This window comes from Desmodus rotundus, unplaced genomic scaffold, assembly GCF_022682495.2.
Source record: "Desmodus rotundus isolate HL8 unplaced genomic scaffold, HLdesRot8A.1 manual_scaffold_42, whole genome shotgun sequence".
NCBI lineage: Eukaryota > Metazoa > Chordata > Mammalia > Chiroptera > Phyllostomidae > Desmodus > Desmodus rotundus.
In genome coordinates this window covers 53,491-125,579 of record NW_026527500.1, presented here as the reverse complement: position 1 = coordinate 125,579, position 72,089 = coordinate 53,491, and the positions used below count along the sequence as shown (strand labels likewise).

General features: G+C 39.9%; 1 protein-coding gene across 4 annotated transcripts; it reads left to right on the top strand.

Moving 5' to 3' along the window:
* The first annotated feature begins 22,036 nt into the window (after positions 1 to 22,036).
* LOC139440637 (lysine-specific demethylase 5D-like) lies at positions 22,037 to 57,518 on the top strand. 4 transcript variants are annotated; one of them, XM_071220487.1, is made up of 26 exons: positions 22,037 to 22,354; positions 22,959 to 23,036; positions 24,583 to 24,705; positions 24,981 to 25,148; positions 25,944 to 26,078; positions 30,228 to 30,351; positions 30,480 to 30,634; positions 32,090 to 32,248; positions 32,715 to 32,834; positions 32,950 to 33,108; positions 40,789 to 40,970; positions 41,066 to 41,228; positions 49,079 to 49,198; positions 49,316 to 49,510; positions 49,784 to 49,965; positions 50,047 to 50,171; positions 50,286 to 50,433; positions 52,437 to 52,533; positions 53,056 to 53,414; positions 53,836 to 53,974; positions 54,707 to 54,886; positions 55,031 to 55,168; positions 55,344 to 55,943; positions 56,228 to 56,306; positions 56,425 to 56,624; positions 56,716 to 57,518. In XM_071220487.1, the coding sequence occupies exons 1-26, from the start codon at positions 22,205 to 22,207 to the stop codon at positions 57,061 to 57,063; spliced, it is 4,626 nt and encodes a 1,541-aa protein (XP_071076588.1). In that variant the 5' UTR covers positions 22,037 to 22,204; the 3' UTR covers positions 57,064 to 57,518. The 4 variants fall into 4 exon arrangements, with proteins under 4 accessions (XP_071076588.1, XP_071076589.1, XP_071076590.1 ...); XM_071220488.1 differs by having other exon boundaries at positions 30,228 to 30,387; positions 49,355 to 49,510; XM_071220489.1 differs by having other exon boundaries at positions 30,228 to 30,387; positions 54,707 to 54,808.
* The last annotated feature ends 14,571 nt before the right edge of the window (positions 57,519 to 72,089 follow it).

Genomic DNA, 72,089 nt, shown 5'->3' with positions numbered 1-72,089 from the left:
GCTGACAAACAGAGGCTAAACAGTAAGCAGGCCTTGCCTCAGACCCTACCCTGGGCAGGTCCTGTCTCTTCTCTTGGCCTCAGTTTCCTCATTAGCAAGACAGAAGGCAGACAGACCTCTTGAGAGGCTTCCACATTTATTCAGAAGTTTCATTCATTAGCTCCTCTTCTGGGACAATTCCTTTGCAAGGGAAATGAGGAACTGATGAATAAAGCCTGTATTCATTCTCAGATCACTCCTAGCCTCAGTTCTTTCTTCCTTTCTTTTCTCTTCTCTTCTCTTCTCTTCTCTTCTCTTCTCTTCTCTTCTCTTCCCTTCCCTTCCCTTCCCTTCCCTTCCCTTCCCTTCCCTTCCCTTCCCTTCCCTTCCCTTCCCTTCCCTTCCCTTCCCTTCCCTTCCCTTCCCTTCCCTTCCCTTCCCTTCCCTTCCCCTCCCCTCCCCTCCCCTCCCCTCCCCTCCCCTCCCCTCCCCTCTCCTCTCCTCTCTTCTCTGTTCTCCTCTCTCTCTCTCTCTCTCTCTCTCTCTCTCTCTCTCTCTCTCTCTCTCTTTGTTTTTTCAGGTCTAAAGAGGTTTTTGGGAGGCAGTTATGGGCATCTCTGATCTCTGGACCTGGACCCATCATGGAAAACTTCCTGGACAAAATGGCAGTTCAATGAATCTTACAAGGGTAGAAAAAACAAAGAGTATAAGAGGTGGCCTGTGGGCCAGGCACCCACAGCTGTGCTTCATTTGGCCTGAATGGGATCAGCCTACATGACATTTTAAATTTAAGTTTATTGAAAATGCCTGGAAATCAAGTGCTTTTAGGCAAAAACCTGGACTTCAGACTTCTGAAAATCTCAGCTGTTCACCCCCACTCCCATGCTCCCTCCCCACTAGCTGTCCTCCTGTCCCCACCACCATTGATGGAACTTTTTTTTCCCCAGGTGCCCCAACTACAAACACTGGCACAATATTCTAGTCCTCTCTTCCTCTGCCCTGCTCATTTTATCCATCCCCAAATCCTGTTAGCTGTGCTTTGAGAATGTTTCCAAAATACAATCGCTCATCTCCACCTCCAGGGCTCCCCACACCCAAGGCCAAGCCAGCATCAGCTGTCCCTGGCCCTTGCTTCTGCCCTTTCCCCTACAGCCTCCTTTCCACATGGCAAGCAAAGCATGTCTCTGCATGGCCAGCTGGGGCTTGGATGCTGACCCTTGAGCTCCCCATGATGGGTTCTCTGGCTTCCTCCCAAATGCCTGGCCTGAGTCAGTAGCCAGGTCTGCCTAAGCCCTGAGTCTCCTAGTGGCCTCCTAGACCTGAGACAAGATGACAAATCTCAGGATGCCCAGGATGCGAGGAACCCAGAAGTGGTCCCACAGGACCTAATACTCTTAGCCATGTGCCTCCCTTTTCCCATCTAGAAAACAGGGGCATCCCAGCACCACCACCCCTCACAAGAAAAATGCTACCCAAGAAGCAGGAAGATTAAGGATTGTGATGTTTATCTAACCCAGTGTGTGTTTAAGTGTCTACCTTTAGCCTGGCTCAGCTCCAGGCACTTCTGGAAGTCTACAAATGTAAGTGATGGCGATTCATTTTGTTCTCAGCCCAAAGCAGGAGAGAGAGCTTGGGCTTTGGAGTCAAATACACACTTTGGGTTTAGAGATCATCCTAGGAAAAATATCTGGGCCTTGGTTTCAAACTCTTTAAGAGTACATAATAAGGACTGCTACTCCCTAGTGTTACTGTGGAGGCTCATTCAGATCATGTGTGCCAAGGCCTAAGCTGCATGGAAATTCTTCCCCACCCTCCATGGACTGTCAGAACAGTGAAGGGGAGGGTCCCCTTTACAGGTAATGAGCATGAAGGGTGAGAGATGGGTGCAGCCCAGGCTCAAGAAATGGAGAGGATGGGGGTGCAAAAGGCAGGTCCAGGGAGGCGTGTCATCAAAAGGAATTCTCTGCTATATTGGTCTCTTCATGACACAGATTAGTACCAGAAGACATGTCTCTTTTCTTGCTCAGTTGGTGTTTGTCATGCCTCACCAGAATTTCAGCCCTCCTGGGGTCCACTGCCCTCTTCACCAAGGCCTCAAGTGGTATCTGGCACAGAGTGTGGTGCTCAGTACAAGTCAAATTAATGAAAGGACAAATAAATGAATAATTGGCTTCTTAGCTGTGATGGTTTTGAGTTGCACCTTGAAGGGTAGTCTATTGGGTCAAGGCAGGTTACATCAGGTTCACCAAACAGTTTGTGTGTCAGGCTGGCTGTGAGAGAGGAGGAGGTGTATCTCCTGGGCTGGCAACCGTTTAGTGGGTATAAGAAAGACCATACAGTGGACAGTACGATATGCTAAAGAGGCAGGTAGACTACTCAGAGAGTCTAGTGAGTGGATAGAAGGCTAAAGGATACATCCAAAACCCCACCATGACCTCCAGCTAACAGGGTGGGAATGGGGTTCGGGACGTCCATTTTGTGGACAAGATAAGCAAGTACGAAGCACAGTTGGAATGTTTCAAAGCCCTAACGACCACACACAAACATCATAAGCAAGAAGAGAAGACAGCACAACTAGGCCTGAAGGTAAGCCCAAGGCTCTGTTATGCACACAGGGTCATAACGAAGGTGTGGCACAACCCCCAGCCAGGACTACCCAAAGAAGGTCCTCACACATTGCCGCCCGTCCTAGTGATTCTGCCTTCCTCACACTCCCCACCGGGTCTCACTTTTGACTATAGAGTGCCTCTGTAGCTATTATCTCTGCCATCCCTTGCCTCAGAGGGCTGGCTTCCTGGCCAAAATGTACGTTCAAAACCACCCGCAGATATCATCTATCATTATTGACCAAGAAAAAGACATGCTAGAGTACTTGATCACTTTGGAGGTGAGACTGGGGTGACAGAGGGGCAGGGAGTTTGGGTAGCCTGGGCGCATGGTGGGAGTGGTCCCAGCAGGGAGAAGAAGGGAAAGAGAAGTGGATGCCTCTGGCAAGCAGGCAAAGTCAGGCAGCTGGGACAGAGGACACCTGCCACCACGTCAGCACAGGTGAAGGAACTGGGTGTGCTGAAGTACCACTGCAGGCTGATGTTCTTCTTTTGGATCATCCCCTACTTCCTGAATGAAGGAATATCATCTCAGCCTTGCAGGTGAGATGGGGTTCCCTGGACACAGATGTGAGAGGGCATGCAGATGGGGGATATGTGTGGACGCTGGGCTATAGGAGAACACCCTAGAAGCTCCATTGCTTCAGGCTATCAGACTACTGGCGTCCACTGTAGTCCACTGGTTCTGGGTCTATGAAGCCGGAGGCCCCAGCCACAGGCATGACACACTCAGAGTCAACATCTTCAACAGGCTGTCTGGGCACAGCTGTCCAGGGTCCAGCAAGACTGCTGAGGTGAGTGAGGTTCCACTGTCTGTGGTCAGAAATGGCGATGCTGGAGGCCCCGGGTTAATGCAGAGGTGTCTGGAATTGTTCTCCCCTGAACTGTTTTGTGTTCCACTCGTAAGTGAGGACTTGTGGCCCAATCCCCTGAAGCACTACCCCTGGTGTATGAAAGCCCAAGTGCTGGGAGTTGAGAGCAGGACCCACTGCTGAGGAGTCTATGGCCTGGGCGTTCACAGGTGAATTGTTGCACTGAGGAAATTCCTCTAAGAAACACGATCGAAACCTCGGGCTCAGGAAAACTGGAAGGCACTGCAGGATGCCAGGGGGTGGGTGAGAATATTGCAAAGGACATCGGGAGGCCCTTGTGCTCACGGAGTATGTAGGAGAAGGCCAGAAATCTCAAAGCACCTAAGCCTTCCACATGAATGACTCAGGGCTCCGTACTGGAAGGATTCTTCACTAAATTTTTGCCAATCTATTTAAGGCACCTGAGGCCTTCCCTACGTGGGCCACAATGCACTCAGTTGGCCTTGTGTCTGCCAGTTCTCCTCCCAGCCATCCAGGCAAAGTCCTACCCTGCCACGCTCCACCTCCTCTCAGCACTGCTACCCAGAGTTCCTATCTAAGGCCCCAACTCCCTCAGCCAAGCCCACCAGGCTGGTGTTGGCATAAGGCTCCATGAGGCACACCTTTGACACCCTGGAGGAAGGAGAGGAAGCAGTGTCAAGAAAGGACATGGTGGAATGACTGGGGACACCATGAGTATCAGCTGGCCCAAGACAACTTCGTTTGTGTGCCCGTGCCTGCTTGTTTGGGTGTGAGTCCTGGGGGGCAATGCAGAGCAGGAAGTGAGCTGGGCATACCATGCAACTTGGCCAGAGAGGATACGGCCTGGGCAGAGTCTACCACGCCAGTGATGGCTGAAGGTGTTCTGTGTGGTTTTCTGGCACAAGAACAAAGGCTGTGAAAGGGATTGCCTGTGGATGCAGAGAGTTTTCATCACATACCTGAGTGACATGGACAGAGACATAAAGTTCTCAGCAGTGCTTCCATCTCTGTGTCTTTTGTAGCAAGGAAAGTACTGGTATTAAGCAGATCAGCTGGACCGACATTCATACATCCAGTGCACGTGGAGTCCTGCCCACGGTCCCATCTCTGACTGGAGGAGATGTGTGATGAGCAGGCCGGGCAGGGCCTGCAGACTCCCTTGCCCCATCACGGCCCCTTCCATGCCACCTTACGACTTCAGCAACCTGTTTCCTCACCCAAGCAGCTGATTCAGCTCAGGGTCATCAGCCAGAAACTCAATGGCACTATCAGTGTACATTAGCATTCTCCAACTACACAGTTTCTGTGTTTCCAACACCTGTTTATAGACAGGGGCTAGCTGAGGATGAAGGTTGCATGGTGAGTAGTATGTATCTGTGTACTCAGGGGCAACCCAGGCCCCTTACATTGTCTTTGCTTCCAAAGGTGGGCTTGATGTGACACAGGCTCTCAGGGTTCCAAGGTGCAGTAGCAAATGTGAGGACCCTGCAGCCTGCTTTAGTTCTATGTACTGAAGATGCTTCTGTGTTCATGTTGGAAGCATGGCAGGAATCTGATGCCCCAGAGGTGAGGGCGGAGGCAGTGCTGAAATGTTGCAGATGCGGGACCTCATGCCTGCCATTGAAGTGGGATCAGGGAATGAAGTGTTGGTGGAAGTGGAGGTGGTGGCCATTGAGGAGGGGTTTTGATGGTGCCTGTAGTGAAGTGGAGGATGATGACTGGAAAGCCGCAGGGTACAGATACAAAAGTCCAGTGGAAGTAGGAGTAGGACTCAGGGTGGGGGGAGCTGGTAAAAAAGGAGGATTCAAAGGACAGGCAGGGAGATATGAGATGGAACAGTGGGAGGAGGTTCTGGGGCAGAAGGTGATGACGTGGAAGAGGAGGTGGTGGTACAGGAGGTTTGGGTAGAAGCTGACCTCTTCCTAAGGCCAATCTGGAATTACAAAACTATTGTGGAGAAACCACTTGGGGCAAATACCTGAGGAAAAGCCCGAGTGAATCTGTAAAACTTTCGAAAGACAGAGTTCATGCTTTGGCACAACGTTTCTTGTAAGGAGAGTGGTGGAGACTCAGGGATGTTGGGTCAGCACCCACAGGCATCAGCACTGGAGGAATAATTAGGGGCCTGCTGGATCCTCCTGAGAATAATAGTGTCTAAATCCTAAACTGGGAAATCCAGTCTAGAACACTAGATCCAAAAAAATACACAGTTAACAACCAGCAGTGAAAAGCATCAGTGTTGCTGAGACTGATGGCTAGATATGCAAGAGCTCTTTAAAGGGCCAATACAATAATTTTCACTTTCAGCCACTACTCTGGGCTCTGGCAAAGGTGGGAGCAGTGTGGGCAGATAGTGCCTGAGGAGAGACCTAGGAGTGAGGCTTTGGGGAGAGAACTGATAGAGTCAACTCTGGGTTCCTGATGCTGAGTAATCCCCCAGACTGTGGCAGCCATCATGTTCAAACAGATCACTCCTTTGAGTGGCAGCAGCCTGAAGGGAAACAATAGCCCTGTCCCTGGGAGGGTCTGTGCCCCAGACCTCTGGTGCTTAAGCCTGACTGCTGATTGCAGAGTGACCAGATTAACAACCAAATGAGACATCCACAAATATTAGATCCCTGGCAAAGGAGGGCCAGAGTCAACTAGAGAGACTTGAGGAGAGTCCGGGGGCTGAGGCCTTGGGGAAAGAACTGAGAGAGGAGCAGCCAGGATCCAAGTACTGTGCTAACCCACACACTCAGCAACCATCCAGCTCAGACAGACCACACCCCTCTGAGCAGCAGCAGCTGAGGAGAAACAATGGTCCCCACCCCAAGAGGGATTCAGTCTCACCCTATGGTGTTTAAACCTGACTGCTGAGTGCAGACTTACCAGATGAACAATTGAAGGAGACAGACAGGGACTGAACATACCTGCAAGTATCAAACAGGTTGGCTAAGTTCACACAGGATCAACATCTGACATCACCACAGGCAGATCCAGAAAGAAAAAAATAGTAGTAAATACTAGAGGCTACAGAAATGAAAGGTCCTGTTGTCTTCTTCAGGATTTCTGACATTTTCTGTCCTCCATAGCTTTTTAAAATTCATTTCTTGTCCAGTAATTTGTGCATATTAAGTCACTAGATTTTACACTGTAGTGTATTTCAATTCACATATTTTGACCCTTCCTGTTCTTGTCCCATTTTGCCTTCCCTTTTCCTCTTATTACTTTCATTTCTAATTCTGTTTTTCCTCTTTTGCTACAACTTGAATCCATTCCACACTCTAACTTTCTCTCCCCCCATCCAGACACACAAAACAAATTATCTTGTCAAGGGTCATCTCATATCCTTTTCCCCTGCTCTTAAAATACCCACATTCTCATTCCACCTTTAACAATCTTTACCAGTTGGTTGTGGGTAGGGTAGTTGTTGATGCATTGTTTTTTCCTCTAGAGCTTCACTAATTTTCCATTTCAAATACCTAATTTTACCAGTCCCCTCTTCTAATCATATTTAATTGCAAATTTTAATTTTGCCAACTTAGCCTGTTCTTCTTTCTTATTTGTCTTCCTTCCATTATATTTCTTCCTGTCATTTTCTTTTTCTTTATTCTCCTTTTTTTCTTTTTCCTTACATACCAAATTTTAATATTTCCCCCTCTTAGCTTGGTTTTTATTCATCACTCTCAGTATTCCCTCTTCCTCTATCACTTCAAAATCACTTCCCATTCCTCTAAACATCTCTTAGACTTCTCTTTGTTTCTTTTTACCCTTTTATTCCCATACCACCTATATTAATTTTAGCTGGTTTCCTGTTGATAGTACTTTCAATAACCAGCTTTACTTTGCAGTTGCAGTACTTTCCTGTTGATGGATCTTTCTCTTCAACTTGGCTCCTATATTTTCATTACTTATTTCCTATTTTTCCTTCCTCTTTGTCTCTCTCACCATAATTTATTTTATCTTAATTTAATTTCTATTTAAACCTAATAGTATACACTTCCCTTCTCATACTCCATTCCACATTCTTCTTTCCCATATTTTATTCATGAGGTAAATTTTAGCTTCTCTCTTTCCATTGCTCCAACTCCCAATACTTACTAGTGCTCCTCCCTCTCCCCTCCTGACATCATTTTTCTTTGAGTAAGTCATCTCATATATGCTCTCCTTTCTTATAATAGTCTTAATCTATTTAAACCCTTATTAATACTGGTTCAGTAGCTGTTGATACTGGGATTGTGTTGTGGGGAGTTATATTTGTGGCTATGGGTTTCTTCCTGGGCCTCAGGTTTGGTTCTTGCAGCACCTGCACAACATCACACAAGATTTGGTGGCTGGAGTGACTCGCAGTCAAACAGCTAGAGGGAAGGACCCACCAAGAAAGACACAAAAATAATCAAAACCTACTTATATCCAGAGAACCAACATAAAGAGCAGGAAGGGCATCCCAAGAGCATCAAGTAAAGGGTATCAAGAGACTGCACCATTGAATCTCACAGGCCTCCTACCATAGAAGTTCACATCAGAAACTCAGGATGTCAAAGTAAATCAATTTAAGAAGCAAAAGCAAAAACAAGAGTCTCACATATAAATAGAAAGACAAAGAAACAAACCCCAATCAAAGGAGAGGAGGAATTCTCAGAAAGAGTGCTATACGAAATAGATACAAGCCAACTATCAGATATTGAGTTTAAAACAGTGGTTATAAGGAAGCTCAATGAGCTCAGTGTGAATTACCAAAAACTACAAGGAAACTACGAGGAATTCACTGAAATCTATATCAGCATAGAAAGGGGGAGAGGGGTCTATAGGAGCTACTATAAAGACACCAGGACAAAATCGGGGGGGGGGGGTAGAGTTGGGGGAGGGAGGTGGGACTGTCTGGGGGGATGGAGGGATGGGGAGAAAATGCAGACAATTGTAACTGAATAAAAACAAACAAACAAACAAATGAATAAATAAATAAAAGAAATAAAAGCATAAACACTTAAAAAATAAAAATAAAATATGTATTGTAAATTAAAAAAAGAAACAAAAGAAAAAGACATAGAGATAATCAAGAAGGGTGAGGGAGGAAATGAAGAATACAATTTCTGAATTAAAGAACACAGTAAAAGGAATCAAAAGCAGGCTATATGAAGCAGAGGACTGAATCAGTGAGTTGAAAGACAAGGTAGGAAAAGCTTCCAAAAACAGCAAGAAAAGGAAAAAAGTCTAAAAAAGAATAGAAGCGTGGGCGGGGGGGGGAGGGAGTCAAGGGAAATGCAGAAAAACCTGAAACAGATATATCCATAAAACAGGAATACTGGAAGGAGAAGAAGAGAAACAAGGAATAGAAAACCTGTTTGAAAAAGTAATGATGGAAAATGTCCATAATTTGATTAGACAAAAAAGTCACACAAGTCCAGATAGCTCAGAAGGTCCCAATCAAGAGGAACACAAAGATGTCCACTCCAAGATGCATCATAATTAAAATGGCAAAATTCCAGGAAAAAGAATCTTAAATGCAGAAAGGGAGAACAGGAAGTAACATAGTAAGGAGACCAAATAAGGCCGAAAGCTGACTTATCAGTGGAAACATTACAAACCAGAGGGAATGGCAAAAAAATATTATAAGTAATGAGAAGCAAAGGCCTGCAACCAACATTACTCTATGAAGCAAGGCTCTCAGTTAAAATGGAAGGCCAGGAGGAGGAAGATGGCAGCAAGATAGGTGGGAGTGGAGTCAACTTCCCTCTGCACGTGGGTGAAACACCTACCCAATCTACTGAGGAACAAAGCAAAGAGCCAAAAGCAGCCCAGTGTTTATGAAGATAGGAGACCAAAAAGTAGAGAGGACACTGAGAAAACAGAAGGTAAGGGGATTGCTTTAGCACAAAAAGGTCCCTGGGACCAGCACGGGGACCAGAGTGGCTGCAGCCCCAGGCCCGCCCCTGCTGGGCCTGCTGCAGGACTCCTGGGAGAGAGCTGGGTTAACGGTTCCCTCCCCTGCCAGTCAAGGCCCGAGCAACACTGTGAGATACCTGGTTGCTTGAAGTCGCAGGGAGGGGGATAAGGACGAAGTGGTAAACCCAGGGACACCGATGGCACCAGCTGTGCAGAGTTGAGAGTTTGGCCATGTGCAACCATGACCCAGACAATCCCCGGCCTAGCTGGAGAGGTGGGCTGTGTGACAGGACAGTGCCTTCCTTGTACGGAAAGAGACACAGGATTGAGCAGGAGGATTTTCCGAAAAAGAAAAACCCATGGGGGCACTTTGGGGAATTCCCCTGAAGCAACAGATCCAGTCTCCACTCCACCCCAATACCCGCCATTGGGGATTGTGCACATAGACCAAGCAGTGTCCCACCTCATCTTCCAGGGAGCTGAGACTATAGGCACCAAGGAGGGAAGGTGCCTAGCAATGCGGAAGTGTCCCCAGCGAGCTGGGTGTGTGTGCACCGACCAGAATCCATACACACCAACCAGGGATTATCCGGACCTCATACTGGAGTGAGCTGAGACCACAGGAACAAACCAGAGGAGTGTTTTCAGTGACTGGGGAGTGTGCCAGCAACCAGGGAGTGTGCACAACAACAAAACTGTGCGTATTAACCCGGGAGTGTTTGCCCCTCATCTCGAAAGGAACTGAGACCACAGGCACCAATTGGGGAATGTGGGAATCAAGGAATGATCTGCCCGCACACCCATAGTCAACAGGAGGACTACCGTAAAAAGAGTGAGTAGAAGCTGGGAACACCAGGATACCTAGTGGAAGAGGAAACCCACCAACAAAGGAAACACCAACAAATAAGAACAGAAGAAGGTGAAGGAGGGAGTGGAAGCCACACTAAATCAACCCAAGATGGATCTGAAAATACAAATAAATACTGAAATAATTACTAAGAACAAACAACTGAACAAGAGCAAGAGAGAAGCCTCAAAACCTTGTACACACGGAAGAACCAGTTCCAACACAACCTGCCCACACCTGCACAACAGAAAACAAGAGGTGGGGGGCAGACTGACCCTCAGATAACCAGCTGGTGGGAAAGACCCACCAAAGAAACACCCAACAAGAACAAAAAACCAAAGACACACACCGAGCCAACATGAACTACAGCCCAAGATCAGTAAGATCGGGAGATCAGGGAGACTGTACTACTAAATCTCACAGGTATTCTACCACAGAAGTTTACACCAAAAACCCAGGGAGTCAGAACAGAGCAACTCAAGAAGAAGAGGCCAACAGGAAGAGTCTCACAAACAATGGGAAGACAAAGAAACAATCCCCAAATGAAAGGAAAGGATGAAGCCTCAGAAACAATGCTAAATGAAAAACAGGCAAGTCAACTAGCAGATAATGACTTCAAGGAAGTGGTTATGAAGAAGCTTCATGAGCTCACATAGACTTACAAAGAACTACAGGGAAACTATAATGAATTCACTGCAAACTATATTAACATGAAAAAGGAAATAGAAACTATCAACAAGGACCAAGAGGAAATGAAGAATACAATTTCTGAACTGAAGAACGCAGTAGAAGGAATCAAAAGCAGCCTTGATGAAGAGGAAAATTGGATCAGCAAACTGGAGGACAGGGTAGAAAAAAACACCCAGAAAGAGCAAGAAAAGGAAAAGAGGCTGAGGAAGAATGAAGAGGGGTTAACACAAATGCAGGACAACATGAAATGCAATAACATCTGTGTACTAGAGATACCAGAAGGAGAAGAGGAAGAGCAAGGGATAGAAAACCTGTTTGAAAAAGAAATGATGAAAAATGTCCCTAATCTGATGACAGAAAAAGTAACAGAAATCCAGGAATCACAGAGAGTCCCAAAGAAGATGAAACAAAGAGGCCCACTGCAAGACAATTCATAATTAAAATGGCAAAATTTCAAAACAAAGAAATAATCTTAAAAGCAGCAAAGGAAAAAAAGGAAGTAACATACAAGGGAGCCCTGATAAGGTTAGCAACTGAGTTCTCAATGGAAACGCTCCAAGCCAGAAGAGAATGGCAAAAACTATTCCAAGTAATGAGAACCAGAGGACTGCAACCAAGACTTTACCCAGCAAGGCTCTCAATCAAGATAGAAGGCCAAATAAGGAGTTTCCCAGACAAAAGAAGTCTAAAAGACTACACTTCCACCAAACCAGCTCTGCAAGAGATGGTAAAGGGACTGCTGTAAGGAAAGGCAGGAAAAGAGAGAGAGAGAGAGAGAGAGAGAGAGAGAGAGAGAGAGAGAGAGGGAGAGAAGAACACAGGTACAAATAATAGGCAATGAATAACTACCTATCAATAATAAACTTAAATGTAAATAGTTTAAATACTCCAATCAAAACACATAGAATAGATGAATGGTTAAGAAAGCATGACCCACACATATGCTGCCTACAAGAGACCCACCTCAGGACAGAAGACCTACACAGACTGAAAGTGAAGGGCCGGAAACAAATTTTCCAAGCAAACAGGGACAGGGAAAAAAAGCAGGGGTAGCAAATACTCATATCAGACAAAATAGGCATCAAAAAAAGGGCCATAACAGAGACCCAGAAGGTCACTTCATAATACTCAAAGGAAGAATCCACCAAGAAGACATAAACATTGTAAATATGTATGCACCCAACATAGGAGCACCCAAATACATGAAGAAAATCTTGGAGGACTTCAAGAAAGATATGACAGCAACACAATTATAGGAGGGGACTTTAATACCCCACTGTCAAAAATGGACATATCATCTAAACAAAATATCAACAAAGATATTGTGGAATTGAACAAGGCCTTGGATGAAATAGACTTAAATGATATATACAGAGCCTTTCATTCCAAAGAAGCAAAATACACATTCTTTTTGAACACACATGGAACATTTTCAAAGACAGACCACATGACAGGACACAAAACAAGCCTCAACAAGTTCAAGAAAATTGAAATCATATGAACCATTTTTTCTGACCTAAAACATAGAATGGACTGAAACTAGAAAAAAATATCAAGGTAACAACTCAAAACACTCAAAATGATGGAGATTGAATAGCATGCTATGGAAAAGTGAATGGGTGAAAAATGAGATTAGGGAAGAAATCAGAAAGTTTCTGCAAACATGTGAAAATGAACTGACAACAATTTAAAACCTATGGGACACAGCAAACACAGTCCTGAGAGGGAAGTTCATAGCAATTCAGGCCTACCTATAGAGCATACAAACTTCTCAAATAATCAACCTAACCCTATGCCTACAAGAACTTGAGGAACAACAAAAAGACAACCCAGAACAAGAAGAAGGAAGGAAATAACCAAGATCAGAGCAGAATTAAATGACATAGAGACTAAAAGAACAATTGTAAGGATCAACGAATCCAGGAGCTGGTTCTTTCAAAAGATAAACAAATCAACTAGCCTTTAAGCAGACTCATCATGAAAAAAAGAGAGAGGAGAGGACTGAAATAAACACAATCAGAAATGAAAGAGGAAACACTACATTTGATACCACTGAAATACAAAGGATTGTAAGCAATTACTATGAAGAACTGTATGCCAGAACATTTGAAAACCTAGATGAAATGGGCACATTCCTAGAAAAAAATAAACTTCCAAAACTTAATGAAGAAGAAGCACAAAGCCTGAACAGACCAGTAACCCCTGAAGAAATTGAAACAGTAATCAAAAAACTCATGACACACAAAAGCCCTGGACCAGATGGCTTCACAGGAAAATTCTACAGAGCATTTAAGGGAAAGCTAACCCCATACTCCACAAATTATTTCAAAAAATTTAAGAAGATGGAGGACTCCAAAACTTGTTTTATGAAGCAAACATCATCCTAATCCCCAAACCAGATAAAGACATAACAAAGAAAGAAAAATTAAGGGCAATATCACTGATGAACATAGACCCTAAACTCCTCAACAAAATATTGGCACACCGCATCCAGCAATACATTAAAAAGATCATACACCATTATCAAGTGGGATTCATCCCAGGGATGCAAGGATGGTACATTGTTGGAAAATCAATAAACACAATACACCACGTAAACAAAAGCAAAGACAATACCACTTGATCATATCAATAGATGCAGAAAAACCATTTGATAAGGTACAGCACCACTTTATGATAAAAACCCTCAACTTAGTGGGAATTGAGGGAGCATTCCTCAACATAATAAAGGCCATATATGAGAGACCTACAGCCAACATCATACTCAATGAACAAAAACTTAGAGCTTTCCCACTAAGATCAGGAACAAGACAAGGATCAGGAACTCCCTCACCACTCCTATTCAACATAGTATTGGAAGTCCTAGCCACAGCAATCAGACAAGAAAAAGCAATAAAAGGCATCCAGACTGGAAAAGAGGAAATGAAACTGTCCCTGTTTGCGAATGACATGATAGTGTACATGGAAAATCCTAGCGACTCTGCCAAAAAACTACTCAACATAATAAATGAATTTGGCAAAAGAGCTGGATACAAAGTCAATACTCAGAAATCAAAGGCATTCCTGTACACCAACAACAAAACAGCAGAAACAGAAATCAGGAAGAAAGAAAGCCTCCCATTTGATATAGCAACAAGAAAAATAAAGTACCTAGGCATAAACCTAACAAGAAGGTAAAAGGCCTGTACTCAGAAAACTACACAACACTGAAGAAAGAAATTAAGGAAGACACAAACAAATGGAAGCATGTACCATGCTCATGGATTGGAAGAATTAATATCATCAAAATGGCCATAGTACCCAAAGTGATTTATAAATTCAATGCAATCCCTATTAAAGTACCTATGACATATTTCACAGATACAGAAGAAACATTTCAGAAATTCATATGGAACCATAAACAACCCCAAATAGCTGCAGCAATTTTGAGAAAGAAGAACAAAGCAGGAGGAATCACAATAGCTGATATCAAACTGTATTTCAAGGCCACTGTAATCAAAACAGCCTGGTACTGGCATAAAAACAGGCACATAGACCAATGGAACAGAACAGAGAGCCCAGAAATAAACTCAAGTCTTTATGGTCAATTAATATTCAACAAAGGAGTCAGAAGTATAAAATGGAGCAAAAATAGCCTCTTCAACAGATGGTGTTGGGAGATCTGGACAGCTATGTGCAAAATAATGAAACTCGATCACCAACTTACACCATACACAAAAATAAATTCAAGGTGTGTAAAAGACTTATATATAAGTTGTAACACCATAAAAACCCTAGAGGAAAACATGGGCAGGAAAATCTCAGACATTCCACGCAGCAACATCTCACAGACATGTCCCCTAAAGCAAGGGACATAAAGGAAAGAATAAACAAATGGGACCTCATTGAAATAAAAAGCTTCTGCATGGCTAAAGAAAACACCATTAAGATACAAAGAGAACCAACAGTATGGGAAAACAGATTTGCTAATGATACCTGATACAATGGCCAGATCTCCAAAATATATAAAGAACTCACATGACTCCACTTCAGGAACACAAACAATCCAATTAAAAAAGGGCAAAGGACTTGAACAGATGCTTCTCCAAGGAAGACATCCAGAGGGCCCAGAGACATATGCAAAGATGCTCCACATCAGTAGCCATCAGAGAGATGCCAATTCAAACCACAGTGGGGTATCATCTCACACCAGTCAGAGTGACCAACATAAACAAATCCACAAACAAATGTTGGAGAGGATGCGGAGAAAAGGGAACCCTAGTACATTGTTGGTGGGAATGCAGAGTGGTGAGGCCACTGTGCAAAACAGTATGGAACTTCCTCAGAACACTAAAAATGGAACTGCCTTTTGACCCAGCAATTCCACTGCTGGGATTATACCCTAAGAACACTGAAACCCCAATCCAAAAGAACCTATGTACCCCAATGTTCATAGCAGAACAATTTACAATAGCCATGTACTGGTAGCAACCTAAGCGCCCATCAGAAAATGAGTGGATCAGAAAACTATGGTATATTACACAATGGAATTCTATGCAGCAGATAGAAAGAAGGAGTTTATATACTTTGCAACAGCATGGATGGGATTGGAGAGCATTATGCTAAGTGAAATAAGCCAGGCTGTGAGGGACAAATACCATATGATCTTACCTTTAACTGGAACATAATCAATAGAAGAAAAAAGCAAACAAAATATAACCAGAGACATTGAAGTTAAGAACAATCTAACAATAGCCGGGGAGGGTGGGGGGGACAGTGGGAAGAGGGGATTATAAGAACTACTATAAAGGACACATGGACAAAAGCAAGGGGAAGGGTGGAGGTGGGGGAGGGAGGTGGGTTCAGCTGGGGTGGGGTGGAGGAATGGGGAGAAAAGGCATACAACTGCAATTGAATAACAATAAAAATAAAAATAAAAATAAATTAAAAAAATAATTAAAAAAAAAGAAATATATGTTTATCAAACCTTGCTGGTACAGCTGTTAAATAATCATGTTCTTTTTTAAAAATTGGTTGTTCAAATATAACCAGAGACATTGAAGTTAAGAACATTGTAACAATGAGCAGGGGGGTGTGGGGAGGAGACAGTGAGGAGAGGGGATTACAGGAACTACTATAAAGGACACATGGACAAAATCAAGGGGGAGGGTGGAGGTGGGGGAGGGAGGGGGTTTCAGCTGGGGTGGGGTGGAGGGATAGGGCGAAAAGGCACACAACTGTAATTGAATAACAATACAAAATTAAAATTTAAAAAATTGGTTGTTCAAGTACAGTTGTTGCCATTTTCACCTTGCCTCCCACTTTTAAAACTACCCCTTTTGTTTTTGTCCATGTGTCCTCTATACAGGTTCTTTAATGGCTTTTCCCCTATTATCCTCCTTTCCGTTTTCACTGGTTACTTTCAGTTCAGTCTTAGTTTCAATGTCTCCAGTTACATTTTGCTTGCTTGTTTGTTTTGTTGATCAGGTTCCATTTATACATGTGATCCTATATTTCTCTTTCACCACCTGGCTTATTTCACTGATCATAAGGCTCTCCAGTTCCATCCATGCTGTTGGGTTGGGTAGGAGCTCCTTCTTTCTTTCTGCCACATAGAATTCCATTGTGTAAATGTACCATAGTTTTTGGATCCACTCATTTGCTGATGGGCACTTACATTGCTTCCAGTACTTGGCTATTGTAAATTGTGCTGCCCTGAACATTGGGGTGCATAGGTTCTTTTGGATGGGTGTTTCAGGGTTCTTAGTGTATAATCCCAGCAGTGGTATTGCAGATGAAAAGGCAATTCCATTGTTAGTTTTCTGAGGAAATTCCATAGTAAATAAGCAGAATCTTAAGGTCTGTGCAGATTTTACTAAATGCTATTTTTGCTAAATTCTACAGGGTAGCATGGTAATATTTGAATATTGGCTGTAAACAGGATGAGCCTGACAGGAATTCCCTGGGATAAATGTATCCAACTGCAAATAAGAAATCAAATGAAAGTAACCAAATAGTGTGTAAGCAATGCCTAAGCCTCTCTCCTGCAAATAAATAAAACTGCTTAGGGACAATGGTATCTCCTTCCTGAACACCTTGAGTTCTGGTGAATACGGGGTTCAGTAACATAGCCACACACATAAAAGTACTTTTGGGCCATTATTCTACAGGGTAAAATAGTTAACTCAAAATAATTCAAAGAGTTTATTGTAAAAGCCAAGATTGGAATTTATTGAAGAGAATAGAGAAATAAATATCTGTGACTCTGGGTCAGTCAAACCATTCTTATTTAAGCACTAAAGAACCACAAATGACAAAAGAAAAATAAACTGGATAGTCATTAAGTTGTTACAGAAAAAACCCTCTGCCACTTGGGATCTTCTGTTCTTTGGTTCTCCAGTCACCCTGACCCCCTCCACCACCCCTGGCTGATAACTGTGGCTCTCAATGCCAGAGTTTGGTAAAAATAATGGAGCTATTTATTCAAAAATTACACAGGTTTAGAATAATTTCAGATTATCAGCATTAAATCCTAAAGTCCCTTTAAAACACACTCTCACACCCACACACAGACACATACACAGTCCTGCCTGCCTTGTCAAACCAGGCCAGTCAGGGGTACTGTATGTTAGGAAAAGAAAATAGAAGTCTGTGGCTCAGGTAGCCTCCTGTTCTTAATCCCAAACTGCATCCTTATGGTGGGCTGCATCCCTTCTGAATCCTTTCAAACTACGTGGCAAGTCCTTGCACTGATTCTACATGGGAAAGAGGCTTCTTCTTTCCTATCATCTTGGTGAAGAGGCCTGCACAGGTGCTACATCCTGCTTTCTGCTTCTTTCTAAGCTGTGTGGTCAGGACAGTCCCCTCTCTTCTCCCAAACCACATGGTTAAACATCAGCATCGCTGCTGAGACTGGCTCTAAATTCATTTCCCACTTCTCCCACACTCAGTGACACACCTGCTGGTAGTCTGGTTTCTTCTGCATTTCTTAACTGGCATTGTTAGTCCCAACAAGTGGGGCCTCATGATGTAGAAGCTGCTTCCAAGCCTCCACATCTCTCTCCTCTTTCACAGGCAGGCACAGAAAGCACCTCTGGCTACAAGGCATCACAGGTTAAAGTCATGCCCACCTCCCTGGCTCTGGGCCCAGCCAGAGCTTTTAACATTAAAACACTGGTCAAGTTCTTCAGATATGCAAACTAGCTCTCAATAACACTCATCATCCAAGCGACAGCTTTGGGGGTTTTCTCCATTTGGGGTTATTTCTCCATTCTGGCTTAGTGCCCCATTACAAAATTACAATTTGTATTTCAAAGGACATCATTACACAAGTAAAAGACAATCCACAGGATTAGAAAATAAGAATGAAATGATTCTATTGTAACAGAATCATTTAAATTACTTACAAGAACTAACATTTAAATAACTATACAATTTAAAAGTGGGGCAGTAATTTAGAATACACATTTACTCACAGGAGTTATACAACTGGCCAAGAAGCACATGAAAAGATAATCATAATAATTATTAATTCAGAAAATGCAAATCAAAACTAATTGCCATGCTAATAAGTCAGATAATAACAGTATTGTTAACAACCTCAAGGGGTTCTGACTCACAGTATTCCTTTCACAAACAATACGTGGTTGTGGGTGGATTACTTTATTTACTTGCAGCAGATAAGGAAGAGTAAAAGTTTGCAAACTTTCCTCTTCCCCAAAAGTCACTGATTACATGTGGGACCCTACAGGGCACTCAGTACTCAGTTAATTTCCTGTAATTTCTTCTTTTGCAGTTAGCTGCAGTTATCCCACTCATACACCTACCAAGGTCATCCTGTTTGCAGCTGATTTGGAAAATATTTTGTTACATTTTTACATTTAGCAAGAATAGCATTTAGTACCTGCGTTTAGAAAAGCTCAGACCTTGAGATCCTGGCCTACTTAATGGTCATGAGGATGGGGAAATTAAACTGATTTACACACTTCATGGGAATTAAAATGATGTAGATACTTTGGAGAATAGTCTGACCATTTCTTAAAAGTTTTTTAAAGTGTTTTATTTATTTATTTATTTTTACAGGGGGAAAGGAGGGAGCAAGAGAGGGACAGAAACATCAATGTGTGGTTGCCTCTTGTGTGCCCCCTACTGGGGACCTGGTTCACAACCCAGATTTGTGCTCTGACTCAGAATCAATTTGGTGACCCTTTGGTTGGCAGGCATGCATTCAATCCAGTGAGCCACACCAGCTGGGGCCGTTTCTTAAAAGTTTAAACATCGAATTATCAAATAACCCAGTAATTCTACCTGTACTGCACACCCGATAGATATGATAACATACATACACAGAAAACCTGTATGCAAGTTTTCTCATAACATTCTTTATGATAGCTAAAAGTAGAAACATTTCAAATATTCATGAATTGATTAATGACTAAACAATGTTATATATTTACACAATTAAATATTATTCAGTTATATGAATAAAATTCTGATTTGCACACATAAAATGACTTCTAATTGTTAAAATAGTATATTTTGTTTAGTTGTGATGTTGCCACATGGCTAAACCTTGAAACATTATGCTAAGTGAAAGAAGCCAGAGACAAATTAAGAATGCAGACACATGTTGTGTGATTCCATGAGATGTCCACAATATTCAAATCTGTAGTGTCAGAAAAGTATATTAGTGGTCAGGAGGTGGTAAGTGACTGCTAATGAGAATAAATTGGGTTTCTTGTTGAGGTGGTTGTTAGCAGGGTCAGTGGTGTGGGCTGTGAAAGAATTCACAAAGAGAAGAATGGTGCTATTCCTAAGGGAAAAAAAGGGCTAGGTGTTGAGATATGTAATAGCACCAGCACTAGGACATCAGCAGTCAGGGCTTTGAGTTTTTGTCTGGTAAGTGGGGTGGTCTTTAGAGCAGGATGTTTCAGTTGGGCTGTAACTTGTTTCAATTTTATGGTTGGGTGCAGGGTGTGGTTGTCCAGTCATTGTGTCATGGGTTCCTAGAGCCTCTGCATGTTCACAGTGCTTCCAGAAATTTTTTTATCCTGTGGATAAAGTCTCAAAAATGATTAGGGTCAGTCATGCTTGGGGGTCTAGCCAGCTCTTGGAAAGAGGGCCTGAGAAAGTGGCTTTTGTCCTTTTATCAAGTATAGCATTGAAACAATATTAAAATCAGACAGTAAACTTTAAAGCAACAATTTCTTCTCAAGTCCCTTCAGAAGTAACAGTAACAGTTAATATTTCAAAGAATGAATGAATACTTCCTAAATTTTATAATTTATAAAAAATATAGAGAGGATAAGAAAGCACCACAAATGCATTTTACAAGTGTGAAGTTGATTCTAAGATGTCTGGAAAACAGAAAATTATGGCAAATTTGCTTATTAATATGTAAAATTACATAAATAAAATCAAGGACAGATAAGTTTAAAAGCTTGTTTTAAAATAAAACCTCATTAATGAATTAGAATTTTTTTGAGAAATAAAAATGAGAGTTCTGCATCAGAAAAGTTACCATTCTGATTTTATCCTTTTAAAGAAAAATGTAGAAATACCAAAAAACAAGTGGCAGGCTCAGAAGTCCCTCCAAACCAGGCTTTCCTGAGGGTGATAACCAGACCAGTTTATTGTTTTGGCCCAGATATGTTATTTGTTATTTTAATATTTGTGTACACTAATAAAAGAGAAAATGAAATGTCATGGTATGAGAGTCACTTAAAATGAGAGTGGGGAATCTATTAAGGAGGTGGGGTCTGTGCACATCTTGTGCCTCAGTTCTCAGAGGCGTTATTAGACTGCTGACCTGTGCTAAACTAGGTTCAAGTGTGAAAGAATACACATCCTCAAATAAGTATTGTATTAGTCACTGATGGACTTTATCTTCTCCTTCTATTTTTTAAATCCTTTTTGGAGGATATGTTTAGTGATTTTTATGGAGGGGATGGAGAGAAGAGAGAGAGAAAAAGGGAAGTTGATCAAAACAGCAACCTAAGTATGTTCCTAGAAATTGAACCTACAACCGTTTGGTGTAGTAATCAACAGAATCATAAGGCCAGGGTCTCGTCTCAGTAGTTTCTGTCTTCCTTGTATACATATTGGAGCTAATACTTTTTTGTTAACCTAAAGTAATCCTTCGTTTACACGAGGAGAGTTTGTGGTTTTGCCTTTAGAAATGTTGCCTTTCTTTGTTTTAGCCTGCCCTAGTCAGCCTGTATTGGGTGGCAATCGTATTCTTTTTTTTTTTTTTTACCTGAAATACCTGTATAAATGTTTTGTTTAATTTTTTCAAGTGTAGCCTGGACAACTTGTTTGGTTAACATTTTATTTGGTAGTAGCCTTTTTCTATGCTTATTCTGGAAGTCTGGTCTCATAAAAAGTGACCAGTTGTGTGTGTGTGTGTATTTATCTGATAATTTTGGCAGAGTTTGCTTTAGTTGATTGTACAGAAACTTAAAGCATTACAATAAGATGGCATAGTTATCATCTGTTTATGTGTTCATAATCGTTTTTTAGTTAAAGGTATTCCCCAACAATGTTCTGGACTTTTTTGGTGCATACTCGCAAATAATTCTGGCAGGTTTTAGTGGCTTTTCTTACAGTTATGGAGATATCCGAAGTTGAGTTCGTAAAGGTATAGCAGCTAAGGTATGCATGGTAGGTGCACTTTAAATGAAATCATATACGTGAATGTAATTTATGTGGTTGTAGCTTTGTAAAATTGCTCTAACAGATTCTCTTTCTATAATGGCAGGTCGGGAACGGGGAATCATGTACTTCTGTGGAGACTGTTCCAACAACTTACGAGTAATCACTTTTTCGTCGCGTAAATACTTAAGGAGGGACGTTTGTGTGGCGTTAGTGCAAGTGAGGTTTTTTTCTGTTTTTAGAGAAAAAATGAATGGGCACGCTCACGGTTAAGCTTTTTCCCTTCAGTAGGCAGGCGTAACATGATTCCCGGACTTTTTTTTTTTTTTTTTAAGATGCTGATTATATTTATACTTCAGTATCGTATTTGATTGTAGAACTATTTAATATTATTTCACCTGGTATTTTGTGTTTTGCTTTGTTTCAACTCTGGTGAAATTGCTCTCGTCCTAAGCTTTCACCTAGCGTACACGTACCTTTTAGGTTGGATGTAATTGAGAGTTTAAGAATCAATCCGCAAGTGAGTGACGCGATCCGTAAAGAGACCGGAAATACGTAAAGAAGCGGAAAAGCTGAAGGGTCAAGATGGTGATAGGAGACTGTCCGCGATTGGTAGGCTGCTAAATGTTTTCAAACACCTCAGGAATTCGGTGGAAAATGAGGTCCCTGTGGGCCTCCTTGTTTAGCTAGGAGGGACTTTGTCAACGGAAGAATAGCGAAACTGCTTTTAGGTATTAGCCTCCTAAACGGACATGGATTCGGGGACTAAAGAATTCCTCCCGCCACCTGAGTGCCCTGTGTTCGAACCTACATGGGACGAATTTCGAGACCCGCTTGGCTACATCGCGAAAATCAGGCCCATCGCCGAAAAGTCGGGCATTTGCAAGATCCGCCCGCCCGAGGTAAGCCTCTGAAACAAAATTGGGGGGGGGGGGCGTGGACGAGAGTAGCGTTGGAGTCAGTGTGGCGTAGTGCACGACTCTTTAAAAAAGCTTCATACTTAAAACCACAAACTCTTACCAGTTACTTCAGCCCTCCAGTTGCTCGCCAATTTCTCTTTTTTAAAAACGTCTCACTAGAACATTCTCCGTCAAAACGCTCATATCCGGTCGCTGGAATCTGTAGACTTAAACGTGTGACTCTTTTGGGAAACAAAAGGTCGGATTCGAAAGTGCACAAGAGATTGTTAGATTTTTAAAGCTTGATTATTAGCTCTTCCTAGTCTTACCAGCCTGGAAAGCCAGACATTTATTTTAAACACTTTTTACACCTAAGTTTGACGAGTTTTTGTTGTTGTTGTTTACGTTTTTGTAGGACACACGCAAAAGAGAGTTTTCGTTATTGCTTTAGCCCCTATTCCCCCAACTTACTCACTGACAACAATTTCAAATTTTCTAGGAAAACAACCTGAAGTGTTAAAAACAGAGATACACAGGGTTTCACTTCTTATCACGTTTATCCTGTATTGTATCATAATAACCAGTTTGTGTGTTTTTAAACTAACAGGACTGGCAGCCTCCCTTTGCAGTGGAAATTGACAACTTTAAATTTATTCCTCGAGTCCAGAGGCTGAGTGAACTAGAGGTAAACTGAAAAGTCACCTTCTATGACAATCTAAACTCTTAATCTCATTTTACTAGAAGCTTTGTATTCGTGTAAGAAATTAGATTGAAGTGTATTTTGATTCTAATCTCAGCTGCATCATTTCCCACAATGTTTATTGATCTTGGAAAAAAGCTTATGCAAAATGCCAAGACATGAAAGCTTTAAGTATGTAGACATGAATGACATACTACAGTCTTAGAATAAGCTAAAATTAGAGCTGTCAAGTACAGAGATACTACCTCTGTCCCTTTTTTTCTCTCCATACTCATATTTTGTCATTTTGGATTTTCCGTGATGTCTTTTACAAAAAACAAAGTTGAGGGCAAAAATATGTTCTAAATTACCAGCTAAAACTAAGGGTTGTGTTTTTTCTTCTTGTGTAAAATGGAGTACATTTAGAAATGTGTTAGTAAGTGCGGGAGGCAAAGGTTGATTTTTAAAGCAGTTAATACAGTACACTTAGCTTACTATTAAATATGGAAAATGCATGAATGGTTTCCTGTGTTTTTTTTTGCTAGTATGATTTTTGACTCTTTTTAGTGGCTGGAAGCTCCAAAATAATGTAGCATAAAGCAAGGACAATTCAGAAACTGGTTTCATGTCCAGGTTTTAACACCTTTTAAAATATAAAAATACTTCATTCCCTTCACTTTTGGGTCTGTGGACTCAAGGTGAGCATGCTAATGAAAATAATTTGAGTTAAGCCTAAATATGAAGTGGGACCAAAAAACCCAGAATTTAGTTCTAAAAAAATTGTGTATTCATTACATGTTTAAACTGCAGTTACCTGCAAAGAACTTTCTATCTCATGTAATACACCTAGAAACATTTTTATACTGCTCAGTTTTTGAATTTGTGGATTTTGATGCATTTTAGTGCTTCTTCTGTTTTTTGTTTCACTTCTTTTACATTGCCAAAATGTTTCCCTTGGAGGACTTTTTTCATTCAGAGAAACAAGAACAAGACTCTCAGGGTGAGATCAGGTGAATAGGGAAGGTGGGGAATGGAGGTCATGCAATTATTTTGTTAAAACTGCTAAACACTCCACACCATGTGGGCAGGCATGCTCGTGTATCTCCCATCATGAGATGGGCAAACAGATTTAGAGTCTTAAAAACAATTCACTGAAGCAGAACACAGCCTCACACAACAATGCCAGCTGGTGCACTGATCCAGTGGGTTTCAAGAACACCTATATAGCCGGGAAGCCTGTACTACAAGGGGCTAGCCCTCCAGGAAATAATTCTGGTGTTCTCGGGTGTGCCCCCTCCCCACTGCAGTCGTGTTCAGCCCTCTTTGAGCTCAAGTGTAATACTTTAAAATTTAAGACTTCGGATTTTGATTCAGGCATCACTTTCTGAGCATTACGTTCAATTTAAAGAATCAGCGCATTTGAGCTTTTTATAAACAGTAATGGTTATTTAGGCAATGATATATAGGCTCCAGCCTGGTAGAGAACTGTACATACTACAAACAATGCTTGTTGATCTACTTTATTCTTAAACTAGCCTGTCTTTTTCCCCAGGCTCAGACCAGAGTGAAACTGATATACTTGGACAAAATTGCAAAATTCTGGGAATTCCAAGGTTCTTCATTAAAAGTTCCCAATGTGGAGCGGAGAATATTGGACCTTTATAGCCTTAGTAAGGTAGGAGTAGCTCTGTTTTCAAAAAGAAAACCAAGTAAAAAGAACACAAGAGTGCTGTCTTGGAAAACTCTCTATAGTTGAACATTATGTCTCTGGGCAGAAAAGGAGAGAATGTAGAGCGTTCTAGATTTACGTCTAACATTTCTTGATAGAGTCTTTGAGTCTTTGGAATGTTTGGCATTGGTGGAGTACATAGTTCATATTTTAAGCTTTATTTTTTTAGGTATCTTTTTAGTCTGCTCACAGTTAACTATACTCGTTCTTAATTCCTTTAGGTTGTGATGGAGGAAGGGGGCTATGAAGCCATTTGCAAGAACCGTCGGTGGGCCCGAGTGGCCCAGCACCTCAACTACCCACCAGGCAAAAACATTGGGTCCCTGCTAAGATCTCATTATGAACGCATCATTTACCCCTATGAAATATTTCAATCTGGAGCGAACCTTGTGAGGGCCATTAGATGGTTTGCAGTCTGCTGTGATTTTGCTCTTTTATGTTGGTTGGGCTTGGTGCTGACTAGTTAAGCTTTAGGGAGTGCTGAGTTAATTGACAGAAGGTAATTGATAGAAGCCATGGACAATATTTTGCAGCTATGAAAAAGTTTTATACCTGCTAGGGCAGCTAGATGAGAATTGTAGTATCCTTTCTGTTTGTACTAGAGGCTTGGTGTCTTTATGGACATGATCTTGCAGTAGATGTTAGAGAAAAGGAGTTCCTAGTTTAGGCCATTCTCCATGAAAAATAATTAGATAATAAACCTCAACTACTAAAGTTTTCGAAGGCACTTCAGTTCAAGAGAATGGAGGGATAAAATCTTGGTATTATGTGGGGTTAAAAGTGGGAACTGATTTAGCAGGTATTTTAAATGGTAAGTTTCTAAAGTTTCTCTCATTTGCAAAGACGTTTTTAACAAAAGTACATGTGTTTAAATGCATATTATTTTAAAACATTACATAATTCTGTTGGAATTGATATTTTTATTGCCAGTTTTTCAGATGAGGAAATTAAAACACAAGGAGAGGTCCATTGTATTTACAAGGCAAAGACATACGTAAAACAAATTCCTCTACACGTAGACAAGTTCTTGAGATATGTGTTCTGTCGTTCCAAAGAACAAGAGAAGGATTGATTTCTGTAATTACCATTTTCATTCCCAGAGATTTAGAATGTGAATGCATTGTTTTGTTATTTGCCAAATGTTAACTTAATTCTCGATGATGACATTTTTTCCCCATCTCCAGCAGTGTAACACTCATCCAGTTGACAGCGAGGAAAAAGGCAAGGAACACAAACCACACAGCATTCCCTTTAGACAGTCACTACAGCCTTCCAAGTTCAGCAGCTATGGTCGCCGGTCGAAAAAACTGCAGCCTGATGTGAGTGCCTCTTTTTTTCATCCATAAACTGCCAAAATTTATCTTTGGGACTTTCTTGAGGGGAGAGTACATTTCTAGAAAACACTTCTTCTTTTTCTTAACATATATTCCTCAAGGTTGAATTCATTGAAAATGAAGTGAGGTATTTGGTCAGCATGGTTTGCAATATTTTCTTCTTTATAGTTTAGCTTTTACATTGTTTAAAAGCAAATATTTCTTAAAATACTGTTTTGGGGGTTAATTTTTGTGAATAATGTGATGCTCTTTATAAAGCAAACTATACTCTGGTTTCTCTTCAGATTGTATAATAAATATTTTGCCTTTTACAAAGCATGCTATAAACATTTTTTTTAAATGTTGGTTTTTGTCTTGTTCTTTTTTGAGATCATTCCAGTGTGACCACAGGAGGTGGCATAAGGAAGGCTCAGGAAACAAAACTTACTATATTCAGGAGACATGGATTATCACAAATGCCACAGTAGAGGGCGTGAGCTTGGGTTAGAAGGAAGAAGGGGCCTTTATTTGGGTTTCTGAGGGAAGGACAAAACTAGGCAGAGTAACAGTTCAGGATTGGCTAGGTGGATACTCTGCACAATTTTGGCAGGCTCTATCCAGCATGGGGAGATAGGTCTCAGTTGACTAGCATATGGCTTTGGGAGGGTTAAGGCAGAAGAATCTTGTCTTTGGAGCTCAGAAGCCCTACAGAGGAGGTATGGCTCTGTGTGAATTTGTTTGCATATCAATGGCAAACAAATGCTGGGTCATTTGTTATATGAAGAATTATATAAAGCTATTATAAACAATTTCCTAACCTCATAAGAGTACTTTCTTGTTAGTTACAAAGGTTTTCAAGATTTTAAATACCATATAAAAAAACCCATACAAACGATACAGTCTTAAAATTTTTCTTGCTAGCGTATTTTGTATGTCATCATACATTTTCATAAAAATTTGGCCCAGACAGAGTCTTTTTTCAGAAAAGGTTTCAGTCCCAAAAGCATTTAATAAAACAGTCAAATTGTTATGAAAATGTATGTTGACTCAGAGCAGAGCTTGTGGAGAAGACAGACGTGTCTGCATTGTGGCATTGACAGAGCCATTTCATACAGTCAGTTGGGAGAAGATATAGGTGGTTTTGAAAGGATTTATGCTGGCTGTAGGTAAGGGAATGGGAAAAGTGAAGGGGGGAAAGTTCCAGGATAGGTAGATACAGTCCATAAGGAAAAAATGTCTGCTGCTTCTGGTGCTAGTGGGCCAACAACAGCCTCTGAAGTTCATGTGTAAGTTCTGTTCTGTTCACATATAATCTGAGAGAGAGCCTGGAAGTGGATTCAAAGTTTCCACATACATTCAGGATTTCTTTAGTTTCAGCCCAAGGCTCTGTTAATTCTCTCTCTTCTTCCCACTATCAGACCTATTGTGATACAGTGTAGGACATCTCAGAATTTTTCTTGTGTCAGCTTCTACTCCTACACTTTAAATTTTAAGATATTTTATCAGTGGAATGTAGAATGGAGAAATGACAAAGAAAAATCTAGTTTAGATTCTTGAAATTCATGTGGATTCTGGATTTCATAGGTGCTTTTTTAGTTTTTTATAGCAAGAAGTATCTGAACATTGAGGAAAAAAATGAGCATATTATAACCTGGAAATAACATTGGTTTAAAAGTAGTAAGTAGCAGGTAAGGGTACAAAACTATTTCAGAATCAAAGAATCTTAAGACATTTTCCTTCTTAAAGAGTGGTATTGTTTACTTGGTTTCAATATTTTTAAAATCCTTGAAAACTATATGATAAATAAATAAAGGATTTGTACTTCTAAAATATTAAAAAGGAAAACAGTTAAATTCACCATAAGGTAGAAAAACAATCAAGTAAATTCAGTAAGAAATTACAAGGACAAACACATCTTCCACTTTATACAGACTATATGGAAGGAAGAGTAACATGTCTGAAATAATCTATGTTTTAAAAGGTATTTGCTTTGCTAGAAGATATGTTAATGTGATGTGTGTATATATAGTGTATATGACATAGTTAACTCTAATGTACTATATAATATAACATTACAAAGGAATATAATGTTCATAGCATTAGGGAGTGCCATCCCTACATACCTAATAGAATCTTCTTTTGAAGCATACTTTCAATCTTCTTCATTAACCCATGTGAACAATAAATGAAAAGTGTTTAACCTCACTTAGAAATTGAACACATAAAATGACTACATATTTCTTTTTACATATCTTATTGGTAAAATTAAAATGTGGCAAGGATGAGGAAGTCAGCATATTTCTGCACATGTTAGCACTCAATGATACTATAAATGTTCAAATTACTAAAATTTCAAATATTTATACCCTCCTCTTTTAACTTTTAATAGTTCATCTTTTAGAACAAATATGTGGATATTAATTATTTGTGCCCAGGTCTTAAGTTATAAATGTCACTGAATGATAACCATGTAGAACTCAGTGACATTGAAATAAAAATCTAATTGGAACTTTGCTAGAAATAGGTTTCTACTTTGGTAGAAACTATACCACATAGGGCCACAAGGGGAAGTATTGTCAGGGAAGGGGCAAATAGGAACAAGTGGAAGATAAGGACCACAGCCTTAATTGGCGTTTCCTGAAGAAAAGCAGGACAGAGTAGAATAAACATTTCAGGACTGACTAATTTCGATCAAATCTAGCTGTCTTTGGGGCATAGGAACTTTCTGTCTCTGTTTGGTTCCTCAGTATTGGTTGTTTTAGAGCGGGGGAATTATTATCTTGGTGAGTTAGAATTTCATGAGGTGGTTGGGTGTCTGGACTTGGGGTTTATTCATTTGTACAAGAAAGACATACTCATCTAGATTAATTACTGCCTCCAGGAATTACCTGTTCCTGGGAGCAGCAGGGAAGCATTTTCCTCTTTTCCCCAGGTATTAAAAAACCATAAAATGTAGTAAATAAAAAATATAATTAGTACAGTTAATTATATCATTGTTTATAATATCAAAAAATCAAACTTTCAGTGTTGGTCTGGTAAAGGAGTAGCTTAAATTGGTTTTAAAATAGCAGTATAATATGCTACTAAAAAAGTTTAGAAGATATATATTGATAATCTTAGAAATTTTATTTTTTGAATTTATTTTTATTTTTAGAGATAGGAAGGAAGGAGAAAGAGGGAGAGAAACATCAATGTGTGGTGGCCACTCTTATGCACCCTACTGGGGTCCTGGCCCAAAACCCAGGCATGTGCCCTGACTGGGAATTGAAGTGGTGACCCTTTGGTTCTCAGGCCATTGCTCAGTCCAGTGAGTCGCACCAGCCAGGGCAAAAATTTCATTCTTGAACAAAACTCTATTTTGAGCACCAGACTTCCATGTTTATTTGAATCCCCTTCTCCTGATCATTGGGAGATTGTATTTAGTACCATTATCATGTTCCTAGATGACCCTCTTTTTCTCAGTAGTATTGTCAAATAACATGTCTTACTGCCTGCATAAATAATTTAAGGAATAAAACAAAGCAAGAAAATATATTTGTTTCTCTGTGTGTAGAAAAGTTACAAAAGTAAATCTTGGGCTTTAAATGGAAAGGAGAAATGTAGTAGGACTTTAATTTAAAAAGTCCTACTACATAGGTGATAATAGGTGTCCACTAAAAAGAGAAAGAAGGTAATAATAGTATAATATGACATATGTATTTTTTGACATTTAGTGGATTTCCAATTCCCCACGTCTCTCTGATTACAATGTAGGGAGAAAGGAGTTACTTCTAACGATCTGAGTTCTAAACAGAATGGGAATCCTGTCTTCTCATTTGCATCTTCAGCTCAGTTGCAGGAATAGACTTGTTTACAGTGTACTTATTGAAGTATCTAGTATAAGTTCTATGCTTTATATTTAAGCCTAAGTAGCCTTGCAAACATAGGAATATTCTGTCTTTTCCTTATAGCTTTTGGGTTATAAACTGCTAATTACCTCCCAGATTTGTCTGTTTATTTGTTCCTGCCTAGCCATGACTTTACTTCAGGGGGAAATTACACAGTAAACCTTTAAAATAGGTAGAGATATTTGATTGATTCTAATGTGATCTCTTGTGCTTTTATTGTGTCTATATATGTAAAAATCAGTTAATTTTTTTGAATTTCTTTTAATAGGCAGTGCTGACAGACGAGGACATTGAGAGGAATCCAGAGTTGAAGAAGCTGCAGATCTATGGGGCAGGTCCCAAGATGATGGGCCTGGGCATTATGGCCAAGAACAAGACTTCAAGGAAGAAAGGTGTGAAGCGTACTAGACTCAGACACACTGTGAGGGGTAAAGTACTCAAGTATTGTGGAAAACATGATTTGTTAATCTTGATGGAGAACATACTTACTTATTTCCAGATTTCTCTCTGATTCTCTTAGATAAAGAAGGGATCCTATACCCCCACACTATTATGATGGAGAGTCAAAAGGGGGATGGAAAAATGATGTCAGTGTTACCTGAGGAGGATTTGAACCTAAAGCCCTGCACCAGGATGACCATGCAGCTACGGAAGAACCACAGCAATGCTGAGTCTGTAAGGACACACCTGTGATATTCTAACACTGGTTTGGAACTGTTAGGACTAGATGGAACCTAAAGTTATTTCATTTAACTTTCATTCTCCTTTTTTCTATTTACTTCTGAGCTTTTATTGTGGTGACACAGATGGACAGTAAGGTTAAAAAAACATATTTAATGTAAAGTTAGATCCAAAAGTCACATCTCCTGTGTTTTAGAACTTTCTAGTAACTGCTCCATCTTCATAACGGTGACTGTCTTCTATGATCTTGCTTTACTTTTATGTTTACATATATAAATTTTTCCACTTTCTTACCCCATACCTGAAGGATTTTTCTGATTTTGTAAATATTGTAGTGTGTCTACATTTTTATAAAGTGATATTGTAAATCCCTTTTCTTTGATTATCCTCATTCTTCTCTGGCTAATTTCACCTTGTTTTTATAATTTTTGTCTGCCATTTTCTACTTTGTAAACGTTCATATTCCCAGTAGTTTTATTCTTAGAACAACTCACTATTTTGAGCTCCATACTCCTTTCTCTTAACCATCTCCACCTGTTGACTGAAACATTGTCTTTATCCCCAGTTGACCCTGTGTTTTTTACATTTCGACTGTCACAAGTTCTTGTCATTCAAACTTGGGAGCCATTTATGATTCTTCTTGAACCGCTGCAACTAGTGGATCACTTAGTTCTAGTACCTTTTATTTTTATTGCAATATACAGTGCACACAAAAAAATGTATAGATTAGCTTTGCTTGTTTTCTTTTTTACTTTCCAACAAGCATTATAACAATACATACCCTTGCATTTTTTTAAGGTTACGTTTGAGACACTTGTTCATATTGTATACATTCTTGTATTGTGTTTCATTAAAGTACAATTTTATTAAATACTACTTGACTTTAATTTCTTACTGATTTACCCTTCACAGATGTTTTTTTGGTAGTTTCTAGTTTGAGGCTACTGTGAATAACGCTACTATTTACACTAAAACTCTGTAGTTAAGCTGTGTGTAGATTTTTCTGTTGTGTATATAAATAAAATTGGAATTGGCTGTGACCCAGAGTCACTGCTGTACCGACATATGTAAGTAGTATGCCAACAAGGTGTTTTTAACACAGTCTGTGTTATTAACCATATGTAATTCTATAAAATGATCCATGCTAGTTCATACCTTTGGGATTTAGATTTATAACATTGATAAAAAGTCATCTTTGTTGCTCCCAAACATCTTAGTCACGGTCCATTTGTTAACATTATATTATTTAGGAATTCTTTATTTCTTGTCATATTTTGTATCAGACAACTCATGGGTGATCTTAAGAATAGAACATTGCAAAAAAAAAAGAATAGAACATTGCATAGTTGTTCATTGGCAATAGGTGTTCAAAATTGATAGCTGGAACCTGAAGTAATGTATCAGGAGCAAGAAGCTTTTATTTTTATTTTATTTTATTTTTTCTGGTAGATTAACTCACATATTTGCCAAATATGTTGTCGAGGGGATGAAGATGGTAAACTTCTTCTCTGTGATGGCTGTGATGACCATTACCACATATTCTGCCTGTTGCCATCTCTTCCTGAAATCCCCAGAGGGAACTGGAGATGCCCAAAGTGTATCATGGTGGTATGGCTTGTATAACATAGTATTTTAAGTTTAGTTCTTGTTAATTTTTTAATCTATCCTTGGGTTGAGTTAATACTTTTTAGGTGTTAATTAGTTGTCAGTGACATGATAAGCAAGAATGGTTCCAAAGACTTAGATGTATGATGGTAGAGACTTAATGGAGGTAAAGAGGAAGGACTATAATTCAGATGACATGAACCATAAAAACAAAGAAACATGTTTAATGGATACTAAAGATAGTTGACCTTCCTGGAACATAGGAAAAATTATATGGCTGGGTTCCTCAGCTGGTCAGAGCATTGTTCTGATACCACAAGGTTGCTGGAAATAGCAAATCAGATTATCTATCTATCTTCTGCATGCACCAATAAATTAAAAAAAGGTGGGAGTATAATGTGAGAATCAAGCTGTTCCTTTTGGATTCTTGCCTGTTGTTCCTCTATTGCTGCAATATATTCTATTTCAGGAGTGTAAGAAGCCCCCTGAAGCCTTTGGCTTTGAGCAGGCTACACAGGAGTACACGTTGCAGAGCTTTGGTGAAATGGCTGATTCCTTCAAGGCCAATTACTTCAACATGCCTGTACATGTATGTATATGCCTGTGATCATGGAATGGGGATATAAAATTCTATGTCTTAATAGATCGAATAGAGACCTGTCATAGAGACTAGGGCCGATCATTTTCTCTCCCTGTTACCACAGATGGTACCTACAGAACTTGTGGAGAAGGAATTCTGGAGGTTGCTGGGCAGCATTGAGGAGGATGTGACAGTTGAGTATGGAGCAGACATTCATTCCAAAGAATTTGGAAGTGGTTTTCCTGTCAGCAGTACAAAAGGGAACCTGTCTCCTGAGGAGGAGGTAATACGGCTTTCAACTCACATTAATAGGAAGGCTACAGAAAGCCAATTTAGCATTTTGAAAGCCTTTTTCCTCATGATCCTGCCCCAAAAGGGTGTTTTCACATACTGCATATAAAACTAAGATGTAATGCCACAGGATGACCTGTCAGAAACCCAGAATTTGGATAGCCACAATTCCACCACTTTTTTCTCCCTACATTTGTGATGGGGTAGACACAAAAATGTTATGATGACTTGAAATTATCAGCTAGGAGCCGTGGTAGTCCGTCAGCTCTATTTATATATAAATATTGGACAACTACCTTCTTCTGATTATCTGCTTGATAAAGAAAACCAGTGCTATGACCAGCTTATTCATATTTGTAGTTTGAAAGCACTAGGAAGGCATCAAGAAATACCTTCATCTAGCATGCCTAGTTGCATACATCTTGTGGAACAAATAGAGTAATTAATAAAATGCTAAACTCTTTTGATACAGGGTGATTTCTTGTATACAAGAGACCCATTTGGGTGTCCTAAATTTGGACTTAATCACATAGAAATTTCGTCCCGCATGGAGAGCCAGTTGAAGTAGCTTATTTGGGGACAGAAGTAAATCAGACTTTCATGTATTGTTGAATTATTCCTTTTATAATTGTTTCACCACGTATATTGGCTAGAGTCAAGATAAAGCTTTGGTTTCGTATCTAGATTGACCTGCATTGAAGGCTTTACAAGATACTTGATCCAGATAGTAGAAGTACTGATTTTAGGATGTCGAAATTTTCAGTTTTTATGTATATATACCATCTTACCATTTATTCATATTATACATATGCACTGGCCAGGTCTGTTTTCACAAAAAATAGATAGTGGTTTTGCTTCCTGGTAGAAGTGTTGGAGATTAGTTAAGGTAAATTGAAAATACAAACCAAGGAAAAAGGAAGAAAGCCACTAATAGCCTTCCTTATTAACACTTTCATGTACTTTGAATTGCTTTTTGGAAATTAGAAAAAATTAATCATGATATTTTTAAAATTACAAAAGAATTATTGTAGTCCCTTTATTAGTTGTAAAACACAATGTTGAATACCATATTTTTGTCATGCATAATGTGCTCCCATATATAATGCACACCCACATTTTTGTGCACATTATACATGGAGTTATTATACCTATGGTATGTAATCATTATACCCATGTATAATGTGCAGCCTTATTTTTCCCTCAAAAATTTGGGCAAAAAATTGTGCATATGCACAGCAAACTATGGTAATATTTTCAACCTAAAAACTGATGCTTTCTAATGCAGATAATGTGTTTCCATGCTTCTGAACAAATCCTAAATCCCTTGCCTCTCCTCACTAACCCCAAAAGGAGATAGGCATGGATTTTGTCATAATTTGTCATTGTTTAATGACATAAGTATGTATTTCTAAAAAGTACATTATTTAAATTTTTGAACTTTGTATTTCTTACAGTTTGTATAACTTGATTCTTTCAGTCACTGATATGCTTTGAAAATCTATTTCTTTGCTTACAGCTTTGATTTGTGGCATTTTTCATTATTGTTTAATCTTCCATTGTATAGTATTACATTATCTTTCTGTTAAATTGTTCCCAATGTTCGATTATTATTGAGAGTCTGTGAATACTTTACATGTCTCCTGAAGGAAGGATTTTTGGGGTGTATATTTAAAACTGTATTGTGATCCTACCCAGTAATACTGAGATTACTGAGAGAACTAGTCATTCATGTCTTCACTCACTTAACTACTTTTCATTAGGTTATTATAAGTGTAGATTGTTTAAAGCATGTGGCTTACATTGTCTGCAAATGGTTTCAGCCCTCAGGTATTTTTATAATACACAAGTAATGCTAACATATGTGCTTACGTATACCTGAGTACATGTAGTATTTTCTTACTGTTTATTCTGTTATCGTCCCAGTTTTCTTAGCCCCCTTCCACCCAGCTTACCCCTCTGGCCCCCAGTCAGTCCCTGTCCTTGTCCATGGCAATGGGTAAGTCATAACATGTTCTTTGACTAGTCCCTTCCCCTTCCTTCCACCATTCCACTTCCACCCTAACCCCCTACAGCTGTCTGTCTGTTCCATGTTTCCATGTCTCTGGTTCTGTTCTCATTTGATTTTGTTTATTAGATTCCATTTGTAACTAATGTCACATGGTATTTGTCCTTCATTGCCTGAGTTATTTTACTTAGCATAATGCTCTCCGGATCCATCCATGTTGTCCCAAAAGGATAGAAGCTCCTCCTTTCTTTCTTCTGTGTAGAATTCCATTGTGTAAATGTACCATGGTTTTTTGATCCACCCATTTACTGATAGGCACTTCTGTTCCAACACTCGGCTGTTGTATAGTGCTGCTGTCAGTATTGGGGTGCATAAGTACTTTTGAATTTGTATTTTGGGATTCTTAGCATTTATTCATAGCAGTGGAATCACTTGAGTCAAAAGGCAGTTCCATTTTTAGATTTCTGAGGAAATTCCATGCTGTTTTCCACAGTGTCTGCACTAGTCAGCATTCAACTGTGCACTAGGGTTCCCTTTTCTCCACATCCTCTCCAACACCTGTTTGTTGATTTATTAATGATGACCATTCTGGCTTGTGTGAGGTTATATCTCATTGTGGTTTTAATTTGCGTCTCTCTGATGGCTAGTGATGCTGAGTGTCTTTTCATATGTCTATGGGCCCTCTGTGTGTCCTTGTTGAATTGTCTATTCAGGTCCTTTGCCTATTTTTAATTGGGTGATTTGTCTCCCTGGTGTGGAGTCATGTGAGTTTTTGATATATTTTGGAGATTAAGTCCTTGTCCAGTGCAATATTTGCAAAAATGTTTTCCCATGTAGTCAGTTGCCTTTTCATTTTGATCATTGTTTCTTTAGCTATGCAGAATCTTTCTAATTTAATATAATCCCATTTGTTTATTTTTTCCTTATTTTCCCTTCCCTACAATATATCAGCAAAAATAATCACTACTTAGATGTCTGAAATTTTACTGCCTAAGTTTTGGCTAGGACTTTTATGTTGTTATGGCTTATGTTTAAAGTCGTCCTCCATTTTGAATTGATTCTGGGGTATGGTGTAAGTTGGTGATCTGCTTTTATTTTCCATGCACCAGTCCAGATCTCCCAATACTGTGTTTTGAAAACACAGTTTTTACTCCATTGTATGCTTCTGCCCCATTTGTCGAATATTAATTGACTATAGCAGCATGGATTTATTTCCCAGCTCTCTGTTCTGTTCCATTGATCTGTGTGTTTTTAGACCAGTGCCAGACTGTTTTGATTACAGTGGCCTTGTTATAGAGTTTAATATCAGGTATTGTGATCTTCCAACTTCTGTTCTTCTGTCTTAGGATTGCTGAGACACTTTGGGGTCTGTTTAGCTTCCATATAACATTTTGGAATAGTTGTTCTAGATCTGTGAATTATGCCATTGGTATTTGAATAGGTATTGCCTTGAGTAGGTAAATTGCTTTGAGTAGTAAGGACATTTTAATAATGTTAATTGTTCCAATCTATGAACATGATGTATACTTCCATTTATTTATAACTTCTTCAATTTCTTTAGTGTTCTATAGTTTGCTGAGTATATTTCTTTTGCATCCTTGGTTTAATTTATTACTAGGTACTTATTTTTGTTTTTATTATTTATTGTTATTCTGTTAGAGTTGTCCCAATTTTCATTCCTTTGCCTTCCTCCACGCACTCCCTTTCCCACACTGTTATTCAATCCATGGGTCATGCATGTTCTTAGATAGCCCCTTTCCTTATTTTCCACATTCTCCCCTCCCCATCTCCTCTGGTCACTGTCAGTCTGTTGTGTTTCCATACTTGTGGTTCTCTTTTGTGTATTTATGTTGTTCATTAGATTGCTCTTATAGGTGAGATCATATATTGTTTCTCTTTCACTCACTGGCTTATGTCACTTAGCCTAATATTCTTCAGTTCCATCCATGCTGTCTCAAAAGGTGGTTTTTTGATCCATTCATTTTACTGACGTGCCCTTGGCTTTTGCTACTATAAACAAAAGGGTGCATACATTCTTTTGAATTGATGATTTGGTATTCTTAGGGTATTTCCCCACAGTGGAATTCCCAGGTCAAGAGTCAGTTCCATTTTTAGTTTTCTGAGGAAATTCCATATAGTTTTCCACAGTGGCCTCACCAGTCTGCATTCCCATCAACAGTGCACTTTTCTCTCCAACCTTACCAGCACTTGTTTGTTAATTTATTAACAATGGCCATTCTGACAGGTGTGAGGTGATGTCTCATAATGATCTTAATTTGTGTCTCTCTGGTGGTTGGTGATGTTGAGCATCTTTTCCTATATCTGTGGGCCCTCTCTATGTCCTAAGTGTCTATTCAAGTTGTTTGCTTAATTTTTGTTGATTTGTTTGTCTTCCTGGTGTTGAGTTGTATGAGGTCTTTTATATTTTGGAGCTCAAACCATTGTCTAAGGTGTAGTTGGCAAATATGTATTCCTGTACGGTTGGTTCCCTTTTCATTGTGATGTTTTCTTTATCTGTTCAGAAACCTTTCAGTTTGTTGTAGTCCCATTTAGTTATTTATTTTCTTTATGTTCCTTGCCCTCTGAGATATATGATCAAAAATATAGCTATACAAGGTACCAAAAATTTTACTTCCAGTGTTTTCCTTCATGGTATCGCAACATATTTAGGTGGTTCATCCATTTAAACTTTACTTTGCTATATGGTGTGAGATTGTGGTATAGGTCATTTTTTTGCATGTATCAGTTTGGTTCTGGCACCATTTATTGAAGAGTCTATCTTTACTGCACTGTATACTCAACTCCTTTGTCTAATGCTAATTGTACATAAAAATGTGGATTTATTTCAAAGCTCTCTATTCTGTTCTTTTGATCTGTGTATTTGTGTTTAAGTCAGGACCAGAGTGTTTTGATATCAGGTATGTGATCCCCAGGTTTCTTTAAAATTATTTTATTGTTGTTCAGTTACAGTTGTCTGCATTTTTCCCCACCCTTCTACCCTACCCCATCCAAACCCACCTCCCACCCCCACTTCCACCCTCTCCCTTGATTTTGTCCGTGTGCCCTTTATAGTAGTTCCTGAAAACCTCTTCTCCCCACTGTCCCTTCCCCCCTCCCTTCTGGCTATTGTTAGATTGTTCTTAACTTCATTGTGTCTGGTTATATTTTGTTTGCTTTTTTCTTTTGCTGACTATGTTCCAGTTAAAGGTGAGATCATATGGTATTTGTCTCTCACTGCCTGGCTCATTTCACTTGGCAAAATGCCCTCCAGTTCCATCCATGCTGTCGCAAAGGGTATAAGCTCCTTCTTTCTCTCTGCTGTGTAGTATTCCATTGTGTAAATGTACCATAGTTTTTTGATCCACTCATTTGCTGATGGGCACTTAGGTTGCTTCCAGTACTTGGCTATTGTAAATTGTGCTGCTATGAACATTGAGGTGCATAGGTTCTTTTGGATTGGGGTTTCAGAGTTGTTAGGGTATAATCTCGGCAGTGGGTCAAAGGGCAGTTCCTTTTTAGTTTTCTGAGGAAATTCCATACTGGTTTCCACAGTGGCCTTACCAGTTTGCATTCCCACCAGCAGTGCACTAGGGTTCCCTTTTCTCCGCATCCTCTCCAACATTTGTTTGTGGATTTATGTTGGCCACTCTGACTGGAATGAGATGGTACCTCCTTGTGGTTTTAATTTACATCTCTCTGATGGCTAGTGATGAAATCCACAACCTTTTATGGTAACAGAAAATGTTCCAGCCCACCAATCCATTTGGCTAAAGTTCTCATTTCATTTTTAATTGCCTCTTAATTGAGTAATTACATAAATAAAGATGTGTATATAGTTTATATGTTTATATACATATATCTATATGTATATTTGTTATTCTTAATACTTTGTGTTAAATGTAAGTTAATCTTTAATTTGTTTCAGCTATTTCTTTCCTCTTAAGCAGTATCAGACTATCTTATCTTGTTCCCCTTTCTTCTAACAACTGTAAAATTTTTGTGTCCTTTTAACATTTTTCTGCTTAATAAAATGGATAGGTTCTTTTATTTGTATTTTCAGCTTTAATATAGATTTAGCCCTATTAATTTATATGTAATTTAATGTTTTCATTTCTGACTGTTGTAAGATTTCTTGTGGCAAACTGCATATTTTAGTACGTGACTTTTTAATTTAACATACCAGAGATTTATAGTACTTCCCAAATTTGAGGATTCAGTTTTCACCAGTTCAAGAAAATTCATGGCCATTGACCCTTCTAATATAACCTTTCTATCCTAAGTCCTTTTATCTACCATAAACCACTATAATATGGACATTCTTATTATAACTTTATTTTCACAATTCTTAATCTCTATTTTGTATTTCCCCTTTTGCTACAGTGTTCTCGGTTATTTAAAAAATTTCTATAATTCATCAAAGTTTTATTAGCTAATCACTATTAAACCAGTTTTACTTTCAGATTTCTAATGTTAATTGGATTTTTAATTTATAGAATTGATAGTCATTTTTCAGATTTTCCTGGTCCATATTAAGGAAAATTTTCTTTTTCCTGCTGCCTTTACTATTACTTTCTAATATACTGATAATTATACTGCCCATACTATTATTAGGTCTGTTTGTGTAGTTTAATGTTTTATGAACAAATTTTCACTCATTTCACTTCCACCTCACATATTTCGTGACTTGTTCGTTTGTTAGTTTGTTGTGAACTCATCTGTCTTTTAACCACATATATGGAGCATTTTCCCGAAGACCAAATTAAAATATGTCCTGTTTAGAAATAGTTACTAGTGTTTCTGCTAAATGCCTGAGGACACTGCAATTCAAGATTCTAATGTGTTAATGTTAGGGTTGGCATGGTCTGTTAAATGTAAGTTCTGATCCAGGTTCCTGTGGTGACAGACAGTGGATAAAAACTCTCAGGAACATTTATTTTCTTGTCTTACAGAGGCAGGGAAGTATATTCACTTTTTATGTTTATGAGATTCCTTTACAGCCTCTTCAGTTTTATTGCCAAAAGGCTAATACTGATATTGATGAGAAATGTCATAACTTTAGGCTAAAGTTGGGTAATTACCTTAAGTTTCATTTTCTTTTTTAAGTTTTGGTCATAACAACATCACTGTAGAATTTTTATTTGTATGTACGCTTTTATTTCATTAGGTTTTATCCTCAAGTATTTCTTCCATCTTGACATCCTTTATGATTTGTCTTAATGTCTAACCATAAAATTGAAGTTACATATACTAAATATATATAACCCAGAAGTTTTCGAAGTGGGTCGTTCAGTAATACTACTGATAAGTACAATTATATAATTGTGTAGTTTTGTATTGATTTTTTTTCACTTGATTCTTTTGCATGGTGCTTCTAAAGCATGTCGGATAATGACATTGTTTCTAATGGGTCTCCACTAAGCATTGAGTACCAGTGGACATACTTTTATTACGTTAAAGATTAATTCACCTACATTATTCTTACTGCCTTTCTTTTTAATTTGGAATGAAGGTATAATTCAGATAGTCTTAACAATTGTTAACTTTTTTATTATACCATATTGTTGTTTAATTTGGCTGCCTTTGTCATCCCGTATGAGCCTGGCTTAGGTTGCCTTTTTTTACCCGATGTTGCACCCTACCCACTCTGGCAAATCTCTGACCTCACAGGAATATGCTACCAGTGGTTGGAACCTGAATGTAATGCCAGTACTGGATCAGTCTGTCCTCTGCCACATCAATGCAGATATCTCAGGCATGAAGGTTCCCTGGCTATATGTGGGCATGGTATTCTCAGCATTTTGTTGGCATATTGAGGATCACTGGAGCTATTCCATCAACTACTTACACTGGTGAGCAGGGCCCAAATGGCTGGAATGGATATCAAGATTCCCTCTATGTGCAAAGATTTGTCCAGTCTTTACATGCTTCCTTCTCTCCTGATCAGGGGTGAGCCAAAGACCTGGTATGGGGTGCCCTCACTGGCAGCAGAACATTTGGAGGAGGTGATGAAGAAGCTTACACCTGAGCTCTTTGATAACCAGCCTGACCTTCTACACCAACTTGTTACCCTCATGAATCCCAATACCCTCATGTCTCATGGTGTTCCAGTGAGTACCTGAAATTAAGGGGGGGAGGGTATTTAATCTTGCCATATGGTGGGAAGGGAATGAGGAAGAACTTAATTTTGAGGAATCAAAAGTTATATCCATTTTGATATGGAAACTGAATTTACTCATATGTCTTTCCCTTTCTGTGCTAGTTGTCAAATGGCCATCCTACACAATTCACTTAAGGAGGAAGAGAAAGGAGAGATCAGAAAGTTATTTATAACTTAAAGCTGAAACCTGGATTTTGTGTGTTCAGTTTGCCTCATAGTCTTGGTCTTCCTTTAATAAATATTACAGCATATAAATTCTAATTCTGTAAAACCTTGGGGAACATGGAAGTGGTTTTCTACTAGGGAATTTCCAGGATTGATTTATATCTGCCATGATTGCAAAATAAAGGGACTAAGCCCTAAGCATGTAGTGTGTGCTAGCAGATATATAACTAGCACACACTACGTCTCCAAAACATTACACTTTTTCTAAGAACTGCTGTGAGGTGTGGGTTAACCTTATACAAGAACTTACCACTTTTATATTCATTTCTCTCAGATTTTCCATCTGTATAAAATAGACTTGGTTTCTGCAAGGCACTGTTACATTTTCTGAAATTTTATCAGTGTTTATTTGCACTTCTAACAACTTTTCTAACATTACTACTATCTCAAAAAAAACCAAGCTTAAATATTAATAATGAAATCATGTAGCTACCTAGTTATCCCGTTGGTATTGCCTCGTGATTGTAGCTTACTGTTGTTTCTTTTTTTTCCCATTTATACTCAGCACACTCCCACAACATGACTAAAACTTGTATTTCATGTATATCATTTCATTTGATAATACACATACTACATAATTTGTTGTACAGTGACTTATACTACTCTCACCCTTTTTCATTTCTGTAAGGTTGATAATATTCCCACTTTTATTTATTTTTAAAGATTTTATTTATTTTATATTTATTTTTAGAGGAGAAGGGAAGGAGAAAGATAAATATCAATGTGTGGTTGCCTGTCACGTGCCCCCTGACTGGAAATTGAACCAGTGACTCTGGTTCACAGGCGGGCACTCAGTCCAGAGCCACACCAGCCAGGGTTCTTACTTTAATAATTTATGGTGTCCCTCTTTTGTCATGGTCTCACTAAAAGTGTATTAATGTGGCAGTTCAAGGAACAAGCTTTTGGTTTTGTTGATCACTTATTATTTTTTCTATTTATTTCATTTGTCTTAAGGAATTACCCTTTTATCAAAATACAATGTCCTCCTTTATCTTGCAACAGTTTTTTGCTTGAATATTTAAGTCTATATTGTATGATACTAGGATAGCTTTACTTTGGTCACTGTTTTTGTGGAATATACCTTTTCATTCTCTCACTTCCATTTTATTTGTGTTTTAATATGTATGTAAGTTTCTTGTACCCAAGATATAGTTGAATCAGTTGTTCACTCATTTTTTGCTTTTGGAGTTTAATTTTGAAGATAATATTAATAAGGAAGAACTTCTGCCACTTTATATCTGTTTCTACATGTCATATTTTTGATCCTCAGATCTTCATTACATGTTTCTTTGTGATCAATTGGTTTATTCTAGTGTTCTGGTTTTATGTCTGTCTTTATTGTATTTTTTTACTTATTTTGTTAGTTACCATCGTCTTACAATTACTTAGGGTTGGCCAAAAAGTCCATATAGTTTTTTCTGTAAAATGACCCATTTTTCATTTTTACCAACAACTTTATTGATTTGGATAATTTGAGTGTGTCACCTATCTCCTGTGTGGTATAACATTGATCATTCTTAATTAACATCTTGATTTGATCACTCTCAACTTGAATTGGTCTACCCAACAATGAAGCACCATCCAGAGAGAAATCTCTACCATAAAACTTCGCAGCCCACTTTTGACATGTTTCATCAGTCACACCACCTTCTGCATACACTATATAAATATTTTTTGTGTGTTTCGATTGTGTCTTTTACCTTTCTTGAAATAACACAGTATGTTAAAAATGTTGCATATTTTCTTCCATTAAAATGACTACACAAAAATTCACCAATTTTGATGTTTTCTTTAATGTGCACTGATATGACAGCTATCCCAATACCATCTAACAAAATTATTTTCAATGAAGTTAAAAGACAATTGAGCACTACTAGAGCCATCTTACAGAAAAAACTAAATGAGGTTTTTGGCCAGCCAAGGACTATTTTAATTTATAACAGTCTAGTTTGAATTAACACAAACTTACCTTTAATAGTAAGTTTCAAAGAAACTTCGTAGTAGCTCTGTCCCTCTTTTTTTATTAGTGACAAATCACATATTATACATTGTCTGCCCACCATCATAGTTACATAATTACTGCTTCACATGTTTCTTTTCAGTTATAAAGAAAATAAGATGAGTCATAAAAATCCAATTCTGGCTTTTATATTTTCCCATCGAGATACCTATTTCTCTGTGTGGCTTCTAGTTACCCTGTAGTGTTATTTAGTCTGAAGGACTAGGATATTTTAGATAGAGTATATTTACTGTAGAAAAACAACCTAGGGATGTATTTTAATTTCTCATTCTATTTTTTTTCTTTCATCAGTTGAAATATGTTATCCCGTGCATTCCAGCAATCCTGATTTCTGATGAGAAATCTGCAGATTATCTTACTGAGGATCTGTTACACATGATGAATTGTGTCCTTCTTTGCTGCTCTCAATATTCTCTCTCATTAGCTTTTGACAGTTTGATTTTACTCTTTACCTGGAGTACAATAAGGTTGTTTTTTAAAAATATATTTATTGATTATGCTATTACAGTTGTCCCATTTCTCCCCCCTTCACTCTACTCCATCCTGCCCACCTCCTCCCTCCCACATTCCCCCCCAATAGTTCATGTCCGTGGGTCATAGTTATAAGTTCTGTGGCTTCTACATTTCCTACACTATTCTTACCCTCCCCCTGCCTATTTTCCACCTATCATCTATGCTACTTATTCTCTGTACCTTTTCCCCCTCCCCCTCCCCTGTTGATAACCCTCCATGTGATCTCCATTTCTGTGATTCTGTTCCTGTTCTAGTTGTTTGCTTAGGTTGCTTTTGTTTTTGTTTTAGGTGTGATTAATAACTGTGAGCTTGCTGTCATTTTTACTGTTCATATTTTTGATCTTCTTTTTCTTAGCTAAATCCCTTTAACATTTCATATAATAAGGGCTTGGTGATTATGAACTCCTTGAAGCACTTTATCTGCCCTTCCATTCTAAATGATAGCTTTGCTGGATACAGCAATCTTGGATGTAGGTCCTTGCCTTTCATGACTTGGAATACTTCTTTCCAGCCCCTTCTTGCCTGTAAGGTCTCTTTTGAGAAATCAGCTGACAGTCTTATGGGAACTCCTTTGTAGGTAACTGTGTCCTTTTCTCTTGCTGCTTCTAAGATTCTCTCCTTATCTTTAATCTTGGGTAATGTAATGATGATGTTACTTGGTGTGTTCCTCCTTGGGTCCAGCTTCTTTGGGACTCTCTGAGCTTCCTGGACTTCCTGGAAGTCTATTTCCTTTGCCAGATTAGGGAAGTTCTCCTTCATTATTTGTTCAAATAAGTTTTCAATTTTTTGTTCTTCCCCTTCTCCTTCTGGCACCCCTGTAATTCAGATGTTGGAACGTTTCAAGATGTCCTGGAGGTTCCTAAGCCTCTCCTCATTTTTCTGAATTCTTGTTTCTTCATTCTTTTCTGGTTGGATGTTTCTTTCTTCCTTCTGGTCCACACCATTAATTTGAGTCCCAGTTTCCTTCGCATCACTATTGGTTCCCTGTACATTTTCCTTTGTTTCTCTTAGCATAGCCTTCATTTTTTCATCTAATTTGCGACCAAATTCAACCAGTTCTGTGAGCATCCTAGTTACCAGTGTTTTGAACTGTGCATCTGATAGGTTGGCTATCTGTTCGCTGCTTAGTTGTATTATTTCTGGAGCTTTGATCTGTTCTTCCTTTTGGGCCTTTTTTTTTCTTTTTTGGTCTCAGCACGCCTGTTATATAAATGGGCGTAGCCTTAGGTGTTCACCGCGGTGGGGTAATGCTGGTTACTGTGCTGTGATGTTGTACATGGGGGAGGGGCTGAGAGGGAGCGTTGGTGCCTGGTCCACTCTCTGCCAGATATCATTCACTCCCTCCGCTACCCACAATCAAATTGGGACCCTCTGGTGCTGATTCCCAAGTGGTTGGGCCTGTACATGCACTAGTCCCCTGTGGGTCTCTCCGGCAAACTCTCCTGTAAGGCTGGGAGTCTCTCCTGCTGCTGCCTCACCCCCTACGGGTGTTTTCAATCAGATATTTGCGGCTTTATTTCCCTGCGCTGGAGCCCTGGGTTGCGTGGTCTGTTTCACTCCCCCACCATTCCTCTGGTTTATCTACGTGCGAATGTGGGGCTGTACTGCCTGCCCTGTTCCACAATCTGCCACTTCTCTGGGCCTGGCCCTCTTGGTTTATGTATATGCTATTGTGGGACCGCAGGGTCTGCTAGCGGTCGCACTGCCTGCCCGTTAGTTCCACAATCCGCCACCTCTCCGGGTCCTCTCCACCCCGCCACCCCGCCCCGGCTGCCCTTCTCGTCCCTCCTACTGGTCTGGATGAATGTTTCTTCTTTATCTCCTTGGTTGTTGGAGTTCCAGTGCAGTTTGATTTTCTGTCAGTTCTGGTTGATTTTTGTTTTTAAATTGTTGTTGTCCTTCTTTTGTTTGTGCAAGGAGGCACAGTGTGTCTATCTATGCCTCCATCTTGGCCGGAATCTCTAATTATCGTGATTTATAGGTATTTTATGATGTGTTTATTTTCATTGTGTTTTCTCTTTGCTTCTCAGATTGGATAATGTCAATGGGCCTCTTTTACAGCTCACTGATTGTTCTGCCTGCCCTAATCTGTTGAAACTACCTAATGAATTCACTTCAACCATGGTACTTTTTAGCTTTCAGAATATTTTGTTTCCTTCTTCTAATTTTTATTTCTTTATTGAGAGTCTGTATATTTGGGGAGCATCATTCTTCTGCTTTTCTTCAGTTTTTTGAACATTATATGTTGAATTAGAGCCTGTTGAAGATGATTTATTTTCAGTCTTTAGTATGTCTGATATATGCACTATCTCAGTTATGCTGAATACATCATAGTTGGTTGTTTCTTTGTATGCCTCCTGATTTTTCCTTACAACAAACTATTTTGGGAATTATGTTGTGGCTGCTCAGAAATGCATATTCTAGCCACAGTTTCCCTTTCCAGTTCCTTCTGTTGCTGGGTTTTTGTGGTAATAGTGGTAGCTTGTTTAGTTAAAAGTCAGCCAGAGGTGGGATGTCAGTGTCTGCTGACCTCTTTTCCTAGACTTCTCAATCCCAGATACAAGGTAGGTTTTTTAGAGCCCTTACCTACTCTGCAAGTTATCTCTTTACCCCTCCTTTTTCAGGCATCTTTATATACTTTGAAGAGACAGACAGAGCCTGGGAAGCCATTTGTATTCTGGGCAAACTCTCAGGCAGGTGAAATAAAGGCAAGTCCTGGAGCCATCAGATCAAAACACACCTCCTAAAGACACACCTCCTCACTTATTTTTTACTTCTTTTTTGACAACAATTAATTTTATTGATTTTACATGATAAGGTAGGGCTTCCTAAGCCTCTCCCCTTCTTCAGGAATGGAAACTGCAAAGGCCAGAAGAGTATCAGTGCGTTGGGTAATTGATCTGGGACAAGGACTCCCCAACAGCTGAGGGCAATTTTTACTCTCTCTGGAGCTTATGGTCCAGGGGGCATTTGCTCCATGTTCACCAAAAGGTCCACCACCCTGTAGTTGTAGCCAGATTCCTTTCCATAGCAAAAATGAGCTTGACAGAATGGTCAAGGAGGACAATGCCAGCCCTGCCACCAAAGGTGGAAGAGAGGGTATCACTGTTAAATTCACAGGGGTCACCCTGGTCCTCAGTATAACCTAGGGATGGCCTTGAGGGGCCATCTGATGCCTGCTTCACCACCGTCCTGATGTCATCGTATTTTGCAGCTTTCTGTAGGTGGCAGGTCAGATTCATACCTGACACATTGTGGGTAAGGACATGAAAGGCCATGCCAATGAGCTTTCTGTTCAATTCATGGATGACCTTGTCCACAGCCTTGACAGAGCCAGTTGAAGTAGGGTTTATTCTCTGGGCATCCCCTTGGCCATCACACTATACCTTCCCAGAGGGGCCATCCACAGTCTTGTGGGTGGCAGTGAGGGCATGGACTGTCATCATGAGCCCCTCCACAATGCCAGAGTTGTCATGCTGACCTTGTCCAAGGAGGTCAAGCGGTGGGTGGTGAGAAGTCATCGCGGACAATCTTGAGGGAGTTATCGTACTTCTCATGGTTCACACCCATCGCAAACATGGGGGCATCCACAGAAGGAGCACAGATGATAACCCCCCTAGCTCTACCCTTGAAGTTAGCCCCAGTCTTCTCTATGGTATGTTCAGCATGTTCAACACTAGAATCATCCCATTTGATGTTGGTAGGATCTCACTCCTGGAAGATGGAGATGGGCTTTTCATTGATGACAAGCTTCCAGCTCTGAGCCTTGACTGTGCCTTTGAACTTGTGAATAGAATCATACTGGACCACGTAGATCATGTAGTTGAGGTTAGTGAAGGAGTCATTGAGGATGACAGTATCTACTCTGCCAGACTCAAAACCAGCTCTGATTATGAGGTGCCCAATATGACCAAATCTGTTCATGCCGACCTTCACAATTGTCTCTTGGTTGCAGCTGGCACTATGCAGGAAGACACAGCTTTCTGAGGAAAAGGGCAAGCAGAGGGTCTTCACCCTTGTTTTTCTTCCTTTTTTTAGCTTTTTAAAGAAGATAATATTTTTAGAGAAGATAGAAAGAAAGGGAGGGAAACATCAGTGTGTGGTTGCCTCTCACACACCCCCTACTGGGGACGTGGCCTGCAACCCAGGCATGTGCCAGGACTGGGAATCGAAATGGCGACCCTTTGGTTCACAGGCTAGCACTCAGTCCATGTAGCCACACCAACCAGGGCTTTTTTCAAATGAGATTGACATTATAGTCTGCCATCAGTGAAGTACAACCAGAACGTTACTTAATGTCCCAAATGTTTGGGTTGGAGGGATTGTAGGCAGGTTGAAGTTCTGACAGCACAGTTCTCTTCTATGAAAATTCAGAAGTAATTTATTTTGTTGTTTTTTCCTATTAAATGTTGTTTTGCTATTTATAGATTGTGATTTTATTAAGAGATCTGAAAATGTTTTGACCCTTTCTACCAACCTAATCATTGTGTCACTAGAGGAATGAAATTCTGGAGTTTCTCTTCCATTATTTGTGGTGGTGTTATTTTCTGACTTTTAAAAATTTGCATTTGTTAATTGAAGAAATTGAGAATTTTCTTCATGTGTATATGGACCATTTCTAGTTCTTACATTGCATGTGGTTTTTCTTTGGACTTTTCCTTTAATAATTACTTTTAACTTCATTCTCTCATGTACTCTTTTAAGGCATACACATACCAAAAGATAAAGCCTAGATCTCTTTTTTCACTTCATGTATAAGAAGACTCAAAGGCATTCTTACACCCACATTCCATAAGTGTGATTCACACCCTTTCTCTCTCTCTCTCTCTTTAAAGATTTTATTTATTTTTAGATGGGGAAGGGCAGGAGAAAGAAGGAAGAGAAACATCTATATGTGGTTGCCTCTTCCATGCCCCCTACTGGGGACCTTGCCTGAAACCCAGTCGTGTGCCCTGACTGGGAATCAAAACAGGGACCCTTTGGTTCAGAGGCTTGCACTCAAGTCAGCTGAGTCATGGCAGCCAGGGCTCTCTTTTTCTTAGGTTGTTCGCACAAACCAGTGTGCAGGAGAATTTGTCATCACTTTCCCTCGGGCTTACCACAGTGGCTTTAACCAAGGATACAACTTTGCGGAGGCTGTCAACTTTTGCACTGCTGACTGGGTAAGTGTGGGATGTGGTGAGCTTAGAGATAGACATAAGTAATAAAAGTTGCATTCACTGTGAAGCATCTAAGCACTGTGAATTATAGGTAGCCAAACAGTCTCAAATAACTTGCAGCTACCGGCTGGACGCCAATGTATTGAACACTATCGCCAGCTCCAGCGCTACTGTGTCTTCTCCCATGAGGAGCTCATCTGCAAGATGGCTGCCTTCCCAGAGAAATTGGATCTGAATCTGGCTATGGCTGTGCACAAGGAGATGTTCATAATGGTGCAGGAGGAACGTCGTTTACGAAAGGCCCTTTTGGAGAAGGTGGGTGGTGTTGACTAGTGCTTATGGAATTAGTCCAAGTAGATTATGGAAGAGAGACAGTTAAAAGTTGAATAAGTATCTGTGCCTCATCTCAAAGTCAGACATTTTGAAATGAAAAGGTAGAGACTGTATGTGTTTATATTTATTTCTTCCGATTTCTCTGCAGCTATCCTTATAAGGCTGAGTCCACAGCCGGGCTTAGTGTTGGCTGAGGTGGGGTGTCCACAACCCTGTTCCTAGTCTTTACAGTGTATGTGGGTTGAACACCCCCAGGGCATCACGGAGGCTGAACGAGAGGCTTTCGAGTTGCTCCCAGATGATGAGCGCCAGTGCATCAAGTGTAAGACAACATGCTTCCTATCAGCTCTAGCCTGCTATGACTGCCCAGGTGGCCTTGTCTGCCTTTCCCACATCAGTGACCTCTGCAAGTGCCCAAGTAGCCGACAGTACCTGCGGTGAGCATGGGGTCTACTTAGAGGTCACAGGGGAGTTTTAGCGCTGGGCCAGATGTTGTTTTTCTTACTCATTTTTTCCAGGTATCGGTACACTCTCGATGAGCTGCCCACCATGCTTCATAAGCTGAAGATTCGGGCTCAGTCCTTTGACTCTTGGGCCAACAAAGTACGAGTGGCCTTAGAGGTGGAGGCTGGCCCGAAATGCAGTAAGTGATGATAAAAGAAAGTGTCCATGGACAAGTTGTTTTTTCGTCAGCATTTCAGCCTCCTTCCTCCTTTTTTTGGTAGCACTGCAACTTTTACTTTTACTCTGTCTCCAGGCTTTGACGAACTAAGGGCACTGGAGTCTGAAGCCCATGAGAAACAATTTCCAAACAGTGAGCTGCTTCAGCAACTGAAGAACTGTCTTATTGAAGCAGAAACTTGTGAATCCCAAGTCCTGGGGTTGGTCAGTGGCCAAGAAGCTAGGTGAGTGAGAGGAAAGGGCATAAAGGGCTGGTGCTATGTGAAAATGAATTAAAAAATGGATAGACCATAAGTAATGTATATAACAAAAGGTAGTCAGTAATAAATGCCCATATTGGTGACCAGACTTATATTGATGACATAGTTGAAGAATCATGGCTTCAACACTGGGTAAGTTATAGTGAGAATAGCAAGAGAAGACTTGAAAATGATATAGTAAGAAATAGAAGACACTGAGAATGGGAAATTTCAAACATAGGATGTAGAGGCATATCTCCCCTTTACTGCACTTCACGTTATTGTGTTTCATGGATGCTGTGTCTTTTCAAATTGAAAGCAAGACCCTCCACCAGGCAACAAGATGATGACTCGTTCCTTCCCCTTCTTCCCACCTTCATTCTCCTCCCTGCTCCCCTCTGGCCACTGTCATTCCTAAAGATTTTTAAAATATACGTATGAGTGCATCATTCATCAGATACATTTTTAAAAACAACCAGTAAAACTGCTTTTTTCCCAATGATCAAGGGGTTTTCTCTGCTCTCATTAAGAGTCCCTTTGTCACTCTCCTGAGGCATAAGGACTCACAAATAGGCTTTGTATTTCAGACCAGTGGCTATCCTCCAAGCTTCCATTATTGAATTTACCCATTTCTCCTGTCACTAAGTATACAGTGATCACATCTTTTGCTTCAGCACCTCCTCTATCCTGGAAAATGTTTCATGCTAAAAACTATCAGAACTCTTTATGTACCTTCCCTCCTTTTTGTTTCATCAGTTGATAAAATTGATAGTGTAAAGATCCATATTTGGATAAAATATGCTTCTTCAGAGTTTTTCAATTTTTATCATAGTTTCAAAATATATTTGCAGTCTATTTCTGAATGAAGTTCATTTTTATAGCAATAATGAATTATCTTGAAACCATTTATTAAATCATTTTTTCTCAACTTGATATGGTAGCTTTATTACATGATAAACTTCGAATAAGTACAATGAATGGTTCTTGAACCCTTGTATTCCTCTATTTGTTGTTTTTGTTGCTTCTCTTTTCAAAAAAAAAAACTTACTGAGTTTACTGGGGTGACATTGGTTAATAAAATTTCATAGGCTTCAGGTGTACAATTCATGTATAAACATCTCATACACTATTTGTATAGTGTATTATGTATTAACTAACCTTTTTTTCTTTAAAAAGTGAAGATAGTAGTGAGTTCCCTTTTCATATAGGAGCTCTTTGCGAAGGAAATTCAAACTTTCCCATGTTGACCTGATCATGGTCATATCAGGTGGCCTTAAGCTTTTAATACTTAGACAGTGTTTACCTATCTCAAGTTGCCATCCCTTTACCCTGTTGGCCTCATTTGTTCTACCAGTTCCTAAAACTTAACATCACATAGGCTGTTCCACAGTGGGTTCTTATTTTTCTTTATCTTGAGTGTCTATTGTTGTTTTGACCCTTCTATATCATCACATAGCACTCTGCTGGTTAATCCTTCCATGTGTTTTGCTTAAAAATTCTGGTAGTCACTCCAATTAGAACAAATATATTATGATTAACCTCACTGTGAAAGCTACTACTATGATGTGCTGTTGGCTGTTTGCTTTTATAAAGTCTCATTTCCTTATTTTGACCTCCTTATATGTCTTAACTTATATCTCCATACAAAATAAGAGCTCTCTAGAGACCATCTCACATTTTCATTCCTTCAAAGAGAAGGCTGTATTTATTTTTTTCCTACCTAAAAATACTCACTTCATGGACCATACTGTTTCACTTCCTGAGGAACTTTGATTGTCTTTCTTTGGTATCATCTCTTACCAACTGTTACCATAGTATCTTATATAGAATGTTCTTAAGTCTTGTCTTAATAACTTACTAGTTCAGAGTTCCTGAATATAGATGTCCTTTGGAGATACTGTCTCATGGAGGGGAAATAAGGGTTTTGGATACATGAAGTATGGCCTTGGCAATTTACTTAGTGAGTCCTTTCTCCCTGACTCATATAGGTTTGATTCTCCACAACTGACCCTAACACAGCTACGGGTCCTTCTGGAGCATATGAGCAGACTGCCCTGTGCCATGGATCAGATTGGGGATGTCAAGGTAAGGATGGACCTGACAAGACTGAATTTTTGTTAGGAGATACTAGCCAAGTATGAGATAGCAAAGAAATTTTGAGAACCTGATTGTTTTAAGTAGCTCCTTAAAATATTTCCTTTTTACAAGTTGTAGGAATGCAATACGAGCTGTCCTAATAGCATAAAATAAGGGGAGAGTCTTCAAACAAAAGGAGCAGATAGCTGTATAAAATCTTACTTTTGGGGTTGCAGAATCCAAAGGTTCTGGGGAGATTTTTCTTTTTCATACTTTAGTCTCAAGAAGTTGTCCAAAAGGATAAGATGTTATTAAAGTATATCTGGAGAAATAAAGTTCAGACAATTAAAAAAAAAGCAGTTTATATAAATATAGGATCTTTCTTTGTACCAATCACATCCTGCCATAGGGCATGGTTGAAACTAAGTGTAAATCAACAAGGTGTGTGTGAGAGATGATTAGGAACACATGAAGGTTGGGTAGTTGATTGTCCAGGTGCCTAAATGTGTTCTTTACCCTGTATCTCTGCAGGATATCGTGGACCAGGTGGAGGCCTACCAAGCTGAGGCCAGGGAGGCTCTGGCCTCACTGCCACCCAGTCTAGGTCAACTGCAGGCTTTGTTAGAGAGAGGGCAGCAGCTGGGTGTGGAGGTGCCTGAAGCTCATGAGCTCCAGAGGCAGGTGGAACAGGCACAATGGCTAGAAGAGGTGAAGCAAGCAGTGGCCCCTTCAGCTCAAAGGGGCTCTCTGGTTATCATGCAGAGGCTGTTGGTTATGGGCACCAAGGTAGCCTCCAGCCCTTCTGTGGACAAGGCCCGGGCTGAACTTCAGGAGCTGCTGACCATTGCAGAATGCTGGGAAGAAAAAGCCCATTTCTGCCTGGAATCCAGGTAGGACCTAACCTTTCTCCCATATGTGCCCTGACTCCAGTCCTCAGAATTTGTGAGTCATCCTAAATATGACTTCAGTAATGACATTGGCACCAGACTCTCAGACATGTGCTAAACTATGAAGGAGTAGTATGACCATTTCATCCAGTCCTCTATATGTTCCTACTGTGTAAAAGTAGTAATTGGGAATATATTCCTAGACTGACTTAGCGCTCAGGTGACAGATACCACACCTGACTTATAAGCGACTTGCATGTCTGCTTCACAGTATTAGAGTGTTCCCTAGACTTCAGCAATTACTGCTTACTCACTTTGTTGAAGATTTTGTAGTTCATGCTTTTGGCAAGGAAACAGGACCAAAAACATGCCTATGAATGTGTAACATTTAAGGATGGATTTCTCTTTCCTACAATATGTTTAGCCAGAAACATCCACCAGCGACATTGGAAACCATAATTCGTGAGGCAGAAAACATCCCTGTTCACCTGCCTAACATCCAGGCACTCAAAGAGGCTCTGACTAAGGCACAGGCATGGATAGCTGATGTGGATGAGATCCAAGTGAGAACCTTGTTTCCTACTTTCCTACTATTGGCATACAACCAGAAGAAAAGCAGTTCCATTCTGTAACTCAGTTGGGTTTGGTTGAAAAGTAGAGGCAGCAGCTTGGGGATAGCTATGAAGGAACTGTAGATATTAGAATAACAGGAAGGAGAGAGAGATATGTGGGTCTAGACCTGAGGAGATGTTGTCAAGGAGGGGGCCAGATGAAGCAAAGCATGCCACGTAACTGACCTTTTAAGTGGACTTTTTCTAAGCTTGTGAAACTAGGAATTTTGAGAGAAAGGTATCCATTTCCCCAAAATAGTATAGGTCTGTGTTGCAGTTACCCAGAATTGTTCAGCACATTCAAGATACAATGGTTGTAGCCATAACAAAACTGAGATTTCTTTTTTTTTTTCTTTTTCTTTTCCTAAGGGGAAGCTCTGTATTTAAGACCTGTGCAAATAGGGGCTGGAAATGGTTTTTCTTTTCTTTTTTTTTTTTTTAATTTATATTTTACTGATTATGCTATTACAGTTTTCCCAATTTTTCCCCTTTATCCCTCCTCTGCCCTGCACCCCCCAATCCTTCAGCATTCCTTCCACCCTTAGTTCATGTCCATGGATTGTATATACTAGTTCTTTCACTTCTCTGTTTCCTATACCATTCTGACCCTCTCCCTATTTTATACCTACCAATTATACTTCTTATTCCCATTACCTTCCCCCCATTTTATTGTCCCTATTTCAGAATGGTAATCACTATCCATGCTTGGATGACTTGGAGGGCTTGGTGGCGGTGGGCCGAGACCTACCTGTGAGCCTGGAAGAGCTGAAACAGCTAGAGCTACAGGTACGGAGGGCACATTCCTGGAAGGAAAAGGTTTCCAAGACCTTCTTGAAGAACAGTTCATGTTACACACTGCTAGAGGTAAAAGTCAGTCCTGACCCATGGATTCTTTCCCTGACCTGGCTGTTTTCAGATGATTCATGATTACATGGGAAATTGTGGTGTACCGGGGAGAGTAGAAGGTAGGGGAATCCTGGTCATTCCTGTTCTGTCTCCCTGCTTCAGGTGCTCTGCCCGTGTGTAGATGTGGGCTCAGACAGCACCAGGCGCAGCCGGTGGATTCACAAGGAGTTTGGATTATGTCAGTCTGACACAGAGTTGCCACGATTGTCTGCACAGGACCTCAGGGACCCAGGCTCTATGGTAAGGGCTTTGGGCCTAGATGGGGAGAAAGGCCTAGTGATAAAAAATATGTTGGTAACCATGGGCAGATTGCTTGCTTCCTGGGCTTCAGTTCTCCTGCTTTGGGAGTAGGGTATTAAAGGCACTAAAGAAGAGTGACCCCTGACCTCTTCTCCCCCTGTCTTGGTCATGGCAGACTGTGGTTTTCAAGGAGGGGGAACAGAAGGAGAAAGAAGGTATCCTGAAATTGCGTCGCACCAACTCCACCAAGCCCCATCCACTGGTGTCATCAGTCACAGCCGCCTCTGCAACTTCCATCTGTGTGTGTGGGCAGGTGCCAGCTGGGGTGGGAGCTCTACAGTGTGACTTGTGCCAGGACTGGTTTCATGGGCGGTGTGTGTCTGTACCCAACCTGCTCAGCTCCCCAAGATCCACTTCTGCCTCTTCCCCGCCACTGGCCTGGTGGGAGTGGAACACCAAATTTCTGTGTCCACTGTGTATGCGCTCACGGCGCCCACGCCTGGAGACTATCCTAGCACTGCTGGTGGCTCTACAGAGACTGCCTGTGTGGCTACCAGAAGGCGAGGCCCTACAGTGCCTCACAGAGAGAGCCATTGGCTGGCAGGGGCGTGCCAGGCAGGCTCTAGCTTCTAAAAATGTGATGACTCTGTTGGGGCAGCTCTCCAAAATTCGCCAGCAGCTGCAGTCTGATCACAGATCTGAGGACTCCTCTGCCTATCCTTCAGTCCATGCATCTGAGCATCTCAGAAAAGACAGTGACAAGGATTTGCCTAAGGTAAATTATGCAGCCCCACTCTTGACATTAAATTATATTTCTTAACACTACTCTTATTACTCTCTAGTTATGCCTGTCCTCTTAATTTTCAGTCTGCTTTTGTCCAGCCTCCTTGCATCATTCTACATCCTGTCCATGCTGTGCAGCTCTTTGGACTCTTCCTTGCTTTCTGTCTGTGTCTGCATTTCTCCTGCAGGAGGTGGAAGGGTTCCAAAGTTGGGCCCCAGAGATGAAAAATACTGCTTGATTCTATTGTTGCTACCCATTCTTGCTTTCTTTTGCAGGTGCAGGGGTTGTCGCAGAACAGACACAGGATGACCAGTATTGAGAAGGGAGCCCTAGCACAGTCCTCAAGGAAAACAGGTAGGTCTAAGTGTGGGCAGCCTATTGACTAAATATCACAAGTGACCTATGTAGTCTTCTGTCTCTGCAGTACAGCCAGAGGCAATCTCTAACACATCCTGTTATCATAACCCTGTAGACCTGGGACTGCTGTCATCGTTGTTACCACAGTTGACTGGCCCTGTATTGGAGCTGCCTGAAGAAACTCGGGTCCCTCTGGAGGAACTCATGTTGGAGGGTGATTTGCTTGAGGTAACTCTGGATGAAAACTACAGCATCTGGCAGCTGTTGCAGGCTGGACGGCCTCCAGACCTGAAACGGATCCGTACACTTCTGGAGGTAAGGCAGTGGCTTATGGGAAAGCAAGCAGGAAGCACAGGTGTGACTACTGTCCAAGAAGTTCTTTATGCTTGTGTGTGCATGATTGTAGGTGGAGAACCATGAGCATCGAGGAAGTTGGACAAGGATTCAGTCATTGGAGAAGCAGTGGCAGTGGAAAGTAAATCTGGGTAGAGAGAGCGAAGATCTTGGTCAAGAAGAGCTACGGCCAAAAAAGGCCCGGAGGTCAGAAATTAAGCCTGAGATTGGTCAAGAGGAACAAGAGCTTCAGGAGGATGCAGATCATGAAAATAAATTCCTGACACCGGCTACACACCAGAGTCACATCTTGAAATGGAACCAGAATAACTTTGGACAAAATGATTCTGGTACCACCACCCCTTTTCTTTCTTTAACACCTTTGCTACACTTGTCCTATCTTCAGCAGCAAGAGCTGTGACAGCAACACAAAAAAGATTTGGTTTTTTTTGTTTGTTTTTAATTTCACTGAATCCTGGGCCTTTCTAGGTCCTGACCTCATTTCCCATTGAGAATCTGTTACTTCAGACTACTCAGTACCCTAACTCCTAAAGGCAATGTTTTAAGCTCACTTCCCACAGACCTTACCCAGTATGCTTCTTTCCAGAACTCTTTTGTAGCAGTATTACTGGGACCACCATACAGTGAGTGATTTTGTAAGACAGTTGTTTTAGACTGAGGCAAATAAAACTTGAAAAGGAAATGTATCTAATCTACCCCCGCCATACACACTTCACTGCATTTTATTTTTTTCTTCTTTATATATTGAAATACTTAGGTGCTTCAAGGATTACTGTATCTTCCTTCTACCTCATGTTTTTTTCACCTTGGTTCAGTTATTTAAAAAAAAATTCTGTTAAGTACAAAAAGCATAGAGCAAGAAGTTCTTTGTTCTAACTGATGTCCATTTGTAATTTGATTTCTTTTGTCAAAAATAAAATGTGTGTTTTACAACTATGCATTTTATTTGTGCTTTTTGCAACATAGCAGAGAAGGCTGAAGTTAAGAAATGTAAGAATAGATTCAAGATAGCGGAGGAGTGAATAGAAGTCATACTAAGTTCCTCCCAGGACTGACCTAAAACTACAACTAAAATGTGGAGAAATCACCTGGAACAAACACCTGAACAATAGCGAGAGAGAAGCCTTATAACCTAGGATAGACAGAAGACTCAGCTTCAGCACAGCCAGACTGGTAAGGACTGCAGTGGAGACTTCAGAGGGCTGGTGGGGTGCCCACAGACAGCAGTGCCATAGGTATAATTAAATGATTGATTGGGCCCCCCTGAGAAGAGTGGGGTCTCATCCCTAAGCTGGGATCCCCAGCCTAGAGCACCAGAGCCCAAAGTATACGGATAACAACCTGTGGTTGCTCGCTGCATAGACCAACGGCTGGAGACGCAAAGTGACATTTTAGAGGACTGGTGCACAACTTTTCATTTGCAGCCGCTTATCCTGTACTCTGGCAACGGCTGGGGCAGAGTGGCTAGAGACACCTGAAGAATGAGACTGGGTATGGAAGCTTTGGGGAAAGCGATGAGGGCAATCATGGTGCTGTGTCAGCAACCATCCTCCTCAGTCAGCCCTCTCCCCTCAGATGGGGCAGCAGCCTGAGGGAAACAATAGGCCTGATGCCAAGAGGGTCTCTGCCCTTGCCCTGTGGTGTTTAAGCCTGACTGCTGAGTGCAGACTGACTAGATTGACAACCAAAGGAGTCAACCACAGACAGTAGATCCTTGGAAGTCTTGGACAGGCTGCCTAAGGTCAGATAGGGTCAACATCTAACATCACCAGAGGTGGATCCAAAAAAAGAAAACAGTGGTAAAGGTAAACAAGATAACTGTCAAGACGAAATCCACTGTAGTCTTCTCCATGATTTGTAATATTTTCCTGCATAACTTTCTAATATTTCATCTATTGTCCAGCAAGTTTGTGTGTATTAGTCACTAGATTTTATACTATAGTTTATTTCAATTCACATAGTTTGTGCCTTCCTTTTCTTAGCCCATTTTACTTTCTTGTTTCCTTATTATTTTCATGTTAAACTTTGTTTTTTCTCATGCTAAACTTGTTTACATTCCACATTTATTTCTCCCCCATCCAGCAACACAAAACCAATTTTCTTGATGGTCATCCTATCCTTTTACCTGCTCTTAAAGTACCCACATTCTCTCTCCATCTTAAGCAATCTGTGTTGGTTGTGTGCAGGGTAGTAATGATTGTGTTTTTTTGCAACTTTATCACTAGACCTTAACTAATTTTGTATTTCAAATCATAAATTTTAATGATTCCCATTTCCTAGTCTTTTTTTGCATCTCATATTTTTAATTTTTCCAATGCTTTAGCCTGTATTTCTTTTTGCTTCTTTTTCTCTGTTACCCTGCCCTTTTATTTTCCTTTACTTTCCTATTTTTTTTCCTCTTTTTTTTGTCTCTAATTTTTCCCTGTCTTAGCTTGGTTTTCCTTCCTCACTCTAAGCATTTCCTCTCCCTATTTCATTACCAATTCACTTCCTGTTCCTAGAGACATCTCAAATAGTTTTAACACATCTATTGATATCACAATGTGATTTTCATCTTTCCTTTTTTATGTCATGTATTAGATGTATTGATTTGCAAATGTTGCTGGGTATAGTTTTGCAATATTTTATTGAGGATTTCGTAGTCTGTGTTCATTATAGTATTCCTTGTAGTTTTCTTTCTTTTGTTGTGTCTTTATGGTTTTGGTATTAGGATTGATGCTGTCTTCATAAAAAGTTTCAAAGTCTTCCCTCTTCTTGGACTTTTTGGAATCGTCTATGAAGAATAGGATTTAGCTCTTCCTTAGAAGTTTTGTAAAATTCTGTGAAACCATACAATCTAGGGCTTTTGTGTTCCAGGACTTTTTTGATTACTCCTTTGATTTCATCACCTGTTGTTGGCCTGTTGAGGCTTTCTGCTGCTGCTTCTTTAGTTTTGTGAGGTTATATTTTTCTAGAAATTTGTCCATTTATCCTGGTTTAACATTTTTTTAAAAGTTATTATTGTACAAGTAAAGTTGCATTTACCCCCAAATCTAGCCCCCAACACAGCCATCCCCACTTCCCTCCCCTGCTTCCACCAACACTTAGTTTTGTCCATGTGTCCTTTATAGTTGTTCCTGAAAACTACTCTCCCCACTTTATGCCCTGTCACTTGGTTACTGTCCACTTGTTCTTCATTTCAGTGTGTCTGGTTCTCTTTTGCCTGCCTGTTTGTTTTTGTTGATTAAGTTCCACTTACAGGAGAGATCATATGGTATTGCTTCCTCACCACCTGGCTTATTTCACTTAGCATAATGCTCTCCAGTTCCATCTATGCTGTCCCAAAGGGTAGGAGTCTTCTTTATTTCTGCTACATATAGTATTTCATTATGTAAATTTATTAGAGTTTTTTGATCCCTTCATTTACTGATGGGCACTTAGGTTGCTTCCATCACTCGGCTGTTGTACATGGTGCTGGTATGAACATTGGGGTGCATGGGTTCTTTTGGATTGGTGTTTCAGGGTTCTTAGGAAATGATCCTAGTAGTGGAATTGCCAGGTCAAAAGTCAGCTCCATTTTTAGTTTTCTGAGGAAATTCCATACTGTTTCTACAGTGTCTGCACCAGTCTGCATTCCCACCAACAGTGTACTAGGGTTCCCTTTTCTCCACATCCTCTCTCAACACTGGTTGTTTGTTGATTTATTTATGATGGCCATTCTGACTACTCTAAAATGGTATCCCATTGTGATTTTATTTTGCATTTTTCATATGGCTATAGATGCTGAGCATTTTCATATGTGTCTGGGTCCTCTGTATGTCCTACTGAGAGATGTGTCTGTTCAGGTCTTTTGCCCATTTTTTAATTGAGTTGCTTGTCTTCTTGAAGTGAGGTCATGTGAGTTCTCTCTCTATATTTTGGATATCAAACACTTATGAAAGGTATTATTTGCAAATACGTTTTCCCAAATGTGTGGTTCTCTTTTCATTTTAATACTCTTTTCTTTAGCCATGTAGAAGCTTTTTATTTTAATGAGATCCCATTGGTTTATTGTTTCCTTTATGTCCCTTGCTCTAGGGGACATATCAGTGAACATATCGGTACATGGAATATCTCAGATTTTCCTGCCTATATTCTGAAGAACTTTTATGGTGTCACAACTTAATATTTAAGTCTCTTATCCACCTTGAATTTAGTTTTGTGTTTGGTGTTAATTGGTGATCGAGTTTCATTTTTTTGCATGAAGCTATACAGCTCTCCCAGCACCATTTGTTGAAGAGGCTAATTTTAGTCCATTTTATGCTGTTCCTCCTTTGTCAAATACTGACTATAGAGAGTTGAGTTTATTTCTGGGCTCTCTGTTCTGTTCCATTGGTCTATGTGCCTGTTTTTATGCCAGTACCAGGCTGTTTTGATTACAGTGGCCTTGTAATACAGTTTGATATCAGGTATTGTGATCCCTCCTGCTTTGTTCTTCTTTCTCAAAATTGCTGCAGCTATTCAGGGTCGTTTATGGTTCCATATAAATTTCTGAAATGTTCGTTCTATATCTGTGAAATATGTCATGGGTACTCTAATAGGGATTGCCCTGAATCTATAAATCAGTTTGGGTAGTATGGCCATTTTGATGATGTTAATTCTTCCAATCCATGAGCATGGTACATGCTTCCATTTGTTGTGTCTTCCTTTATTTTTTTCTTCAGTGTTGTATAGTTTTCTGAGTATAGGTCTTTTACCTCCTGGGTTAGGTTGATTCCTAGGTACTTTATTTTTCTTGTTGCTATATCAAATAGGATTTTTTTTCCTGATTTCTCTTTCTGAGTATTCCTTGTTGCTGTATAAAAATGCCTTTGGTTTCTAAATGTTGACCTTGTATCCTGGTGTTTTGCCAAATTCACTATTTAGGTTGAGTAATTTTTAGGTGGAGTATAGGATTTTCTTTCTTTTTTAAAAAATATATTTATTGATTATGCTATTACAGTTGTCCCATTTCCCGCCCCCTCACTCCACTCCATCCTGCCCATCCCGTCCCTCCCACATTCCCCTGCTATAGTTCATGTCCATGGGTCGAGTTTAGGATTTCCCATGTACACTATTGTGTCATCTGCAAACAGTGACAGTTTCATGTCCTCCTTTCTAATTTGGATGCCTTTTATTGCTTTTTCTTGTCTGATTGCTGTGGCTAGGACTTCCAATACTATGTTGAATAGGAGAGGTGAGAGAGGGTATTCTTGCATTGTTTCTGAACTTAGTGGAAACTTACTTTTTGCTTGTTGAGTATGATGTTGGCTGTAGATCTGTTGTATGTGGCCTTTATTATGGTCCCTCTATTCCCACTTTGCTGAATGTTTTTATCATCAGTGGGTGCTGTACCTTATCAAATGCTTTTTCCACATATGTTAATATGATCTTGTGGTTTTTGGTTTTCTGTTTATGGGATGTGTTATGTTTATTGATCGCAAATATTGTACAATCCTTTCATCCCTGGAACGAATCCACTTAGTCATGGTGTATGCTCTTTTTAACGTATTGCTGGATGCAGTTTGCCAGTATTTTGTTGAGGATTTTAGCATCTATGTTGATCAGTGTTGATGGCCTGAAGTTTTCTTTCTTATGTCTTTATCTGGTTTTGGGATTAGGATAATGTGGGCTTCATAAAAAGAGTTTTGGAGTCTTCCATCTTCTTGGAATTTTTGGAATATCCGTGAAGAATAGGGGTTAGCTTTTCCTTAAATGCTTAGTAAAATTCTACTGTGAAACTGTCCTACCCAAGGCTTTTGTGTGCTGGCAGTTTTTTGATAATTACTTCAATTTTATCAGCTGTTATTGGTATGTTTAGACTTTCTGCCTCCTCTTCATTCTGTTTTGGAAGATTATATTTCTCTAGAAATGTGTCCATTCTTCTAGATTTTTAAATTTCTTGGCATATACTTGTAGGAATTTCTTACAATCCATTTTATTTCTCTTGTATCAATTGTAATCTTTCTTGAGGTTGGTTTCTAGATTCAGTACCTTGGGGACAGAGAAAATGCTTGATATGATTTCAGTTTTCTTGAACCTAACTGAGGCTTGTTTTGTGTCCTATCACGTGGTCTTTCTTTGAAAATGTTCCATGCACATTTGAAAAGAATGTCTGTTTTACCTTTTTCGGAGGAAAAGCTCTATATCAGTTAAGTCCATTTGATCTAGGGTATTGTTCAATGCCACAATATCTTACTCGATACTTTGTTGGAAGATCTATTCTTTGTTGACAGTGAGGTGTTAAAATCCCCTCCTATTATGTGTTGCTGTCAATATCTTTCTTGCAGCCCTCCATGATTTTTCTCTTCTACTTGGGTGCTCCTATTATGGTGTATGTATATTTACAATGTTTATATCTTTATGCATTCTTTTCTGAAATACTGTGAAGTGAACTTCTGGGTCGCTTATGGCCTTTGTGTTGAAGTCTAGATTGTCTGATATGAGTATTGCTACCCTGGCATTTTTTCCCTGTCCATTTGCTTGAAAAATGCTTGTTTCTAGCCCTTCATTTTCAGTCTGTGTCAGTCTTTGTATCTGAGGTGGGTCTCTTGTAGGCAGCATATGTGTGGGTCATGTTATCTTATACTTGCAGCTATTCTATATCTTTTGATTGGAGCATTTAATCCATTTACATTTAAGGTTATTATTGATAGGTACTTATTCATTGCCATTTTTCGTAGCTGTGTTGCTCTGTTTTTCTTCCTGTCCTTAAATCAGACCCTTTAGGGTCTCTTGCAGAGCTGGTTTGGAGGAGGTATATTCCTTGAGGCTTCTTTTGTCCTGGAAGCTCCTTATTTGGCCTTCCATTTTAATTGAGAGCCTTGCTGGATAAAATAGTCTTGGTTGCAGCCCTTGGTTTTCAGTACTTGGAATATTTCTTGCCATTACTTTTTGGCTTGGAGCATTTCCATTGAGTAATCAGCTGCTAGTTCTATTGGGGCTGCCTTGGATGTTACTTCCTTTTCCTCTCTTGCTTCCTTAAAGGTTCTCTCATAGTCTTGGAATTTTGCCATTTTAATTTTGACATTTCTTTAAGTGGGCTTCTTTGCATTCTTGATTTTGACCTGTGTTTCCTGGATTTGTGTGACTTTTTCATCAAATTAGGGAAGTTTTCCATAATTACTTTTTCAAACTGGTTCTATCCCTTTTTCTTCTTCTCCTTCTAGTTTCCCTATTATACGGATATTAATTATGTTCCACGTTGTCCTGCTGTTCCCTTAACAGCTCTTCATTCTTTCGCAGTGTTTCCTCCTTTTCTTGCTCTTCCTGGGTTTTTTTTTTCCTTTTTTCTTTTTAAATTATTTTATTTTGTTCAATTACAGTTGTCTGAATTTTCTTCCCACCCCTCTAAAATGAAAAGAGAACCAACAGTATGGGAAAACATATTTGCCAATGATACCTAAGACAAGGGTCTGATCTCCAAAATATATAAAGAACTCACACGACTCCACTATAGGAAGACAGACACCCCAGTTAAATAATGGGCAAAGGACTTGAACAGACACTTCTCCAAGGACATGAGACATGAAAGCGCCCAGAGACATGAAAAGATGCTCAGCATCATTAGCCATCACAGAGATGCAAATTAAAACCACAATGAGGTACCATCTCACACGGTGAGAGTGACCAACATAAACAAATCAACAAACGTCCTCTCAAATGTTGGAGAGGATGCAAAGAAGAAGGAACCCTAGTACATTGTTGGGAATGCAAACTGTTGTGGCCACTGTATGAAATTTCCTCAGAAAACTAAAAATTTTTTTTCTACCTTGTCATCCAGCTTGTGAATTTGATCCTCATCTTCATCTAGCCTGCTTTTGATTCCTTCTGTTGTGTTCTTCAATTGAGAAGGTTTATTCTCCATTACCTCTAGGCCCTTGTTGTTACTATTTCCTCTTTCAGGTTGGTTTAATTTTCAGTGAGTTCATTGTAGGTTTCCAGTAGTTTTTGGTAATTCTCAGTGAGCTCATTGAGCTTCCTTATAAGCATTGTTTTGAACTCAATGTCTGATAATTGACTTGCCTTTGTTTCCTTTAGCATTCTTTCTGAGGCTTCCTCCTTTCATTTGGGTATTGTTTTGTTGTGTTTCCATTGTTTGTGAGACTCTTCTTATTAGCCTCTGTATCTTAAATGGTTCTGTTCTGACTCCCTGGGGTTGTGGTGTCAACTTCTATGGTAGGAGACCTGTGATATTCAGTAGTGTGTCTCCTTGATGTCCTGAACTTGCTGCTCTTTGGTTGTCATTTATGTTGCTCTCCGGATGTCTTTCTGTTTTGATTGTTGTTGGGTCTTTCTTTCGTGGGCCTTTCCCTCCAGCTGCTTAACTGACAGTCACCCTGCCCAGCATATCTTTTGTGCTTTTGTGCAGCTGCGGACAGGTTGTGTCATATCTGCTCCTGTCTGCCTGAGGTTTGAGGCTATGCTCTTGCTGTTGTTCAGTTTTGTTCTGGATAACTTCTGTATTGTTTAGTTATACTTCCAATTGGTGGAGATTATACTTCCTGGGTGGAGATTAGTGTGGCTTCCACTCACTCCTTCACCCTCTTCTTTTATTATCTGTTGGTGGTTTCTCTGTTGGTAAGTTTTGTCTTCCAGCAGGTATCCTAGAGTTCTCACGTATTCTTTTTTGTGATCAGTTGGAAGGGGAAGGCAAAATGGGTAAGACATTGGGAGTGTATTCTGTGCGATTATAGTATCAACATGTGAGGAACAATAGGAGATGCTTTGGATGAGTATAGTGTTAACCGTGATATTTCAGCCACTTTTTAGAAAGGGTGGAAAAAAGATAAGACTTTTGTTATAGGGGGGAAGCATTGTTAGTTGAATCCAGAAAACTGAGCTTGTGGGAGGTCAGATTATGACTACAATGAGAGTAAAGGATAGGAAATAGGCATAGTGTGGAAGAGAATGGAGTTAACCACAACAGTAATAAAGTTCTGGAAGACAGTGAACTTGGTAAGATCCAGGATGGGTGCTGTGTAGCATTTACAATTTTGTGGAGTAAGAATTAATTACCATAATAGTTCAACAACAATCATATGACAGAATCTATTTGATCTAAATAACAAGACTAGGAAGTACATGACCTAAAGTATTGCACTATTGGAAAACAAGTGAATTTAAAGAAGAAGAATTTAAAATACAATATGAAACAGAGAACCAGGAAACCAATCAGACAATGCAATGAAAACAAAACAAAATAAATACTAGTAAAAGAAGTAAAAATAATTTAAAGAGTAATTTGGAATAGCAAAGTGAAATTTGTCTCAGTGTCTCAGTTCTTGGGATGATCTCTTTGGGTCTGACTTGGGTGCCTTCACAGCTCCAGGTGTTATTGTCTTACTTGTAGACAGGAAAATAAGTCTGCTTGCTTTTAACTGGTCAGGTGAGTTCTGCTGGTCTTCCTGATTGCAGCACGCTGAGGAGTTTTGGGTTTCTCTTTTCTCCCTTCCTATGGTTTTGGGAGAATATGGGCTAGATCTGGGCTGCACTCTTCACAGTTACCCAGCCTCCGGCCTAGTTCCTCAGTTCACTGCTGGGCCCCCAGTGCCGTTCTGCACTGGGCCTATGCCTTCCGTCCACCAGTTGTGCTGTCCTTGAAGTGTACCAATTAGGGAAAACTCACCACCTTCTGGCTCTTTGCTGTCCTAGGTGCTGGGCACTCTCAAAAAGCCTCTTAGGGTAGTTAAGCTCCCCCACTGATTTAAGTCTTTCCAGGGACTGCTAACTCCCTGAGCCCTGCTGATCACTATGGGGAGCACCACCTCGTTCCTCTTAGGAAGTCAGTCAAGTCCCACAGGGCGGGGATGCCACCATGGCTGTGGTGGCAGGTGTGGATGCAAGCCACTGGGTCATCTATGGTGGGCACACAGCCTCTGCTCCTGCGTGGTGGGATCAGGGGCACAGTGATGTGGTCATGTGAGTGTGTGAGCGTGGGGTTGTGGCCTTTGCTGCTGTGGGGGAAGGATCGTAGCCCCAGGAGCAGTGAGGTTGGGGCTGCAGCTGGGGTGACAGATATGGGCGGGGGGAAGGCAGTGGTGTGGCGACATCATCAGCCACAGCATGGTGGGGCAGTGAGGGGAGGCATGGGTGGCTGCTGTTGGAGAATTCCCTAAAAAGCCACCAAGAACCTTTTTTTTTTTTTAACAAATTCCTCCTGTTCAAGCCTGCAGCTCCTAACAAGTAAGTACCCAGTCAGCCCAACTTTCCAACCAGACCAGAGACTATCCCAGTCAGGGTCTGTCACAGCCCAACTGTTCTCAGCAGATGTCCAGTCTCAGTGGGTGCTCACCATCCCTGTAAGTTTGCCACTTCGTGCTTATTCCTCCCAGTGACTTCAAGCATCCAGGTCCCTCCTGGTGCTGCTCTGTCCTCCCTGTTTAGCAAGGGAGGGAGCTGTTGATCTGGTTCTCTTTCAGAAAACCTTTGGCAGGCCTGGAAGGTGGCAGGCCTGGGACTACAGCCACCTGGCTCCCAGTGCTGGTCTCAGCAACCATATTATCCCAAAGCAATCTACTTGCTGTCTGATATTTCAGCATCCTACAGTCTTCATATATGCTGGGATTCCTTTGGCTCTTCACTCTGTTCCTCAGAAGATTGGCTAGGTATTCCACATATGCATAGGAGGAAGTAGACTCCACTCTCACCTATCTCACCTCCATCACAGGTCCTCTAAAATTTCTTGGCATATGGTTGTTCATGGCAGTTGCTTACAGTCCTTTGCTTCTCAGTGGTATCAGTTGTAATCTCTCCTCTTTCATTTCTGATTGTGCTTATTTGGGTCATCTCTGTTTGTTTCTTGATGAGTCTGCTTAAAGATTAGTCGATTTTGCTTGTCTTTTCAATGAGCTAGCTCCTAGATTTATTGATCCTTAGAATTGTGCTTTTAGTCTCTATGTCACTTAATCCTTCTCTGATCCTGGTTATTTCCTTCTTTATACTTGCTCTGGGCTGTCTTTGTTGTTTCTGCAGTTCTTGTAGGTGTAGGGTTAGGTTGTTTATTTGAAATGTTTCTATCTTTTTTAGACAGGCCTGTATCGCTATGAACTTCCCTCTCAGGACTGCATTCGCTGTGTGCCATAAGTTTTGGACTATTGTGTATTCATTTTCCTTTGTTTCCAGAAACTTTCTGACTTCTTCCTTAATCTCATTCTTGACCCATTTATTGTTTAACAGCATGCTATTCATCCTCCATTAGTTTGACTGTTTTTGAGTTTCTTCCTTGAGGTTTGTTTCTAGTTTCAGTTCCTTGTTGTCAGAGAAGATGCTTTATATGATTTTGATGTTCTTGAATTTTACTGAGGCTTGTTTTGTGTTTTGTCATGTGGTCTACCTTTGCAAATGTTCCATGTGTATTAAGAAGAATGTGTATTTTGCTTCTTTGGGATGAAAGGCTCACTATGTATCAGTTAAGTCCATTGGATCTAGGGCATTTTTCAATGCAACAATATCCTTCTTTATATTTTGTTTGTAAGATCTATACACTTTTGGCTGTGCTGTTAAATCCCCTACTATAATTGTGTTGTTGTCTATATCTTTCTTGAAGTTTTCCAAGATTTTCTGAGATTTCTGTGTGCTCCTATGTTGGGCACATATATGTTTACAGTGTTTATGTTTTTTTAATGGAATCTTTCCTTGAGTATTATGAAGTGTCTTTCAGTGTTTTTTTTTATGGCTTTTGTTTTGAAGTCTATTTCATCTGATATAATTATTGCTACTGCACCTTTTTTTCGCTGTCCATTTCTTTAGAAATTTTTTCTAACCTTTCACTTTCAGTCTGTGAACTTTAGGTCTTTGCAGCCTGAGTCTTTAGGTCTTTTGCTCTGAAGTGAGTATATTGTAGGTAGCATATGTATGGTCATTTTTCATATCCATTGAGCTACAGTGTTTTTGGTTGGAGAATTTAATCCATTGACATTTAAGTTTATTATCCATACTTACTCATTTTTCCCCCTTTGTACCTGTGTTCCTCTTTCTCTCACTTTTTCCCTTCCTCTTATATCAATCCCTTTAGCATCTCTTGCAGTGTTGGTTTGGTGGTGGAGTATTCTTCCAGCTTTCTTTTGTCTGGGAAACTCCTATTTCCCTTTCCATTTTAATTGAGAGTCTTGCTGTATAGAGTCTTGGAATGTTTCTGTCCATTCTCTCCTGGCATACCGTGTTTCTGTTGACAAATCAGCTGTTAGCCTTATTGGTGCCAACTTGTATGTTTCTCCCTTTCTGCCCTTAAGGTTCTCTTTTTGTCTTAGAAGTTTACCATTCTAATTATGGTGTGTCTTGGAGTAGGCTTCTTTGGGTGCATCTTGATTGGGACCCTCTCTGCTTCCTAAACTTGTGGGGGCGGGGTTCCCCTCTCCAGATTCAGAATATTTTCTGTCATTATTTTTTGAAACAGGATTTGTATCCCTTGCTCCTTTTCTTGTCCTTCTGGTATTCCTATGATTCAAATGTTGTTGCATTTCCTGTTGTCTTGGTGTTCCTTAAACTATCTTCTTTAATTTTGAGTCTTTTTTGTGCAGCTTCTCTGCCTTGTTGTTTCTTTCTACCTGTCTTCCAGCTCACTGATCTGTCCTCTGCTTCATCCAACCTGTTTGTAATTACTTCTAGTGTGTTTTTATTTCATAAATTGTATTATTCATTACTTCCTGGTTCTTGTTAATAGTTTGTATCTGTGAGTTCCTTGAACATCCTGATAACCATTCTTTTGAATCCTCGATCTTGCCTCCATTTCATTTAGCTTTTTTTAGTGGAGAGTCTTACATTTTGATTGCAGGTTCTTTCTTTGGTTTCCTATTTTAGGTGAATCTTTTTGTTTCTTTTTGCACTTCCTGATGCTCTGCTTTGCTGTAGAAGGGACATAAAAGAAAGAATAAACAAATGGGACTTCATCAAATTATGAATCTGCTTCTCAATAAAGAAAACATCAGCAAAATGAAAGGGGAACCAATTGTATGGGGAAATACATTAGCCAATGATACCTTGGACAATGGTCTTATCTACAAAATATAGGAGTAACTCACATGACTACACTCCACAGAGACAAATAATTCAATTAAAATGTAGGCAAAGTCCCTGAACCGACACTTCTTCAAGGAGCATAAACACATGGCCCAGAGACTTAGGAAATGACATTTAGCATCACTAGCCATCACAGAGATGCAAATTAAACCACAATGGCCATTATAAACAAATCAACAACCACAAGTGCTGGTGAGATTGTGGAGAAATGGGAACCCTCATTCACTGTTAGTGGGAATGATGATGTTAAGTCATTGTGAAAAACAGTATGAAATTCCCTGAAAAAAGAAACAAAACCCTAAAAATGAAGCTTCCTTTTGACCCCTCAATTCCTCTGCTGGGACTATACCCTAAGTATCTTCAAACACCATTTCAGTAGAACCTATGCACTCCAATGTGCATAGCAGTGTTACTTTTGTCAAATGCTGGAAATAGCCTATGTGCCCATCAGGGGTGAATTGATCAAGAAACTGGTACATACACACAATGGAATTCTACTCAACAGAAAGAAATAAGGAGCTCCTACCCTTTGTGGCAGTATGGATGGAACTGGAGAGCTTTATGCTAAGTGAAGTAAGCTGGATGGTAAAAGACGAATACCATGTGACCTCAGCTATAAGTGGAACCTAATCAACAAAACAAACAAACAAAATATAACCAGAGATATGGAAATGTAGAATAAGCTGACAGTAACCAGAGAGGAGGCAGGAGGAAGATAATGGGGAAAGGGTAGCAAGGACCCCTGGACAAAGACAATGGGGGAGGGGAGGATGCAATATCCAATCTGCAGTTATGTCGGGTGGGAGATAGTAATTGGTGGGGAATGGTGACTACTGTTACTGAACAACAGTGAAAAAACCCAAAAAACAAAAAAAGTGGTTAGAGTGTGTATCATTGTCTTGTCCCTGACCTTAGAGGGAATGCTTTCTGAGGGTTTGTCACATATGGCTTTTACTATGTTGAGGTGGTTTCCTTCTATGCATACCTATTTTACTGTTTTAATCATAAATGGATGTTATATCTTTTCAAATGCTGAAGCTGCATCTGTTGTTGAGATCATATGCTTTTATCCTTTGTTTTGTTAATGTAGTACATTACGTTGATCAATTTCCACATGTTGAACAGTCCTTGTGTCCCTGGAATGCACCCTACTTGATGTGACATAGTAGTATTTTTAATGTATCGTTATATTTGATATGCTAGAATTAGGAATTTTGCCTCTGTATTCATTAGAGATATATAAGATATATTCTATATATCTGTGATATCTTTGGTATCTGCTCTTTCATTTCTAATTTTTTTTATATGAGTCTTTTTTTTCTTTTTCCTCAATGAATCTAGCCAGGGATTTGTCAGTTTTGTTAATTTTTATAAGAATCAGTTTTTTGCTGTATTGATTTTTTGTATACTTTTTTTTGTTCTCTATTTTATTTAACTGTGCTCTAACTTTTATTCCTTTATTTCTTTTGCTCATTTTGGGTTGCTTTAGTTGTTATTTTTTAGATCTTTAAGATGTAATGTTAGGCTGTTTACTTGGGATTTTTCTTTTTTCTTCAGATAAGCTGTAATGACATAAACTTCACTGCTTTTGCTGCATCCCAGAAGTTTTGATATGTCGTATTGTTATTCTTCTCAGTCTCTATAACTTTTGGTCTCACCTTTTACTTCTTCTTTACTTGGTTGTTTTTTTCAACTAAGTAAATGTTGTTAAATAAAAGTTGCTAAGTAAAACATATTAAATCTTCGCATATTTTATGGTTTCTTGAATTCTCATTCACAGTTGTCTTTATTTTTGCTGTTCACAAGAAACTTATTTTTATTTTTTTATTGTTCAATTAAAATTGTTCCATTTTCCCCCTCATTGCTCTCCCCTGCCCCATCTAACCCCCACTCCCAAAGACAATCTCCTCCCCACTGTCCTTCTCCGTGGGTCCTTTGTACATGAACCTCTTCCCCTTTATCCTTCTCAGAAATTTGCTTGTTAGTTCAGTTTGTTCAGAGTTGATTTCTTATATGAAAGCACTGTGGTCAGAGAATAATCTTGATATGATTTCAGTTTTAGAAATTGTTGTGGCTCGTTTCATGACACCACTTGTCTGTCTTTAAGAATGTTTGTTCCATATGCATTGGAAAAGAATGTATAATCTGATTATGGGATGAAAGGCTCTGTAAATATCAGTTATTGCACTTGGTAATGTGTAATTAAGGCTTTATTGATTTTCTGTTTGGGTGATCTAGCTAGAGCTGCCAAGGGAGTTTTACACTCCGTACTATGATTGTGTTTTGCCAGTTTCCTTCTTCAGTTTGTGAGTATTTTGGTGCTCCCTGTTTGGGTGCATATATATTGAGAAGTGTTTTGTCTCATGATGAAGTGTCTGTCTTCATCTTGTATTGCCTTTTTTATCTTGG

Coding starts and splice junctions, on each gene's coding strand:
- LOC139440637 (XM_071220486.1), top strand. CDS start 22,205: ATGGATTCGGGGACTAAAGAATTCCTCCCGCCACCTGAGTGCCCTGTG. Junction 52,534..53,055: donor ATCAGATTGGGGATGTCAAG/GTAAGGATGGAC, acceptor GTATCTCTGCAG/GATATCGTGGACCAGGTGGA. Junction 53,415..53,835: donor CATTTCTGCCTGGAATCCAG/GTAGGACCTAAC, acceptor CAATATGTTTAG/CCAGAAACATCCACCAGCGA.